This window comes from Cajanus cajan, chromosome 8, assembly GCF_000230855.2.
Source record: "Cajanus cajan strain Asha chromosome 8, NIPB_CcT2T_4, whole genome shotgun sequence".
Classification (NCBI taxonomy): domain Eukaryota; kingdom Viridiplantae; phylum Streptophyta; class Magnoliopsida; order Fabales; family Fabaceae; genus Cajanus; species Cajanus cajan.
In genome coordinates this window covers 13,796,626-13,857,573 of record NC_138524.1, presented here as the reverse complement: position 1 = coordinate 13,857,573, position 60,948 = coordinate 13,796,626, and the positions used below count along the sequence as shown (strand labels likewise).

The 60,948-nt window shown below is 29.7% G+C and overlaps 4 protein-coding genes, 1 long non-coding RNA gene and 1 pseudogene across 7 annotated transcripts; 3 read left to right on the top strand and 3 right to left on the bottom strand.

Moving 5' to 3' along the window:
• The first annotated feature begins 6,029 nt into the window (after positions 1–6,029).
• LOC145950627 (secreted RxLR effector protein 161 pseudogene) lies at positions 6,030–7,149 on the top strand (annotated as a pseudogene).
• A 5,673-nt stretch (positions 7,150–12,822) lies between these two features.
• Positions 12,823–18,929, bottom strand: LOC109794622 (mitotic checkpoint serine/threonine-protein kinase BUB1). 3 transcript variants are annotated; one of them, XM_083062646.1, is made up of 13 exons: positions 18,155–18,929; positions 17,991–18,081; positions 17,730–17,840; positions 17,551–17,638; positions 17,102–17,205; positions 16,947–17,018; positions 16,775–16,864; positions 16,535–16,692; positions 15,925–15,979; positions 15,710–15,844; positions 14,209–15,281; positions 13,390–13,837; positions 12,823–13,301 (listed from the first exon to the last, which is right to left on the bottom strand). In XM_083062646.1, the coding sequence occupies exons 1-11, from the start codon at positions 18,382–18,384 to the stop codon at positions 15,267–15,269; spliced, it is 1,149 nt and encodes a 382-aa protein (XP_082918772.1). In that variant the 5' UTR covers positions 18,385–18,929; the 3' UTR covers positions 12,823–13,301; positions 13,390–13,837; positions 14,209–15,266. The 3 variants fall into 3 exon arrangements, with proteins under 3 accessions (XP_082918772.1, XP_082918770.1, XP_082918771.1); XM_083062645.1 differs by having other exon boundaries at positions 12,825–13,837; positions 14,209–14,292; positions 14,960–15,281; XM_083062644.1 differs by having other exon boundaries at positions 12,823–13,837.
• Positions 18,930–28,153: 9,224 nt separating this feature from the next.
• On the top strand, positions 28,154–28,777 carry LOC109805714 (protein DMP7). The gene has a single exon (XM_020367889.3). The coding sequence runs from the start codon at positions 28,154–28,156 to the stop codon at positions 28,775–28,777; it is 624 nt and encodes a 207-aa protein (XP_020223478.2).
• A 2,580-nt stretch (positions 28,778–31,357) lies between these two features.
• LOC145950631 (uncharacterized) lies at positions 31,358–32,722 on the top strand. The gene is made up of 3 exons (XR_014428429.1): positions 31,358–31,878; positions 31,955–32,117; positions 32,189–32,722. It is a non-coding gene; the product is annotated as an uncharacterized LOC145950631 (long non-coding RNA).
• A 5,328-nt stretch (positions 32,723–38,050) lies between these two features.
• LOC109805994 (uncharacterized) lies at positions 38,051–41,790 on the bottom strand. The gene is made up of 3 exons (XM_020368315.3): positions 41,460–41,790; positions 40,303–40,733; positions 38,051–38,668 (listed from the first exon to the last, which is right to left on the bottom strand). Exons 1-3 carry the CDS (start codon positions 41,622–41,624, stop codon positions 38,230–38,232), a joined length of 1,035 nt encoding a protein of 344 aa, XP_020223904.1. The 5' UTR covers positions 41,625–41,790; the 3' UTR covers positions 38,051–38,229.
• Positions 41,791–47,474: 5,684 nt separating this feature from the next.
• Positions 47,475–49,235, bottom strand: LOC114916350 (signaling peptide TAXIMIN 2). Its single transcript, XM_029272831.2, has 2 exons — positions 48,678–49,235; positions 47,475–47,788 (listed from the first exon to the last, which is right to left on the bottom strand). Exons 1-2 carry the CDS (start codon positions 48,785–48,787, stop codon positions 47,674–47,676), a joined length of 225 nt encoding a protein of 74 aa, XP_029128664.1. The 5' UTR covers positions 48,788–49,235; the 3' UTR covers positions 47,475–47,673.
• Between the last annotated feature and the right edge of the window lie 11,713 nt (positions 49,236–60,948).

The following is a 60,948-nucleotide window of genomic DNA, read 5'->3' as shown; positions in this document are numbered from 1 at the left end:
AAACATCTTAATTTAGCTAGCATTTTTTTTTATCAATGTTAACATAACACTCGGTAAATTTGTGTGTATTTGGATGTAAGTTTGTGCTTATTGCCTAATAAGATTGAGGTGTAAGTATATATGTGTAATTATCTAACAAGAGTATAGAAAATTTTGTATCAATTAGTAGTATAACTAAAATAATATATGAGTGAAGATAATTTTGTACTCATAATTATAAACTAGTTTTTAGGATTAAATTACACACAGACACAAATTTTAAGATGATATTTGCTCTAAATTGTTAAGCTTATAAATTATTTTTTGAGTCATTAATTAACTATTTGTGTGTATTCAATCTTACAAATTTTAAAAACAAAGTATTTAATCATTAATGTGAGAAGTGTAAAAAATCTCATATCAATTAATTAATGATATATAAACAAAATAATTATAAATATGAGATATATCCTTTACCTCATGAGAGTTTTTGAAATTCAATTAAAGTCATGAGAGGTTTTGAAGTTGAATTAATGAGTCTAAACCTACGTTCTAAAGGAAATCAAGTGTCTAGTATCATACTAAAATAAATAAAATATATATGCATCTGTATTCTTTGTCTCCATATACCTAACACTATCAATCTTTTATTTAGATTTTGCCAGTATCTAATCCGAAGACAAACTAATAGTTTTGAAATATGTAATCGATCTAAAACATATTAATTGTTAGCAAGTATTTTACTGTATATAACGATTTAGAAACAAATTTTATGAGCTGAAGTTAATTGTATATCGTGGAAGAACGTATCTAAAGGATTTTGATGATGCCAAAGAAGTTAAAGAAAACAAGAGGTCAAGTTAAAGTAAGGTGACCAAGAAACAAAAATCTCAAAATATTTTAGATAAGTCTTGTCAACCTAGTTTAATATGTAAAAAGAAATCTTTAGAAATATTGCATAAAGTTCTTGGCCATTTAAAATAAAGAATTTCAAAGAAAACCCAAATATGATTTATATTAATAAGGTTTTGAAAATAAAGGTTTTCAATATTTTAAGTTTTAATAAGGCAATTATTGTTTTTAAGAGTCTGGTAATCGATTACCATTACATGTAATCGATTACCAAAGGATGAATCTCATATGTTCAAAGTCACTCTTTAAACGTGCTCTGGTAATCGATTACCCATTCCCTGTAATCGATTACCAGAAGATGGAAATTTCAAAATTTGAATTTAAACTTTACAACGTTCCAATCATTTTGAAACTAAACCGTTGAAATCGATTACCAAGTCTTGTAATCGATTACCAGAGCCTATTTTTCTGGAAAATTTTAGAAAGTCACAACTCTTCATGAAAAGTTATGACCTATGAAACAATCATCTATAAATACTAATAATTTTTCAGACAAAGGTTACGAACTCAATTGTGAAAAACTATCTTTACAATCACTTGGCCAAAAATCATTTGCAAATTATCTAAAGAGTTCTACTAAGATCAACAAGTGTAAAATCCGTTCTTCAAAGAGAGTTGTTATACTTCATTCATCTTTTCTATTGATCTGTAAAGGGGAAATTGTTGTTCTCCTTGGTGGTCTGTGATTCTCAACACGAGGAAAGAGAATTCCTAGGTGTTGGAGAATTTGAGTCTTGTAAAGGTTACAAGCATAGTGAAAAATCTCAAGTGGGTGACTTGAGGACTGGATGTAGGCAAGGTTGGCCGAACCAGTATAAAATCAAGTTTGCAATTCTTTATCCCTATACTTTTAATTTTATTGTGAAGTTTTTGAATCATTACGTACAAATTGTTTAAGATATTGATTTTATAAGAAAAAAGTTAGAAAAACTAATAAAGAGAAGAAAAATTAGATAACTTAATTCACCCCCCCCCCCCTCTTAAGTTACACGAGGCTACTTGACTAACAAGTGGTATCAAGAGCAGATTTCTTGTATAAGGCTTAAAAGCTTCAAGATTTGAAATGGCCTCATCAAATTTGTTATTTCCCGAAGGAAACTCTATTAATAGACCTCCTATATTCAATGGGGTAGGGTATCATTATTGGAAATCTAGGATGCAAATTTTTATAGAAGCCATAGACTTAAACATATGGGATGCTATTGAAATTGGTCATTTCATTCCCACTATTGTAGTTGGTCATGAAATAAAAAATTTGCCCAAAGATCAATGGAGTGAAGATGATAGAAGAAAGGTTCAATATAACTTAAAAGCCAAAAATATAATCACTTCTGCTTTAGGAATTGATGAATATTTTAGAATTTCAAATTGTAAGAGTGCTAAAGAAATGTGGGATACACTTGAAGTAACACATGAAGGCACTAATGATGTGAAAAGATCTAGGATAAACACTCTCACTCATGAATATGAATTATTTAGAATGAATCAAAATGAAAGCATACAAGACATGCAAAAGAGATTTACGCATATAATTAATCATCTTGCATATCTCTAGGAAAAGTGTTTCCTAATGAAGATCTTGTTAACAAAGTTTTGAGATGTTTGAGTAGGGAATGGCAACCAAAAGTGACTGCAATTGCTGAATCAAAAGATCTGACAACCATGCCTCTTGCCTCATTGTTCGGAAAACTCCAAGAACATGAAATGGAATTAATGAGACTGAATCAAAATGAGGAAAGTGATAAAAGAAAGAAAGGGATAGCACTCAAAACATCATCATCCATTCAACAAGAAGATGAGAAAGAAGAAAATATTGTGGAAGATGGTTTAGAGGATGATGAGGATTTCAGTCTCTTTATAAAGAGATTCAACAAATTCCTTAGAAACAAAGGAAACCGAAATAGAATCAACTTCAACAATAAAAGAAAAGGAGAAGACTCTTCTTCAACCCCAAAATGCTATGAATGTAATCAACCAGGACATTTGATATTAGAATGTCCAATCTATAAAAGAAGGATGGAGAAATCTAATAAGAAAAGTTTCAAAGAAAAGAAGGGGAAGAAAGCCTATATCACTTGGGAAGAAAACGACACAGATTCTACAAGTGACTCTGAAAATGAAGTTGTAAATTTGGGACTTATGGCCAATGACTACGAAAGCGAAGAAGAGGTAACATCTTCTAACAATGAAATCTCAATCTCATTTGATGAACTTCAAGATGCATTCAATGATTTACATAAAGAATCATTTAAACTTGCTAAATTAGTATCATCTTATAAGAAAACAATTTCAAAATTAGAAAATGAGATTTCAACATTAAATAATGAATTAGATAATCTCAAAACTGAAATTAAGATGATTAACTCTAAAAATGAAAAACATGAAATTAAAATTAAGTTAGATACTAATAAAGCAAATCATCCATGTTTAACTTGCAATAAATTTAAGGAAGAAATTAGTAATTTAAGAAACACTCTTGCAAAATTTTCAAATGGAAGAAATAATTTAGATATAATATTAGGAAAGCAAAAATGTATGTTTGATAAGACAGGATTAGGATATAATCCTCAAAAACAACAAAAGAAGAACAAAAATTTCTTTGTTCCCACACAAGTTACTAGTTTTCCTTTAATAACATGTTTTTATTGTGGGAAGCAAGGTCATAATTCTTCAAATTGCTATATTAGAAAGAATTTTAACAATCTCAAGAATTTGGTGTGGATTCCAAAAGGTTCTTTTGTTAATATTAACATTAAGGACCCAAAGAAAACTTGGGTACCTAAATCAACTCCTTCTTTGTCTTGAAGGATTCTAGCAACCAAACTTGGTACATTGATAGTGGATGTTCCAAGCACATGACAGGAGATGCTTCAAAATTTATTGACTTCACTCCTAAGAGAAGTGGACATGTAACCTATGGAGACAACAACAGAGAAAAAATACTTGGCATTGGAAAAATTGGTACAAATTTCTCAACCTCCATAGAAAATGTTTTACTTGTAGATGGTCTTAAACATAGTCTATTAAGTGTTAGCCAACTTTGTGATAAAGATTTTTCAGTATCCTTTGATTCACAAAAATGTCTAATAGAACACAAAAATGATAAACAAGTCAAGATAGTGGGATTTAGAATTAACAATGTATATAAAATTAAAATAGAAAATAATCCTAAACATTCTCAATGCCTCATGAGTAAAAATGATGAATCTTGGTTATGGCATAAAAGAATTGCTCACATAAATATGGAACACTTAAATAAATTAATCTCTAAAGATTTAGTAATAGGATTACCAAAAATTAAATTTGAGAAAAATAAATTATGTGATGCATGCCAAAAAGGAAAACAAGTGAAAGTATCTTTCAAACCAAAGAATATAGTTACAACCACAAGACCCTTAGAACTCTTGCATATGGACTTGTTTGGACCTTCTAGAACTATGAGCTTTGGAGGAAGTTACTATGGTCTAGTCTTAGTAGATGATTTCTCTAGGTACACTTGGACCTTGTTTCTTGCTAATAAAAGTGATACATTTGGTGTCTTTAGAAAATTTGCTAAACTAATTCAAAATAAGAAAAACCTTAAGATTGTCTCCATTAGAAGTGATCATGGAAAAGAGTTTGAAAATAAAGATTTTGATTTATTTTGTGAAGAAAATGGAATTGAACATAACTTTTCTGCACCTAGAACTCCACAACAAAATGGAGTAGTAGAAAGAAAGAATAGATCATTAGAAGAATTAGCAAGAACAATGCTTAATGATTCAAAACCCCCCAAATATTTTTGGGCAGAAGCTGTCAACACTGCATGCTATACTATGAATAGAGCCTTGATTAGACCTATTCTTAAGAAAACTCCTTATGAGTTATTCAATGGAAGAAAACCTAATATTTCACATCTTCACATTTTTTGATGCAAATGTTTTGTAGTTAATAATGGAAAAGATAACTTAGGAAAATTTGATGCTAAATCTGATGAGGGGATATTTCTTGGATACTCTCTAAATAGTAAATCATTTAGAATATACAACAAAAGAACTATGACTATTGAGGAATCAGTACATGTTGTATTTGATGAAACTAACCTTGTCTGTCCAAGAAGAGATGTTTTTGATGAAATTGTAGAAAGCTTTGAAGATACTCATCTTAATGAGCAAACTCACAAGGATGACAAAGATAAAGAAAAAGAGGATTCAACAATCCAAGAAGGTCAAACAAACATCAATTCTGAAAGAGAGTGGAGAATCTCAAGAAATCATCCTCTTGAAAATATCATTGGAGATATAACAAAAGGGGTAATTACTAGAAACTCTCTAAAAGAAGCATGCAACAATATGTCTTTTGTTTCTGAAATAGAAGTGAAAAATATTGATGAAGCTTTAAATGATGAACATCGAATTAATGCTATGCAAGAAGAATTAAATCAATTTGAGAGAAATCAAGTATGGGATTTGGTAAATAGACCCACTAATCATCCCATTATAGGAACAAAATGGATTTTTAGAAACAAACTTGATGAACATGGTCTAGTCATAAGAAATAAAGCTAGATTAGTTGCTAAAGGTTATAATCAAGAAGAAGGAATAGATTATGAAGAAACATATGCACCAGTAGCAAGACTAGAAGCCATTAGGATGTTACTTGCCTATGCATCAATAATGGACTTCAAATTATACCAAATGGATGTTAAAAGTGCTTTTCTAAATGGTTTTATTCAAGAAGAAGTTTATGTAGAACAACCCCCCGATTTTGAGAACTCAGAATTTCCAAACCATGTCTTTAAATTGAAAAAGGCTCTTTATGGATTAAAACAAGCTCCTAGAGCATGGTATGAAAAACTTAGTAAATTTCTTTTAGAAAAAGAATTTACAAGGGGAAAAGTTGATACTACACTCTTTATCAAAAGAAAAACTAATGACATCCTTTTAGTGCAAATCTACGTTGATGATATTATTTTTGGAGCTACTAATGACTATTTGTGCAAGGAATTTTCAAATGATATGCAAAGTGAATTTGAAAAGTCCATGATGGGAGAACTAAATTTTTTCCTTGGACTTCAAATAAGGCAAACCAAAAATGGAATTTTTATTAATCAAAGCAAATATTGTAAAGAATTGCTCAAAAGGTTTGGAATGGAGAATGATAAATCAATGGCAACACCAATGAGCACTACTTGCTACCTTGACAAAGATGAAGTGGGAAAATCCATAGATGTCAAGAAATATAGAGGTATGATTGGATCTCTCTTATACTTATCTGCAAGTAGACCTGATATTATGTTCAGTGTTTATTTATGTGCTAGATACCAATCTAACCCTAAAGAATCTCATTTGAGTGTTGTTAAAAGAATTATGAGATATCTATTAGGAACCCAAAATCTAGGTCTATGGTATCCTAAAAACATGTCTTTCAATCTAGTAGGTTAATCCGATTCTGATTTTGCTGGTGTAAAACTGATAGAAAGAGTACTAGTGGAACATGCCATTTTATTGGATCAGCTTTAGTATCATGGCATAGTAAAAAGCAAAATAGTGTTGCTTTATCTACTGCTGAAGCAAAATATATTGCTGCTGGAAGTTGTTGTGCACAAATACTATGGATGAAACAACAACTATCTGATTATGGTTTATCATTAGATCATATTCCAATTAAGTGTGATAATACTAGTGCTATCAATCTCTCTAAAAATCCAGTTCTTCATTCTAGAACAAAGCATATTGAGATACGCCATCATTTTCTTAGGGATCATGTTCAAAAAGGAGATTGTGTTCTAGAATTTGTTGAAACAAAGAATCAATTAGCTGATATATTCACAAAGCCCTTACCAAAAGAAAACTTCTTTTCAATTAGACAAGAATTGGGGATTCTAGACTTTTCTCACATTATTTTTTGATTCTATAGCAAAAAAGGCACATTTTTCATTTTTGTAATCGATTACAGGTTTAAGTAATCGATTACCAGAGGAAATGATTAAATTTTTAATCAGTGTAATTGATTACCATGGTCATGTAATCGATTACCAGTGCGTGTCTGCTTGTTCTGGTATATGTAATCGATTACAGAGTAGTGTAATCGATTACCAGTGCGAACTTCACTTATCTGGGTAAAAGTGTAATCGATTACCATGGAATGTAATCGATTACCAGTGCCAAAATGCACAGAATCTCAAAAAGGTGTAATCGATTACCATATTCATGTAATCGATTACACGACTCCTCTGCACTTAAAGGAGTGCAGTTCGTCTTCTTCCTCACGAAATAACCTCCATAGCCTCCGCGCCCTAACCTCTTTAAATCCCCATATCTTCCTCAATTCTTAACCAAATCGAACCCCGTTTGTTCCATTCTTCTTCATTTTCAATTCTCTTCAATTCTACCGATTCGATTTTACAAAATAATCACTCAAATGGCGGAATCATCAAAACGTCGTAAGGGTTCTTCACGTTCAACCACTGCCGGCCGCCATCAACAGCCTCCCTCCGACAACGCTCCTGCGAATCAAATTCCATATACTGGACGTGCTCTCGCTCTGTTCTCCTCAGACGAACAACGAGATAGGTACTACCAGTTATTTTCTGAGCGAAATATTGTTGATCCCAAGTATATTAGTGTTGATTTTTTTGAGGAAGAATCATTTGAGTGTTATACTATTTTTTAAAATTCTGGGTTGGTGGATTTTATGTCTATGAAGAACCCTGTTTATCCAGAATTAGTCAGGGTCTTTTACAGCAATTTGGAAATCAGGAATGGAGTTCTTTACACTGAGGTTAAAAAAATTCCAATAGTGATAAATCAGTCTCTGTTTGGAGATTTATCAAAATTAAAAGATCAGGGTACTCTGTTTGAGGGAACCATTCCGGATACATGGAAACCAGAATATTCCCATCCCAATGCCCGAAGTATGATTTGTGTAGATAACGCTGACATGACTGGAAGATTATTGGCTGGCTCAATGAAATTTGATTATAGAATCATGCATTACATAATTGTTCGGGTACTGCTTCCCCGCACGACTAACCTTGCCCAGGCTTCAGAGGAGGACTTAATTTTGATATGGGCTCTAATCACTGGCCGGGAATTTAGCTGGGCTCATCTGATTAGGAGTCGAATGAAGAAGGCCTTGTGGGTTAATGCTTCTCTTCCATACCCACATTTTGTAACTACTATTTTGGAACATTTTAAAGTTTCTCTGGTAGATGAAACCTGGGTTCCAGTTAAGAGGGTCTTTGAGATTGGGGCAAATGTAATTGCTTCCTTTGGGTACAAGAAAACACTGGACAACACCTGGGTCAAGAAGCAGGATTTTCAAGCAGTAGACACTGACGATCGAACTCCGTCACCACCTCCTCAAGATCCTTCATCAGCACTTCTCTCGGATGTTCTCAATGAAATTAGAGATCTCCGGTTCTATGTTGGTGAACGTTTTGATTCTCTTGACACTCGCATGACTCGTCTTGAGGAGGAAGTAAAATCTCTTAGACGCCCTTCCGAGTAGCTAGTTGACTCTGATTCTGTTATTTGCTATTTTAGTTTATCTTATGTTTTGGACTATTTTTTAGTCAATTTCTGGATCTTTGATTAGTATGTTTTAGGTTAATTTTGCTCGCTTGACTCTGACTATTTTGCTCATAGGACATATTTTACTTTTGTTTCTGAATGGTGTTTGTTTATCTTATTAAAATTTTTTTATATATTGTCTCATTCCTTTTGATGTTGCCAACACTACAATAAATGTTACATATAGTGACATACAAAAAGTGTCACTATAAGTATAATATATGTAGGTATATATCTATTTGGCATATAGCTACACACAATTTTAATGTTGATTTTGAATGAGATTTAACAACATATTTTAAGTCTCACTATAGCTTATACCTACACTTTTTAACAATATACCAACATATATTATATTTATTGTGTAGGTAAAAGTAGTTTTTAGTGACACTTATTATATCACTATAGAATGTGTGTCACTATACGGCAATTTTCTTGTAGTGCAAAGGGGGAGAGAAAAGGAAAGAAGGGTCCTGATCAAATATTAGATATTTTGAATTGAACAATTTAATCTGATCATTACAACTGTCTATTTAAAGTCAAATTTTTACAATATAAAAATTAACATCAAACAATGATTTATTAAGGGGGAGACTAAGGGGGAGTGATCGATATACACTATTTTATGTTTCTTTCCATCTACAGTATGTTGTCATCATCAAAAAGGGGGAGAATGTGGAAGAACGTATCTAAAGGATTTTGATGATGCCAAAGAAGTTAAAGAAAACAAGAGGTCAAGTTAAAGTAAGGTGACCAAGAAACAAAAATCTCAAAATATTTTAGATAAGTCTTGTCAACCTAGCTTAATATGTAAAAAAGAAATCTTTAGAAATATTGCATAAAGTTCTTGGCCATTTAAAATAAAGAATTTCAAAGAAAACCCAAATATGATTTATATTAATAAGGTTTTGAAAATAAAGGTTTTCAATATTTTAAGTTTTAATAAGGCAATTATTGTTTTTAAGAGTCTGGTAATCGATTACCATTACATGTAATCGATTACCAAAGGATGAATCTCATATGTTCAAAGTCACTCTTTAAACGTGCTCTGGTAATCGATTACCCATTCCCTGTAATCGATTACCAGAAGATGAAAATTTCAAAATTTGAATTTAAACTTTACAACGTTCCAATCATTTTGAAACTAAACCGTTGAAATCGATTACCAAGTCTTGTAATCGATTACCAGAGCCTATTTTTCTGGAAAATTTTAGAAAGTCACAACTCTTCATGAAAAGTTATGACCTATGAAACAATCATCTATAAATACTAATAATTTTTCAGACAAAGGTTACGAACTCAATTGTGAAAAACTATCTTTACAATCACTTGGCCAAAAATCATTTGCAAATTATCTAAAGAGTTCTACTAAGATCAACAAGTGTAAAATCCGCTCTTCAAAGAGAGTTGTTATACTTCATTCATCTTTTCTATTGATCTGTAAAGGGGAAATTGTTGTTCTCCTTGGTGGTCTGTGATTCTCAACACGAGGAAAGAGAATTCCTAGGTGTTGGAGAATTTGAGTCTTGTAAAGGTTACAAGCATAGTGAAAAATCTCAAGTGGGTGACTTGAGGACTGGATATAGGCAAGGTTGGCCGAACCAGTATAAAATCAAGTTTGCAATTCTCTATCCCTATACTTTTAATTTTGTTGTGAAGTTTTTGAATCATTACATACAAATTGTTTAAGATATTGATTTTATAAGAAAAAAGTTAGAAAAACTAATAAAGAGAATAAAAATTAGATAACTTAATTCACCCCCCTCTTAAGTTACACGAGGCTACTTGACTAACATATATAATTAAAACAAAAAATTAGGTTAAAATATATTTTTAATTTTCATAGTTTCACATACTTTATCTTTTAGTCTCTATAATTTAAAATACATACTTTTAGTCCATATTTAACATGCAATTTTGCTCCTCATGTGTTGCACCTGTTCAAAAAGGTGACAAACTCTCTAAATCTCAATGTCCTCAAAATGATAATGATAGAGTTGAAATGGAAACGGTCCCATAAGCTTTCGCTGTTAGTAGTTTGATGTATGCTCAAGTTTGTACTCGTCCCGATATTGCTTTTGTTGTTAATGCTTTAGGGAAATACTCGAGCGACCCAGGTTTGGGTCATTGGAAAGCCGTTAAAAAGGTCTTTAGATATTTGCACGGAACCAAGGATCATATGTTAACCTATAAGAATTCTGATCAACTTCAGCTCATTTTTTATTCTGATTCTGATTTTTGCTTGTTGCCCTAACGACCAAAAATCTACTTACAATTTTTTTATGATGGCAAGAGGAGTTATTTCTTGGAAGAGTGTTAAACACGCTCTTACAACTACTTCTACCATGGAGGCAGAGTATGTCTCTTGTTATGAGGTTACTTGTCAAACTGTGTGGCTTAAAAATTTGATTTTTAGCTTTCATATTGTTGAAAGTATTTCTAGGCCACTTGTGACATATTGCGTCAATATTACTGCTATGCATTTCTTTCAAAACAACAGAAGTTCTACTCATTCAAAACATTTTGATATAAAAATTTTGTTTATTAGAGATAAAGTTTTGGATTTTTATACTCGAATTGAGCATATTGTTATAGAAAATATGTTAGCAGATTCATTGACTAAATGTTTAGCTATTGGAGTTTTTCAAAATCATGTAACTCATATGAGTGTGGTTAAGTTTTTTTGATGTATTAGGTTAGTGGGAGTCTAAAATTTACATTTTTATTATTATGGTTTTCATGAGATGTAAATTTATCAATGACGTCATTTTTATTACATCTCTTTTAGCATATAAAATTGCTTAGACCATGTTTGGGATCACATATTTATTATGTTTTTCATTATCCATTATTTATGAAATATAAGCATAAGGTATGTATCCCTATCAGATACTATCTTTGTGGTTCATGTTTATATTTCTTATATTGTTAATTGATATATGTGCCCGTGTTGTAATTGGTATATTTAATTTATTGATTAATGTTATTCAAGTGGGAGAATGTTATATTTATATAATTATTCTTTATTTTATTATTATTATGGATTAACAATTAATAAATTATATTTATATGCTAATTTTTGAGCTTAGGGGAGCCTGAACATGATGAGATCAAGATTATCTCTGAAGCTTAAAAGAGTTTTGATGATCACAAAATGCGTGTCAAGGACAACAACAACTTAGAAGACAAAAACAAAGTCAAAGAAAGTGCTATGTAATAGGGATTAGTATATAAATTGTTTTGAATGAATTTATTTGTTGTGTGTGTTGTGTGCATAAGCTAAATCTATATCTAAACTGATTAGATAGTGTATGATGATGAGTTAAAAGGACTAAAAAGTTATTTTGAGACTTAAAACGAAGTTTTGAAAACTAACTCAAAATAATCGATTATCATTAAATATAATCGATTATTCCAGCAACAGGCAAAATGGGAGGCCTTGCTGCAATAATCGATTATTTGCAAAATAATCGATTATCCCATAAATAAGTCTCTGGAATAATCGATTATCCAGCAAAATAATCAATTATATTGTTCTTGGTTGGTTTCCAGAAAACCTGAAGAACAAAATAATCGATTATTCTTTAAAATAATCGATTATCTAGGTCTGAAACTTTTATAAATAGTTTGAACTTTTTGAAACTTCAGAACAGAGTTAGAATTGAGAATCAAATTTAGAAAAGCGTTTTTGTGGAGTCTTTGTGACAATCTTGAAGAGTTTTCTTTGTGAATCCAAGAAGAAAAACGTTTGTGAAAAACTTTGAGAAATGATCATCATCATCATCACATTCTTGAAAGGGGAAGATTAAGATTTGCTTCTGAATTCTAGGTGAATTCGTTCCTTAATTCTTTGTGAATACTTGTAAAATCTTGAGAAGGGTTTCTCAAGTGGTAAGGATTCTTGTAGTGGGTTTCTACAAGGAGTGCTTTCTTGGGGTCAAGAAAGTGGTTATCTTTAGTGTTGAAGTATATGCATGTGTGGTATGCTTGTAAACCTTCTTCATTGAGATAGTGGAACAAATCTTGATCAGGTTCTGATTAAGGACTGGATGTAGGTCACATGAGGAGTGGCTGAACCAGGATAAAAGACTTGTGTAATCTTCTTCTACCCTTATCTTTTACTTTGAGTAATATCTTGATTGTACATTAAAGAAGATGATTCTTGATTAGCATGTGTTCATGAATATTGTTGGTTTAAACTGAATTAAAGCATTACATTTGAACCTCATTATTTTGTAATCAAGAAAGCATATAAAATTCATTCTTCTATAACAAGTCTTTAAAGAAACTTCATTGAAAATTCAGTCTTAGAAAAGTTTTAGTGAAATAAAGATCCTAAATACTCTGAAATTTTTAAAGGGTCATAGAATCCAATTTACCCCCCTCTTGGATTGTGTCATTCTTTTCTAACACTAATATCAATTATATTGCACATTGTTATTAATTTATGAGTAATGTATATTGCGCTTCTGATGAATGGTCCATGATGGGTTGGACTATTCAGTAGCCCGTTGAAAGGTCATTGGTCTCTACTTATAGGGAGAAATACATTTTTTGTCTTTTATCTTTTCACCTTCTACTAGGGAGAAAGCAGTCTTCTCTCACGTTGTTCAAGACCAACAAGAATGAATCCTTCATTAACAGTAATGTGGAAAAATTTTCATATCTTGAGGTTCTTCCAAATTTAACAAACTTAAAATTAAGTTTGTTAAATATAAACCTGGACTAATTCGAAAAATAATCTTAAACAATAATTAAACTATAACTCTACATTAACAGTAATAGGAAAAAGTTCCATATCGTGAGGTTCCTCCAATTTAGGTCCAGCTTCTTCCATTTTAGGCATTTTGGGTCTCCCTGCACTTGCACACGCACACGTACAATACTTGTTAAAATAGATGAGCAACGTTACAAGGAAATTAATGACGAGGGATAGGACCATAACTGCTAATGTTATAAACCAAATCAGAGGAAGGTTGAAGAAGCCACAGCTCACACTAAGCCCGGATGCTTTGGCTGCCAAAGATGGAATGTAATACAATGGTCCAAAAATTAACTTCAGCAAAACAATAATCTGATATATAAGATCTAGTGAACCAACTAGCAACCAAATCAGCGTATAGTAAACTATTATGGAAGTCGCATCAATAATTTCCAGAATGAATTTATCATATATTTTATCCAAGTTCAGCAGTGTTGATCCAGTGTTTCCCAATGTCAAGACCGAACTGAGCAATTAATTTATCCGCCTGAACTTTAAGAAAAGCAAAACATAACCCAATCATTATCCAATGAATATGGGGAGGAATGCTCAATATACTTCTCCATATGAAAGGAAAAACTTCGAAGAAGCTTGACGGCAGGGTATTCACGTAAACATTTTTAGTAGGTGCCTGGCAAAAGCAAGAAAAACCCGATCAGATATAGTTCTTTTCTTTTCTTTTCTTTTGTCTTAAAATCTTGAAGATTTGGGTTACTTTCTTTCTAAATCTTGAAGATTTAGAAGGTATATTACTGACTTATTAAAGATAGTTTCTTGGAATAGAAATCAGTAAAATTGGTCCTGTTTCAATGACTAAAAAAAAAAAGCTTCATAGAGTAATGAATTTACTAAGATGTTATAATAAACAGGTAGTATGATTGGGCCATAGGCTTTCATTACTTACAAAATTGGGTGTCTTGTGAGGCAGTATCAGCAAGCATTAGAGAAAATTATGTTTCAATCGCAGAGAATATGAACGTGAGCAAAGCAATCGCAAAGTACCTGTGTGTTTGGGTAGTGCTGTTCTGCAGGGGTTATCGGCGTTTCCTCATCGAACTTCATGATGTTACAGCACAGACCAAGAAACTTCAAAGACGGAGAGAGGAGACGGAACAATAAAAACAAGTTAGAGAGAGACACTGTGTAAGTTCTCCATAATTCAGGCACCGAGTATAAGTACTTTTGGTTTTCACTTTGGTTTAGTTAAAGGGCATTTTGACCAAAAGAAATTAAAAAAGTTAAAAAAATTTGGAAATAAATCATTTAAAAAACAATTTCCCAAAATGAATAATTTCAGCCACGTGGACACTCAAAAACGTAAAAAAAAAAATAGGACGTGGTGCAAGAAAGTATAAAAGTCTGTCCAGTAATATATTATGTAACTTCGATCTAGCAGCACGGCATACCTATAATGGAAAACCAAGTATCACAGAACTCAACTAAATATATAGATTTCAAAGAACTCGGAACTTCATAGATGATTTGTACATGAAACACGCCCTAGACAATAAACATAACGGCTTATACGACTGTCAATCTTCTTAAAACACTCTACATGTATGTACATATCATTACTTAAATTGGTCAAATTTCTGACCATACTCTAGCTACAGAAGACAAAAAGAAAAGGTTTGAATTACAGGTGATAATGCAGGCTAAACAAATAAAGAGTGTAATTTGAAGTGCATTAAGATCTTAACTCACTAAAGAGCATGTCCTACAAAACTAAACAAATAAAACAAAGGAAGTTCACCTTCTAAATCTGTCCCTGATTGCTTGCATCGTGCATTTGTTTATTTTACTTCCTTCATCACAAGAATATAGTAGGTTCTTAGTAGCCGCTAGATGGTTAAAACAAAAGTGGAGGTGTAATGATCTTAAAACATTAAGCAGAACATAAGGAAGCCCTTTGCTTTGAGAGTAACTCCTTCAGTTTCTTTATAAGCTGCGGATTGGAGCCCATGTAGTCCTGGAAGGACTTCTTCAAATCCTGCAGCAACCTCCTATCATCATCGTGGGGGTATTGGTTTAGCATCTTAGTGAACAAAGTCTTCCAGAGCTCAATGTTCCAGTAACTGTTTGATTCAATTCAACAAGCAAAATATCAGAACGAAAAGGAAAGTTGATAATAAAAGGGTAAAAAGCACTTCCGTTGTGGCATTAAAGTTTCCAAACTGACTTTAGTAACCAGGAACTGGAAAAAGAAAATTTCCATATAACAATCTTTTTAAAACTAGTCGCAGTGCTGAACAAAAGAAACAATTGCATTTTACATTAAGAATATTCCGTTTAAAGGGTAGTCTGGGAAGATACACGTAGCTCCCATCAGATTGTTCTTTTTTGACGATTTCCATATAGGAGTTATGCAACATCATATGGACAATAGCACAAATGCCATATGCATCTACTTGTTACAGGTGATAGTGAAGGGAAACTCAAATGCCAGTAAATAATGAATTCCATCGCATTTGTACTTTGCAATGTATTTTAAGAAATGACTTGCCTGAAATTTCCACGGCTTATCCTCTAGCATCTCAATGCAGCGAAAACCAGAAGTTCTGCAATCTCCCTTAAATAGTGTGTGATCTGGAAAGAGATGCAGATCGATCCCCCTTCCCCAGTCAACAAGGCAAAGACCCTGCAAGATAAAACAATAAGCACTGTCTATTAATGAAACCAACAAAAAAATCTTATTGTATCATCCGGAGAAAAACTGACCTGATCACACCAAGAACCACTCCGGTCCAAGAACCCATCTTCTGTAAGGTCACCCCTGAAAAATAGCGAGGAATGTAATTAGCAATATTCACAAATACAAATCATGTAAGCAACTTGACACATTACATGACTGTTATAGCATGCATTGCACATCATACAACGCTCATTAAATAAAAAATATTTCAAGCATTTGCAAGCAGGTTCTGTCATTAAACATGGCAAGGCATTTTATATGATTTATATTGTTGATGCTTTTAATTTTCATTCCAGCAAATGATGCTTTGATAGATACAGAGGGTCTTTGTAAACGTCACATCCTTAGATACAGGAGTATGAAATAACTAGAAGGACGCAAATAATGGGTTGAAAATATCTTTACTACAGATACATTACTACATTAGCAATACCCTCATAAATTAAGAATGCGGAAACAACTTTACAATTACGTATTGCGAGATACAAACAAACCAAGGAATGAAGGAAAGGGACAAATGGATAACTTGAAAGAAAGGGAAAGTTTTGAAGTATTAGAATTCTAATTGTACAAGCATGAAATTTGTTAAAATAAGTGAGACATGAGCATGAAATGCAAGTTGCGAGAGAAGCTTACATAGCATAGCGCATTAGCAGATTATCAGGCTTGAAATCACCATGAATCAAGCCAACATCATGCAAAGTTTCAACCATGTGTAACATTTCTATAGTGTAATAAATACACAACAATTCTTCCATGGATTTTCCTATGACCACATATGAGTTAATGACATCCTGCACAGTATTTTCAGTTGAAGATTAATACCATAGAATACTGAAGATAGCAAGGGAAATCAACAGAAATAAAATAACTGACCTGTAATGTCCCATTAGCTAAATAGTCACAGATGAGTATACTACAGTCAGAATAGAGATGCATTTGTTGAGCGAAACCATAACTTGACCTCTGATAAAGTTAAACGCAGAAATCAGAATAAGCACATGCTCATAGAAACAGCAGGTTGATAGTATAATTGATAACAGCATACCTCTCTATCTAAGATGCGCTGATCAAGTTGACGATACATGTAAAATTCCCAAGGGAATGCTGGATTTTGTATCTGCCATTTAAGGATCAAAATACAATCTAATGAGATAATAGGTCTACATTTCAAAGAAAAATAATTTGAAAGGCCATCATCACCTTTAGTGCAACAACATTGTCAGGATCACTGTCGACAGTTGCCTTATATACTTGGGCAAACCCACCCTGTCCAGCACAGCCCTTGATATGGTACTTCATTCCACCTTTAATGTCATGTTAAGGACAAACAAGAAATAGTACTGTTAGTAAAATAAATTGGAATCTGCGTATGAGGAAAGTGATTAACATAAAAATGAACTCTTCATGTTGATCTTACATATGCATAAAGCTGGAAAGCAGTCAGACAACTACATTTAGATTTTGAGTGGAACGCTATTTTGATCCCTGAAAGACTTAAATTGATTTTTTTTTTCATCTTTCAAGGAAAAAATGACAGTTCTAATGTTTCAGTGAGTAATGTGACTAACTCGAAATTTTTCAAGAGCCAAAATGGTGTTTTACTCTCAGATTTCAGATAATAAATATGACAAGACTAAAGAGTGTAGAACCTATTTCTATAACTTTATTCCTTGATGAATTCTTCAACATTGATAAGGCCACTTTTCCTGTGTATGATTTAGTGCTTGAACGGTACCCCTGAAATGTATTCAAAGAAGCATAAGGGAACTGAATCTTAGTCAGATGTATTAAATCAAGGCAGGTAGGTAATAGGATTAAAACATCTCACATCAAATTTCTTAATTAAAGGATGTATCTTCTTCATCAGGCTATCGATGGTGGAGGTGTCCCATGGATTAATGCCATTATTTTCCATTTTAGTGGATTCTTTATTATCAACCTGAAATCCAATATTATATAACAATTCTCAAATTAGTGATTAGAAATTTCAAAATTGAACTGACACAAGTGACAGAGACCATAAACAATAATAGTATAAAAAAATTGTCTATTGTCTTTTAATTGTAAGGAACTTTTCCGATATGCATGCCTTCTGACTTGAAGCAGCATTCTGTATTTCAGAAATTCTATTGAGAAATAAGGTCTGTGCCTTCTTCAACCACTCAATTGGCTCCGCATTCCTGACAAACATTGACCCATAAAATAAAAATTACATTTTCTTAACATTCAATTTACAATATCAACTACACCGACCTGGAAATGCCAAGATGATAGATGTTGAGAGCATCGCGCAATTTTCCCTTCAACTCAAAAAAACTCGCAGACCACACATAAAGTGAAGAATTATCCGCACATATATTACTGTCCAGCATTTCTTTGAAAACACTGTCAAAATCATCACTAACTCCCATCTGCACAAAGAAAACAACAGAACCAAGTTGAGCCCTTCCAACAACATAACCGATTCTGCTAATTACGCGCATGCATGCCGCAGTGAGTTTCTATGCTAGTTGCAATATTAGTTAGACAATGCATTGAGGTCTCACTTGAATAAATTTCTCCATAAAGAAAAAGAAAATAAAAAGGCAAAATGAATTAAATCTCTCTAGATTAATGCACTTAAGTTTTAATAGAATCTCTCTCATCGAATTTGTCTAAGTCTTTTTGACTTAAGAAAAAAAATTGAAGTTCATCTTTAGATAAATTTATCTGTAAACACCTATTCAGGAGAAGAAGGCATCACATAAGCTAAAATCAAATTATGCACTAGTTTTCAAATAAGTTAAATATAAAGAGCTTTTAAAAAAGATAAGTGCATAAATTAATTTTAGCTTATGCAAGAAACTCAATTTATTTTATTTTTTTTATTTACTTCTACTCAAGCAGAAGTTTATCTAGCCATAATCTAATTCAACTTTGCTTTTTATTTTTTATTTTTCTTTTATAAGTGATTACCAACAAGTTTATCCAAATAAAGGCTAAGATTCTGTAATTAGCTACACTAATCACTCTTACGAGCGGAATTGTTAATCTCTGTATGCGCACATACCCTAGGGCGTGTTGACCTTAATGAAAATAAGCTATTTTGTATTGAACTAGAGGATGACCATATTTAACATTTCTTGCTGGAAGATCGGAGAGTACAACTCATTCATTCTCTTTGTAAAGGCAACCAATGCACTAGTTTTTTTTATTCTTTTAAAAATAATAAAAAAATTATATTTTAATTAAGTTGGTTGCATGTGGAACAAGTATTTAAGGATTGTGGCGGTTTTAAACCGGCAAAAATTTGATTCTGTTGTAGCGATTAAAATAACCATCAGAATTGTAATATGATACAATTTTTTTTTTTAATTTTATCTTATGTCAATTATTTGTCAATTACCCTATTGGTATTAGATTTATTATGGTTTAGGACCCTTAGGCGAGATCATAATGAATGAGAATTTTTATATTATAGGCATTTTGGTTGTATATTCAGAAACATTTAATTTTTTTATTGCATATTAAATGTTTCTTTGTTGTTTTGATAACGACTTTTTTGTTTATGCAATTGACTTCGATCAAAAAATTTAATGAGACAAATTTTGAGGACCAGAATGAATCTTTGAATTTATATCTAACAATTACTAATATGGACCTTTCTTTAAGGGAGGAAGAGCCTCCAACTCTTACTCCTAAATCCATTATTGTCTAGAGAACTTCTCATGAGAAATTGGAACACTCAAACAGGGTGTGCCTAATGGTGATGAAATATACCATGGAGAAGTCTATTTGACAGAGCATTCCAGAAAATGATAAGGCTAAGGATTTTTTTAGGTCAGTTGGTAGAAATTTATGACTTTTGACAAAGCTCAAAATGGTCAATATTTGTCTCTTATTGAGAAGATCAAATATGATGGTATTTGAAATTTGATCAGGTGTTCACTTCTTTTGGCTTCAAGGAAAATGCCTCAGATAAGTGCATTTACTTGAAGACTAGTGGGAGTCATTTCATCATTCTTGTCTTATATGTTTATGATATTCTTCTTACTAGTAGCAGTGTTGAACTTTTCACTAAGACAAAATTTATGTTAAATAGCCACCTTGATATAAAGGACCTTGGTGATGCCTCTGTTGTTATAGGCATTCAGATTTTCCATAATAGGTCACATGGCATTCTTGGATTGTCTCAGAGAAGGTATATTGATAAAGTCCTCAAACAGTATAATATATTAATATTTTTTAATCTTTATAGTTTAATATAAATATTTTTATTTCATATATTTATAATTTCTTAATCTTTTTAGTTTTTATTTTTTAATACTATTTATTTTGTATTAACATGGTAAAGAACTTTAATTTTGTAAGGATAAAAAATGGTATTTCAATAATGGATGTCACAAGTAAGAATACAAAAAAAGATACAAAATGTTGAAAAATTTAATTTAAAGTAACTCCATCAAAATGAATTTGACATCAAATGTATAAAATTAAATTAATATCTCTATGTCAAAACGAAAGAGACAACATTTTAAAAAAAAATTAACAATAATAACTAAAATGATTAAAAAATTATAAGTATAAACATTAAAAAGATTTATCTTTAAATAAGGACTATAAATATTTATTTTAAAGTATAGAAACTAGAAAATAATTTAAATAAAATTTTAAATACTAAAAGAAAAAAGTATTTCAACAAAAAAAATTATTGGAAAATATGTTCCACACGTTTCCATTGCACGATTCTAATTTGACCAATTGCTAAAGAAGATGGAGATTCATTAATTGATCCAGGTACAAATTAAATAGTTGAGCAACAATTCATTTACTCCAATACCATTTATGCTAGAAGAAATTAAAGAAGCAAAAGCATGCCTAGGAAGTAAGAATCTTAGCGCTTAAAAGAAAGGACAAGCGAGATGTTATAAGGATTTACGCAACAATAATCATCCTATTTTAAGCATCAAATTAATACAAGAATTGGGACAAATCAATCCCAACCAACTCACAATTACTAACATTTGTCGATATGACTGAAAATTAGGGCCAATTATCATATGGATTTGGCTTATAAATTCTAATCCAACAAAAATTGAGTTCAAAAAAAAGTTGACCAAATTATATGATCGTTAAGTTTTTTATTTAGGTCAGATTCAAATTGATTCGATTATAATTTAGGTTGGATGGTCTATTTTGGATTGAATCTATAATAAAATGGATTGAATTAGTTAATTAATTTAAGATTTTGACATATGAATATAAGAGATTTGTAAGTAAGATTAGAGATATTCCAACGAATATAAAAATTAGACACTATAATAAATATGAGTGTGTATTCTTTCATTTAATTCAATCCACAATCTTCTTCATTCTCGAGTTTAGTCCCTTCTTATCACTTTAGTCCAACTTCTCCCTTCTTATCACTTTAGTCCAACTTCTCCCTCCTTCCCTATTGAATTTGAGAATAGCTTCAAAATATTCAAATTGAGTTCAATCAAAATTATTCATATTAAATTATTTTTTTTAATCTACTTAAATCAGAAACAGATCGAATCCACTCGTTTATCTTTTTTGGTTAAAACTCTATTTTGGTCCCTTATAATCTTTTTTTGTTTCAATGTAGTCTCACTTTTATTTTTTGTCTCAATTTGGTCCCAAACTAATTAATTAGTTTCAATTTAGTCCCAAATTAATTAATTGGTTTCAATGTGGGACTTCCGTCCAAATTATTTAAACGGAATTAACTTTTGGGCATGTGGATGCCACGTAAATGCATACGTGGATGCCACGTAAATGCATACGTGGATGCCACGTAGATGCATACGTGGATGCCACGTGGATGACAATTTTTTTGAAAACACCTGGACCCAGAACGGCCCGTTCTGAAACCAGAACGGGCCGTTCTGGTTGCACTCTTCGTGTGTTAATTTTGCAACTGAAACGGGTCATTCCAGATGCGAAAATTAACACACCACCAGTGCAGCAAAATAGGTCGTTCTGGATTCAGAACGGCCCGTTCCAAAACTGAGAATAAAATATTTTTTGCTTAATTGTGTAAGTATTATAATTATGCAATTTTGATCCCTAAGATTTTAATTGAGTAATTTCAGTCCTTAAAAGATTTTAGTTGTGTAATTTTAGTCTCATAATTTTTAATTGAACAATTTTAATCTCTCAAATATCATAATTGTGCAATTTTAGTCTTTCTCATTAAAAATTTAATAATTTTAAAATTTTAATATATATATATATAATGTTTTAAAACTATATAATTGTTTTCTTATTTAAATTACCGTATATTATAATTTTTTTAATGTATCAAATGATATATATTTATTATTAATTTTTAATGGGAGAAATTAAAATCGTACTATTATGATATTCGAGGGACTAAAATTGTTCAATTAAAAATTGAAGGACCAAAATTGCGAATTGCAATTCTTTAAGGACTAAAATTACCCAATTAAAATCTTGTGGATCAAAACTGCACAATTGTAATACTTGAGGGATAAAAAATGCAATTAAACCAATATTCTTTATTAATTTTATTAAAAAATATAATAATTTTGAAAAATATTTTTTATAGTAAAAAATTTAAAATTACTTATTTTTATAAAATACAATTGTCTTATAAATAGAGTAATAATTTTTTCTTTTTCTCTTTCTGTTTGAAGAAATATTTAAGTATCACTTTATAATTTTTTGCAACTTATTTAAAATTAAAGGAATAAAATGATAAAAATTAATAAGATAAACATAATAAAATAAAATATATAAAAAATATTAATATATTTATTTTATTAGATATAACAACATAATTAAAATATAATTAATAATATATATTTTATAAAATTATTAATATTTTATATATAAAAAAAATGAAACCGGAACGGGCCTTTCTGGTTGCACTTTTGATGTGTTAATTTTGCACCTGGAACGGGCCGTTCCGGATGCAAAATTAACACACCAAAAATGCAACCAGAACGGCCTGTTCCGATTTCAGAACGGGCCGTTCTGGGTCCAGGTGTTTTCAAAAAAATTGTCATTCATGTGACATTCACGTATGCATCTACGTGGCATCTACGTGCCCAAAAGTTAACTCCGTTTAAATAATTTGGACGGAAATCTCACATTGAAATCAATTAATTAATTTGGGACTAAATTAAAACTAATTAATTAATTTGAGACTAAATTAAGACAAAAAATAAAAGTGAAATTATATTGAAACAAAAAAAAATATAAGAGACCAAAATAGGTATTTAACCATATTTTTTTTGTTTTTCGATTTGGAGTCATGAAGTATCAAATTATTGCTGAAAGCACATCATTATACAAAAATGAAAAAATATTGTATAATTTGACACCACCAATCTCATCAATCTTAAGGGTCAAGTTTAATTATATATATATATATATATATATATATATATATATATATATATATATATATATATATATATATATATTCTAAAGGAAACATGACTTTGAGACAATAGATAAATGACTTAGAATAAAAATATTTATTACAGGCACTATTGTCCTTTATTTTTATCGTTGTCGGAGATAAAATTTAAGTTAATTTAACCATGAATCTATTTATTTGTGGCATAAATGCCAACATACGTAATTTTTGTAACTTAGACGTTTGTCTGTATAATAAATGTCATTTTAATAAAACTTTTTTTAAGAGAACATTTTATTAAAACTTATTTAAACACAAATTAGTTTATTTCAATTTGTTAGCAACTTAGACTTTTGTCCACTTGTAGGCTATATAAATTAATGGGTTACCAACTTACCATGCTATCATTCCACGTGTGAGCTATATATAAGATCTATATTTTTATTTTTAATAATTTAAGTTCTTCCATAAATAAATTTAACAAAAAGGGCTTGTTTTACCGATTAAAAACTTATAAAATGTGAATTTGACAAAGTTGCATTCCCTCGTTTGTTATGAAAACAAAATTCTGGAGATTGTTTATTTTGGAAAAGTAGTTATACCATGATTTTTAGTCAATTATATTTTTATGATAAAGATGGAAAAATTGTATTCTCATTAGAATGTAAGAAACTATATATTTCCTAACTTCACTATAACTTCCATTCTAACACTTAATTTTTATTTTCAATTATTATAAATTTGAAAAATAATCTTAAAATATAACCACATATATTTTTAAATATTATCAAAAGTAAAAACTTTTTTTACTATAATATTCTTATAATATAATTCCTAAAAATATAATATTATTTTGTGAAATAAACGCCCATTAAAAATTGTATAGCTCCTCTAAACCGTCAGATGACTGAAGTGGAATAACAAAAAAGGAAATGAGCCCAAAAAAACTTGAAACCGCAGGCCAGCCCAGCAAAAGAACGAAATTGCAATGGAAATTGGAACTGGGACAGAAGCCCAATTAGGTTGGTTTTGAATGAAAATGAAGTTGAACAAATAAATGCTTCCTGCCCCCATATTATTGCTTTCTACAAATTTTATTATTAGGGTTCCAAAAATATATGTGATGGGTGCATGCATGATATAATGAATTAGGTTATTTTGTACATTCTTACTTCTAAAATTAAACTAATTATATTTTTAATATTTAGAAAATAAAGTACACCTAATTCCTCATATTAATTTTTTTTTATAAAATTTGCATATGATTAAATTTATAAATTCCTAAAATTTAATCTCCTGAAATTCTTCATGTAAAAAAATTAAAAATAACTCTCCTGAAATTCTAAATAATCTTTAAAAAATTTCCATTATCAAAATATAAGACTATACTTTGGTATTGACTAACTAATCGTGCACACTAAATTTTAGATAAATCATACATTAATAATTATACAATATTATAATCGATATATTTATTTATAATATTTTCTTTAATTTATTTAATGAAGTATTAAATACTTTAAAAATATTGTGAAAAAAATAAGTTTGGGTTTATATAATCAATCAACTTTTTGATTTAACAATCATAATTGTAACATCCTAAAATTTAAATATAATATATTTTTATATTTTCAGAACAAATAGAAAATAAATTTGATATTTTATAATTTTAATACATTAAAATTCTATTGTCAAAATTTTCAGAAATTAAAATAGAAATATTTAATAACTAACTATTATTATAAATTTTTTATGATTTTTATACTTTTAGAAATATTTAATAATTCTTTTAGAAGAATATTTTAATTATTAGTATTAAAATTTTAAATGTTTAAACGTAACTCATTATATTAAATAAACAATATTAAAAAAAAAAAAAAGAAACGTGCAGGTGCAGTGAATATATATATGAAATGTGCAGCAATTAGTAAAAAGGGAATGTGAATGTACAGGTGCAGTGATACGTGGCAAAGCATTTATGTGGCTTAAACGTAAGCAATTACGTGGAAATGGCACAGCAGGGAATGTGCAGTCGTGGCAAAATTTACTGATCAGCTGTGATAAAAATCATTACAGGATAAGAATTTACGTGCACAGCCTAGATACCAGATACCAGATACCAGATACCAGATAAGAATATTCAAGTACATACAATTTATTAAGGGATAAGAAAGTTACCTGAAGTTCGTGGACAGTGAGCCTTATTTACCTATAAATAGGCTTCACTCTCACTTAAGTAAGAGGCACGAGGTAAAGAAACAAAAGAGAGAACAAGAGAAACCGCAACGTAAGAGAATAGAATCCTAATAAGTGTGCATTTCAAGATAAGGGGAGGAGAACTTTATCTCTTTAATTTTATATACTCTTATGTTTATTTATTTATATTATTTTTATCTAGTGAGGTGCCCCTAACCTCATTTATTTGTTTATTTTATGATTATTTTTATCCATAATAATTATTAATATGTTCATATTTTATATTGTTTAATTATTTTATAGTAATTGTCGTTGTTATTTAATTAATTGGTGCTCTTAATATATTTTATTTACGCATATGTTATTTAATTAAAGCTCAAATAAATTCTCAAATTTTTTTAGCGTGAGTATTTTTATGATTGATTATAATATAATTTTGTTAAATTGTCTTTGACTCGTTTTAAAGATAAATATTACCTTATGGCTATAGAAGATAAAATTTGAATTATTTGTAGTTGGAGGTTTGACCTTGGGGATTTAAATGGGTAAGAAGTTATGATTAAAAATTCTTGCGCCGGTTGATATTATAATGCTCATTTATCCTGACTAGTCACTGCAAATGTAATTCAAAATTTATATATATTGTTAATATTAACTAGTGTTACGCATGCTTTATGATTATAAATACTTCTTTGAAAAATGTTCTCACTCTTTATGTTTTTGTTTTACGTAATATAATAATTAAATAAATAGATGGATCTACCAATCCTACCGGGTCCTTTCACTTCCGTCATCACTGCAGTTTTTCCGGGCACCAGTTGGGCCATGGACGCATCTGCCAATGCAGTTACATTTCAAGGAATAGGACTATCATCTTTTTACTTTTCACCAACCCAGCATCATCCCGTTGTTATAGACGGTTAATTAGTAGTCACTTTATCTCCCTCCAACCAATCATGTTAACCCAATAGTGAACTTATATCAACCTGATATGTAAATATCGTATAAATAATGTAGGAAATAGGTAGATTATAAGAATGTACATTATTGTAAATATTTTTTTGATATGATGCAAATATAAAGAGCTATATGTAAGGTATGTACTCTCATAATAATAAAATGAGATGCATGTGAATATTGAAGATAATAATGTAAAATTTGAGTAGTTTAGAATTATGTATATATTTTTGCAAATATTTTAAGACCTTATAAGCTAACTGAGTGTATGTGAGTTTGAAAATTTCCTTTTATTACTTATTTGTGTTATCAATCCAAAACAATATATATATATAAGTTATATGCAAATATATAAACATATAAAATTAGGGTTAATTTTTAGACGTTGTAATAATAATAATACTTTATATATATATACAACAACTTATTCAGCGAGTTATTAATAGGGATGGCAAAATGGGCCGTGGCCCGCGGGCCCACCAAAAATTGGCGGGGCGGGCCCATCATTTCAGCCCGCCAACCCGCCAAGCCCGCCAACTCGGCGGGCCAAATAGCGGGATGGCCCGTCCCAACCCGTCAAGCCCGCATAGGTAATTTATTGATTTAGTGATTGGGCTAGTATAAATAATAGGCTTAATATAATATAAAAAAATCAGGCCCAATAGAGCCCATTTGCAGCCACCAAAGAGCCAAAACCTAAACCAATTTCAGCCAACAGCCAAAACGTAAATGAATTCCATTCCAGCCGCAGCTACTGAAGAGCATACCATTCCTCCTGGTACTTATGCTTATGGTAACAAGCAATGGTTCCTTTTTTTATAATTGTTTTTCCTTTTTTTTTTATTTAAATATAAAATATATATTTTTTAAAATATTTTTTGGGTATACGGGCTGGCCCGCCGGCCCGCCAACCCATCCTTAGGCGGGGCGGGCCAGCATTTTCAGCCCGTTTTTCATTGGCGGGCCAGTCCGGCCCAGCCCGGCCCGTTTTTGGCAGGCCATTGGCGGGGCGGGCCAAAACGGGGCGGGCTGGCCCGTTTTGCCACCCCTAGTTATTAACTTTAAAAGAATATATATATTTCATTAACTTGATTCTCCTCTTTTTGAAATAATTTTATATCATATCAAGCATGATAATATTCTGATATTCAAGTAATGAAATTCTTTTAACAATGTCCCCGAAACACAGAATAACAAAGCAACCGTTTTCAAGTATCTGTTAAAATCCTTACCAGAACAACAACCTTATTACACAAACTAAGGGAATCAAGGAAAAACAGCTCTAACAAAAGCAAATGGTCAATTACCAAAATGAAACAAAAGCATATATATAATATAACCTTCTTACTTACGTAACCTTTTTTTTTCTCATCACCAAACATATATAACATATTTCTTACCATAAATAGCTGAACAATAACAATGTAACATTTAGTTCCATATAGCAGTTACTAAAGCAATGATAAGTTTGGTAATAACAAACCACGCTAAGACAACCTAAACCCGGCCCTAAAGCAAAACTGATCCAACATTTTCCTTTTGGCACGTAAATTATATGTTTTTCAGCAGTTTCTTGTTTATGAATGCATATATTTAACAAAGGCTAGATCACACTGCACAAGAAAGTTTCAATATATCTACAAACTGACAAAACCTTGGAACTAGATTGAGGATAAAAAAAAAAAAAAAGATTTTCTCCACTTGTTCATATTTTCATGGATGTTATTGTTCATGTGATCAATACTCAACAACCCCTTTTGGAAACCACACTTGCACCACCCCACAAAGCACCCAAAACACCAACACAAAGAACCATGAGAAAGGCATTCAAAGGCACAGCACATTTGGCCAAGCTTCTTCCAACAGGAACAGTGCTCATATTCCAAACTCTTTCACCACTCTTCACACACCAAGGCCAATGCCACACCACAACAAGCAAATTCACCACCATAGGGCTCTTAGCCTTTTGCAGCATCTCATGCATCCTTCTCTCCTTCACTGATAGCTTCAGGGATGAGAGGGGGAAAGTGAGGTATGGAGTGGTCTCATTGAAGGGGTTGTGGGTTATGGATGCATCAGTGAAGGTTCCTGATGATGTGGTGGATAAGTATAGGCTAAGGTTCATTGATTTCTTCCATGCATTCATGTCAGTGTTGGTGTTTTTGGCAGTTGCATTGTTTGATGGGAGTGTGGTGAGTTGCTTTGTGCCAAAACCTTCTGAGGAGGCCAAGGATCTTCTGGTGGCTTTGCCTATTGGGATTGGCATTGTGTGTAGTGTTCTATTTGTTGCTTTCCCAAGCCAAAGACATGGAATTGGCTCCCCTCTCTCCAGAAATTAGTTGCGTTCCATTTCCATATGTATTAAAGTAATATTTGATCAATGGAAATCACACTTCATATGTAAAGATTAATTTTTGATTGTCAACTTTAAAATATTGTGTGAATCATGTTCATGAACAGTATTGCCTACATGAATCACAATATGCCATTGAATTTGGTTAAAAACCAGTGTAAATAAATGGCAATATTTAGTCCTGTGGCTTCTCATTGATATAAGATTTTAAGCATTGACATACTTATTTGGTGACAGAAAACAACAAACAAATTTCAGGTGGTTTAATTGGAAATTTAATTGTTTTTTTTTTGTTACATAATTGGCAATTTAATTTGTTGATTTAATTGTAAGAAATTGATAAAAATAAATCATATACATTTCCAGGACTTAATTAATCCTAAAATGGTCGTCTGCCTAAGGTTTTGAACACTTTTTTGGATCACTCCTCGTTCCAGTTTTGAAATGGAGATTCTAACATAAAGAAAAGCCACACGTTATTTATGGTAAAAGCTAACGGGTGTTACAGATTATTCATTGGAGATATGACGATGATGGAATATATGTATTGAAATGTTGCAATTATTTAAATTATCACCAATGTGGTCGCTTTGTGCACAAACGGTGGTAGTATTATTATTATTTATTTTTTTTTACAAAACCACGATATTATATCCATTTTAAATATGTTTTTAGTCTTAAAAAATTAAATTTTGATTTTAATTCTTGTAAATTTTTCTTTATTTTTTATCCTTTAAATTTGAAATTATATTTTTAGTTCTTATTATTATGTGATTCTTTTTAAATTTTAATGTGTTTATTAAAAGATGAAGTAATCATCTAAGAGTGTCAATTATACTTTGTGAGTATATGATGCTACTAAATTTTTTTTATAGATTCTTCTAATAAATGTTATTTGTATATTTTAATTATTAAGACTAAAAATAATAATTTTAAATTTTTTAGAGAGATAAAATTTAAAAATATATTTTAGAGGGATTAAAACTAATTTTTTGCTATTTCATAGAAATATAAAAAATAATATTTACAAACTTTAAAAAAGATAAATAAAAAAATTTACAAAAACCAAAATCAAAATTCATTAATTTTATAATAACTAAAAATATATTTAAGGATGATATATACTATTCTTCCTCCATTGTTAATGGATTTGTCATTGATTTTTTAAAAAGGAGATGGTGAAGAAGAAAAATGATGGAAAGAATAAATGCCATCATCGAAAATCACTTTCAATTGCATGTGTTGATGACTCGAACAAGTCGGAATAAACACAGAACAAAGAGAAAAAGATAAAGAAAATAATTTTTTTTAATCATTCATTTTAAAAAAAATATGTCTAAAAATATATCTAAAAGTTGAAATTTATTGATCGCAGTGAAAGATATGCGGCACTTTATCACACTAGAATTTGTCTTATACATACAAATGTAAGAAAGGAACTTTTATTCTTTTATTCATACCTATTGAAATTAAAACAATAGTAAAGGTGTTCGTAATTGTGTGATCGTTGATTAATGCAAGAGAAACTACGAGCAATGAAACTGCACTCATCAATCGCTGCCATTAAATTGATATTGTTTTTTTTTTCAAATTTTAAAGTTTTATCTTACAGTGTTTCTCGAGAAGAATTTAAGTTTTATATCAACTAGAACTAGAGATTTGACAATTAAATAATATATAAGTAAAGAACAATCATCACTTTATATATCAATTTTGTAGGATTGATTTAGACTTAAATTTACTATTCTTTAATAATATTAGAGTTATCCTATATTCTTTCCGCCATTTACTTGAAGGGGGTGTATTGGCTAGAAAAAAAAAAGTTATAGAAAATTTAAATGGGAAATTTTTCATAGCTTATTAGAGTCGAAGCAAACCCGCCAACTAATACATAAGAAAATAAGCTAAAAACACCTTTCACAGAAAACATTTTAAATTTAGTTGCTTATTTAAAATGCACTTGTCATGCTAGTAATTTTTAACAATTCAGTTGAATGAGTTAGTCCTCATCTGGATTTGATTGGGTAATAGTCCATTTTAATTGTGGCACATTTATCAGTTAATTTGAAGAGAATGATATCTATTTATAAGTTTTCAAATTATTATCTCCATTTACTATTTAGTAAACACTAAACAGGTATTTGGCTTCTTTTTATTTTGTTGTAACTTGTAAGTAATAGAGTGGCATAACTGAAAATGTGATTTTTAAGGCCATTACTCTTAAGCTCTTGAAAGTTTTGGAAATTGAAAAGGTACACAGAATAGAACATATTTTTGTCAATGTTATGCATGAGAGAAATATGGTTAGTGCTTGTTTTGTATGAATCTGGTTAATTGAAGTCTTTTTTTTTTTCAGGCAAATAATCACTTTATTTTCTAATCCCTCCATCCACCATAGTTCTCTTGACGGCGTTCCACATTCTGGGACTTTATTATCTAGTGGATGTTCTTTTCTCAATGGGAATGAATCTGCACCTTATGGATATGGAATTCAAGGTCAGATACCTGGTTTAAATCTGTTGTTTTAGCAAGGTAGGCAAAATCATCTTTTGCCGTCTGCTTCAGGAGAGAATGATGGTAGTCCACAAAAGAAGCCATTTGTTTGTTATGCACTGGGGTTACCACGCACGTACATGTATCTCCACATTGATAAGATATTGTTCACTTTGGGTTCAGCTCTCACAATTTTGCTTTTGGACATCATCTAAAACCTCTCGATTAATTGAAATAATTGTGTGTATATAAACTCATGTTCATCATCTTGTTTGAATGACGTAGGACTTTGTTTGCTTCCAAATATTGTTAATGTAACTGCCAACATTCATAGTGGGGCTCACCCTATAACTCTGGTTGACAGCCCTCTAATGCCTTCTGACGGAAGGCTTATCCATGCAGAGGAATTATCAAGGTCTCAAAGGAAGCGAAAGGTATCAGTGCATGATTTCGACATGATTAACCTCTATAGAATGGTTGCTGATTCACATGTCTTCCTTGCAGAATGAAGAGGTGAGAATGCAACGGGGACTTGAAGTGCAAGAGAAAAAAATTAGAAAAGAGCTTCAAAAACAGGATATTCTAAGGCAAAAGGTTTGAATCTCTATGTATTTTCCCCTTCGATGATTATATTTGTTCTTTAGCTGATATTGTTTTGCCTCACATCAAGAGAGAAGAGCAAATAAAGAAAGAGATGGAGAGGCATGAACGTGAAAGGCGGAAGGAAGAGGAAAGGTTATTGCGTGAAAGACGGCAAGAAGAAGAGAGGTACCAAAGAGAACAGAGGCGTGAACTGGAGCGACGAGAGAAGTTTTTACAGAAGGAATTAGTTTGTAAGATTCTGTCAATTTACTCTGATCTGTTTTGTAGAACTTAATAACACTTATGTTATTTGTTCTTGTAGGCTGAGAAACTGAGACAGAAGGAAGAACTACACAGGGAGAAAGAGGCAACAAGGATCAAAGCTGCTAACAAGAGAGCTATTGCTCGCAGAATTGCCGAAGAATCTATTGAACTTATTGAAGATGAAGTCTAGAACTCGTGGAGTTAGCTGCACCAAAGAAAGGACTTTCTTCAATACTGGCTCTTGACTATGAAACTATTCAAAATATTGAATTGTATGGAGGTAAATAATATGATACTTTGCTTATTTGCATTTGCTATCTTATATCTGCTTGCTGAAGATTGTGCAGTTTGGTAATTGAAGTGATCAAATTAGAATTTGTTTCTGACATTTTCATTAGGCTGATATGCTCAGCTTCTAACTCGTTTTGAAAGCAATGAAATATACATTTGTATATGCTGCAAATTGACTTGATACTTGGGAAAAAAAATGTGGGAACAGGGAGTAATGTTGAAAACTTTCTTTCAGAGTTTTAGTTGTTTAAGCGGGAATCTAATTTGTTTTGAGCATATAATTTAATATTTGTACTAAAAGGGGATGCCAATTTGCAAGGCTCTAGCCATCGTGGTGTCTGGGGATGTATGTATGTAGACTTGCCTGAATAACTAATGTGTTAGGAACCAAGAGGTTCCAACATTAAAAGTCTATTCTAGGTGGTGGTAGTTAGCATAATTGAGGGCTCACTTTGACTTGGACTATGTGAGACTTATAAATACACTTGTACATAGAATTAGGGAGACATTCATTTTGTAATTGATAATAAACTGATTTTACAGTGTGAAGGGGTCTTTCTTCCCTTGGCAGAGCAGAATAATACATTTTCTCTATGATTCTCTTCCTTCTCTCATCTCTCTTCTATTTCAATTCTGAATCTTGACTGTTGGGATCTATCATAATGGCTGCTTTGTCCACCAGAATCCTTGGCCATTAGATCACAAGGCAGCTTACTGTTGGGCTGAAGTTGACTTATTTTGTACAAACAAGAAACTTTTCTCTGAACTTCTTTGCATGGGGGTTAAAATTTAGCTTTTTGTACAAATTGGCCATTTCTTAAAAAAATGTAGGAAGATAGAAATTCACATAATTGTGCAGTGAATTAAGAAACATCAATGAATTGTCATTTTACTTGTGTTAAAATTATAATTAATAAAAAGATTGCCACACTAGTGCTCCCTAAATTTAATGGATTTGCCAATTTTAACAGTATAGCTGTGGAATGATTGCTCCAATATTAAAGTTTCTAATCTGAAATAATTATACTTTTCTTTAGGGAATCACTTTATAGATGCATGTTCGTTGATTGATTAGATTTTTAACATCTTGCACTGTTGATTGACTAGATTCATAATTTTCTGCTTATGGTTTGGTAATGGTTCTTTTGATTGAGATATTGAAAGCTCATCTTAAGGCAGCCATTGTTGGAAAATGTCAGTTTGAATTATATTTGTGTTCTAAACTGCGTATAATCAAAATCTTACAACAGGGATTTTTTTTTTTCTTTTTATGTTGGCGGGGGGGGGGGGGGTGTTCAGTGATTTTCCCCTAAGCATTTATCATGACCAAAATTGCACTGGTTTTCAGATGAGCGAACATCCTTCCCACCTAAGTCCGTACAGTTGAAACGAATCTTTTCAATTAAACCTTGGTCAGATTCTGATGACAATGCAGGAAATCTTCTGATGGTAATTTTAACCCATTTATGTTTTGATTTTTTTGGCTTTTCTTACTAATATTAGAATGAAATTTGTTGAGGGAAATTCAATTTGTGTTGCACTTGAGGTATTTTCTTAGATTTGTAGTTTCTTTTATCTTGATTGTGGGTGGCCTTAAAACAACTAAAATGTGTGTGTGCATGGGATTTTCTGATGAGCAATGTTTCAGGAACGTCTAGAAGCAGCAAATGTGGGCAGAAGCATAGCTTGATAAACGACATACCAAAGAGGATAACTTTTCTAGGATGCGGTCTGTCTCTTGTTTGGGCAAAAAGAATGAGCCAACTACTGCATTTTCCTCAGTAGAGAGTAAACAGACCCCATTGCTTATTCTTGACAACAAAAATAGTAAGGATTTGCTCACTTCCCATGACCTGCATGAACAGAGCAATGAACTACAGGAAAATCAGAATCATCTCTTTAGTTCTCCATTAGAAGTCAATATGCAGGTGCAATATTGTTCTACAGGCCCAGATAATTATTCTTTCCAACAATCAGGATATGCTGTTGAAAAATCAAGGTCAAATTTAAAGTCATACATAGGTCACTTGGCAGAGCAAACTTACATGCATAGGTCATTGCCTCTTGGTTGTCGGAGCGTTAGAAGCAGGCAGAAATCAGCAGCCAAGGTGGATGTGATCGCTGGTGAGAGGGATGCCACAACAAATATCATGGATGAAGCTGCTGGTATCTTTGTCAGAGAGGAGATTAACGAAGGTGAAATGGAAGCCACTATACTGAATGCTAGTAGTTCAGAGAGATCGTGCTATGAAGATGATGATATTTATCAAGCAATAGGTGATGAGTTTAATAATCTGATGCATAATAATGATGCATATCTGGCTGGATTTAGTAGCAATTCTGAGAACCTACTAGATGGAAGCCACTATAGTGTGGATGGTGAGGAAGATGTGGATATAGATGACAATGTTGTTGTTGATGATGATGATGGGCAAATTGATCTTGATGTTGAAGATTACATAATTGGAGGAAACTCATAGAGTGGACAACAGAGAAGAAAATGCAGAACAAAACATGGATCTGGATGGAGTGGTTTCAACATCATCTGACTATAGTGATTAGCACCAGTCATGGAAAGTGACTCCACAGGAGTCTGTAAGCTAAATTTTGATATAGTTTATTTAGTAATGTAGGAATAGGCCAATGATAAATGTAATTTAATTGATAGAATTTGTAGATTGCAAAATTATGAAAGGAAATTTGTTTCTCCTGTCATTATAAATGTTCAATAGTGGTGAAAATTGTGTCAGATATTCAGATTACTTAACCCTTGTGAGCTTACAGCCAAGTGTTTCAAACTTTCTATGTATATTATTCTAAACACTACTAAATCGACCGTGGTTCACAAGCTTCCCAATTCTTAAAGAGAATATCGTTCATCTATTGATATATTATTTTGTCTCTTGGTATCTTCTAAAGTCGTTCTCCCCTTAGCTGTAGGTTTGCATTTCTCTGAGATATAGCTTAAATTATTAATCTTTAGGTCTATGGAGGTCCTGTACATATTTCATTTTTAAACTATTAAGATCCATTTTTTTAATCTCTTAATGATATTTTTCTAAATTAAGTAGTGCAAAAAGATTAAGAAAAATTATTAAAAGAATAAACTTTCCATAAAATTATTAAAAAATTGAAGATATCAAAGATTTTTAAACATTGAAGGTATATATTTAATGTTTAACCCATAAAGATATTATTTAAAAGTTTTTACAGTCTAGGTTTCTATTAGTCGTTTCGAAGTACATCATTACTTGAGGGCTAGCGATACACGATTTTTTTACACAAATAATACTATTTTTAAAAAAAATTTACCCAAATAACAACTGTGCAAATTTATTCCTCAACTAGCACCATTTACTGTTCACGTTAAGAACAAGCCGTTCCAGATTAAAAAATAACACATAAAAAATGGATCAGAACGGACCGTTCTAAAATCAAAATTAGCACATAAAAAGTAGAATCAGAACGGGCTGTTCTGGTCTATAAATATAAAAAAATTTGTTTGATTTTCACTTATCAAATAACAAAACTCAAAGACTACCATCAAGTGATTAAATTTATTGAATATTAAAATTATAAATATAACTAAATAAATTTATTAAAATTCATTACAACAATAAAGATCAATGGTGGCGGAAACTAAATTCATGACCAATATTTGGATATGTCTTCCTAATGTGACCAAGGGTGTGACAATAAGAATAATTTTTTACAAGATTATGTTGTTCTCTAATGTCCATCTCTGTTCTAATCCTGCTAGACTTTGACCGACCCTTAAAAGTTCTCTTGAGTTCTGGATTTGACCACAAAGTTGAAAGAAACGCAGCATTCGAGAAAAGTTTGACCCGCTGGAAGATTTACATAAGGCTAAATGAAATGTGGTATGATTGCGGCAAGTTCCACAAAAGCATACGAAGGACAGTTTGGAGAGCTCCGACATGAAGATTATTGGCTTACTTACATTGGTCCAACTTTGTGGCCAAATCCAGAACTCAAGCAAACTTTTAAAGGTCGGCCAAAATCTAGCAAGATTAAAACAGAGATGGACATTAGAGAACAACATAATCAGTTTCTGCTACCATTGATCTTTATTGTTGTATTGAATTTTAATAAATTTATTTAAATATATTTATAATGCTAATATTCAATAAATTTAATTATTTGATGTTAGTTTCTGAGTTTTGGTATTTGATAAGTGAGAATAAAAAAAAATTATTTGAAGGTCAGAATGGGCCGTTCTGTAGCCTGTTTTGCTTGCAGAATGGCCCGTTCTGGTTTCACTTTTTATGTGCTAATTTTGATTTTGGAACGGCCCTGATCCATTTTTCATGTGTTATTTTTTAATCTGGAACGGTCCGTTCTGATTTCAGAACGACCCGTTCCGAACTTGAACAATAAACAGTACTAGTTGGGAAAATAAATTTACACCGTTGCTATTTGGGTAATTTTTTTTTAAAATAGTATTATTTGAGTAAAAAAAAACTCGCGATACACTTCTTAAAATTTATTTATTAAAATTTAATGGTTCAAATTTTTTAAGAACCTTAAAATTACAAGACACTTACTAAAAAAGTGAAATTTATAATAAATAATTTCGACAAATTCAGGTGAACAGTCAAAAGTGTACTTAATATATTATATTAAATAGTATGTTGTTAGCTTTTAGGTTAAATTACTAAACATGTCTGAGTTATTTTAAAAAATTAAAATAAGTTTTTCTAAACTAATTTTTTTTAAGTCTTTAAACTAAAAAGTAAGTCTTAGGATTAATTTTTGATTGCTTGAAACCGAATAACCATTTGTAACAATCTTGAAATAATAACTAGGTTAAAAAAATTATATAATCATATATCCAATAGAAAAATTAGAGTTAAAAAACTTAATAGTTTAACAATACTTTTATTGTTAGAGCCTTAGAGGAACTTAAATCTTAGCTGAAGTTTACGTAACACATCAATAGATTAGAAAGTTTTATTAGCCAACAATTATATTTGATCGTTATTTACAATTGACTCTGCAGCTGCAAATTGCCTGTAATATTTGGTATAAATATGGAGAATCTGCTTTAGAGTGAGTATGAATAAAAATTGAGAAATATTACAATAAAAATTATATAAACTTATATATTATTATTTCTTCATTTATCTCTCCACAATTTTATTTATAATATAAAGATATATTATCCTATAGAAGAGAGAAAAAAAAAAAAAAGATACAAAACTGGTGTATAATTGTTTTTTGGATGGACAGTATTACCCATAAAAATATATAATTTCAATCATTAATAAAGAAAGTAATCATTGATGTTTCCACTATTCGTATCCAAAGTTAACTTCCTTATCAACATTTAAACAATTCATTTTAATGTTTTCTTGTCCATAACTACACAATTTTCTTTAGAAAAATCGAAACTATTTCCTGAGGGTAATCAATTTTAATCTGTTAACTTATAAGAGTTTAATTTACATAATTTTGATTGCTATAGGTCCTTTCTGAAAATACACTACATGTAAAGTTAAATTGGTATAAGAATCATTTCCTTGGTACTAAACATTTCGAACTTGCAAGGGTAACTAATTAACAAGAATTTTAAAACTCTGCAAATCAACTGATAAACCAGACAAAAGAATCAAATCAAAATTGTTTTCACTAAGTTACAATACATATAGAAACAACCAAATTTATTGGTATATCTTACATCTTCTGATCTTTGCAAAAAAAACAACTTACACATCCATTAAAAGTAGCTCCCATGAGAAATATGACAAGTACAACATCATTATCATCAATGTATATCTAATCTCAAGGTTAGGGAGCCAAGAGTTTCCTGATTCCTGATTTCTGTTCATCAGTGAGTCTTGTTGGGAACTTGATGTTGAACTTTATCCTTAAGTTGCCCTTCTTTGATGGATCCTTTGGAAGTGGCATTCCTTCTCTTGGGACAACCTCTTCATAATTGGGATGAATAACATTGTTGATTGGTATGGTTAAGTTTCTACCATCCAGGGTAGTGAGGTGCACTGTATAACCAGTTAAGGCCTCTGCAAGAGAAATCTTCTGGGTGGCCACAAGGTCATTTCCGTCACGAGTGAAGACACCATGCGGTTTTTCATCGATGATGAAAACTAGGTCAGCAGGTGTCACATTTGGTTGTTCATTGCCCTTTTCAGGGAAGGTGATCTTTGTTCCCTTTTTCCAACCTGGCTTGACATTAATGGTTAAGATCTCCTCCACCGGCATGGTTTGGCTGCACCACAAGGAAAGAGAATGAGTCAATATTCAGTTAGAGACAGAATGAAAATCAAGTGATCATTCTGAATGCACATTGAAGTTATCCTCCCACATACCACAATTTCATTCAAGAAGATTATGTGTATATAAGAAAATTTTAGAAACCTTTGGTTATCAAAGGTTTAGGGAATAGAAGTTATGTGTACTGTTCTAAATTTAGTCAAACATCTAATAAATTTTACTAGAATCCTTAATGCCAGTAATTAAATTAGAGGAAATACACATCCAAAGGAAAATATATTGTACTGAGGAAAATTTCTAGTTCTAGGTCAAGCTGGATAAACTATACAAGTTTAGTTCTGACAATATGGATAAACTATACAAGTTTAGTTCTGACAATATGTAAAGGCATTGCTTATAAGATCCTAAAAAGAGACAACACTCTACCACACAAGGATTTATACATGAATTTGCCATGTTAGCATGAGTATAAGATCTTAATGCAGCACTTTGCGAAGCAACTACTTTGTTAGATCAATAAACTTTATCATTTTAAGTTTAAATTCCATTAATTCCATGCAAACCAAAAACATGTAATGAATTGAAATAAAACACCAACTGAACATCCACCTCACCATCTGTCTAATGCCTAACACTCACAGACCAATATTAAATAGCTAAGTGTCAACTGGTAACAAACAATTTTTGTTTTAGACTTAGAATTAGAAGTTAAAACCTATAGAGTTTTCTACATCAAGAAACCAAAGGCAATGCCTTTTTGGCAATTAATACATTGCTCCAATTCAATTCTAAACCATCAGTAAACAATTAAAGAATGTCTTGAACACAAAGATGAGAGGGTGTACAAACTTTACAGGGTAGGAAGTATAATATAGCAAGTTGTTTCAAAGTACAAAGTATCTAATATTCACTTAACTACTAAAATAATTAGAAAGAGTAATAGGCAATTTTCTTCTGCAAACAAAGAAGCAACTGGCACTAACAAAAAGACAGTTTATGCATTGTCCATTGTGGAAAGTAACACACCTATCAATCAAGGCTTGAACATTGCACACAGAAGATGAAATATATCTACCTACTATAAAACAAAGGAAATCACTCAACATAAACAAAGTAAAACAAAATAACAGACTGCAGTCATGTTTTGGGATCAGTTAGTTTCTCCTTACTGGATCCATATATGCTTTTACGTATCACTGAATTAAAACATCAACCATTTCAGCCAAGCACAAAATTGACATAGAGCATGTTTGGATATAGCCTGAAAGAACTTTTGAAAATTTCTCTATTAAAAATAAGAAGTATTTTCTAATAGAGAAGCTCTTAGAAGGATAAAACTTAGGTGCAATTGGTATTGATCTATAATCAAAATAAGAGTTTTACCTCGATAATATGCATAAATGTATATTCATGAGATGAGATTTACTGAATGCAAGTACATACTATCAAGAAAAAACTCCAATTCTGATTGGATAACAACACCAACTTTACCTAAGTTTTGTTCCTGTTAAAAACCATTCTAGGCTTGTAATCAAACATACTTATATTAGAGATCATATCACAATCACATATACAATAACCAAATCTAAGAAAACAAAAAGAAATAGCGAGACAATAGCATCTACTCACCCACTGGCATCAGCAATTTCTCTAGAGATCTTCATCTTCTTTGTAGTCCCTTTATATATCTCCTCGAGAGTGCAGGGCAATTTGTTTTCAATTGGAGGAGCTTTTCGAGGTGCACCTTGACTCATATGTACTCCTCCTCCTTCCCCAAAAGAGGCAAACATATCATCACCAAACATACCTCCACGGAACCTTGATCTCATGCCTCCACCACCACCTCTCCCACCCATTCCACCAAATGGGCTTGAGAACCCAAAAAACTCTGCAAAAATGTCATCAGCATTCCTTGGATTGAACCGGAACGATCCCGGCATATCTCCTGTGGAGAAGTAAGTCGTTCCAGCACCACCAGCATCAGGAGGAGGAACCTGACCCTTCAGGCCCTCTTCTCCGTATTGATCATAGATAGCTCTCTTCTGAGGATCACTAAGCACCTTCAACAATCACAACAGAAACATAGTAAGTATCATTGCCCCAGACAAATCTCTTCATTAGAAAAAGCTCAAAATTTTGCAACACCCATGTGGAAAAACATCCGAAATCACAATGGAAGACGAATTATTTCACTCCTAATTACAGAAAAAGCTTAAAAATTTTCAATACCCTTGTAGATTCCGTTATTTCACTCCTAAATTTATTCTTTTTTTTAAAAAGCCCAAAATTTGGCAATACCCTTTGTGGAAAAACATTCGAAATCACGATAAAAGATGAAACTATTACACTCCTAATTTCAGAAAAGCTATAAAAATTGCAATACTCTTGTACAAAAACATTGGAATCACAGTAGGAGGAGAAGAATCATCCATCCAGATAAAATATTTTATCCAGTTTCATTATTTCACTCCTAATTTCAGAAGAAAAAAAAACACTCAAAATCTGCAACACCCCTGAGGGGAAACACTGGAATCACAATAAATGAAAATGATGTAAGCATCACCGGTCACCCATGTGAAATATTTCATCGAGTTGCACAATTTCACTGATAATTTCAGAAAAAAAAGCTAAAAAATTTGTCACACCTTTATGAGAAAAACACAGGAATCACAATAGGAGAAACAGAAGAAACCAAAACCCACATGATATATTTCATAAAGCTTCACTATTTCACCCCTAATTCCTCAAAAAGCTCAAAAATTTAAAACACCCTTATGAAATCATACCTCGTATGCTTCGGAAATCTGCTTAAACTTAGCTTCAGCTTCTTTTTTGTTGTTGGGGTTCTTATCAGGGTGCCATTTCATAGCAAGTTTTCTGTAAGCTTTCTTCAAGTCATCATCGCTGGCGTTCTTATCAACCTGCAAGATCTTGTAATAATCAACACCCATATTTGGTGGTGTTTGTTCTTCTACTCTCTTTCTCTTCAGTTTTGCGTTTGTTATGCACCTTCTGCTATATTATGTTCTGTCTCACATACAACTCAATGAACTTGTGCTTGGAGTTTGAGGCTGATGATGATGTTGTGTGGTAGGATGTTTAAATCATGAGGTGTTTTGAAGTTAGTGTTCTACATGTGTAGCATCTCGATCATTGTGGAACGTTCCAGAAACTACTCGCTTGCCGTTGATTTTCTCTTTCTAGGCTCTTTCAGAAACTCATTATTGGTGTAAATTGTCTTTGTTCAAGGAATAATTTTGTATTTTCAATAATTAAATTTCTAAAAAAAATATTAATATTTAGTGTTTGAAATACAAAAACTAAATATTTATTATACATAATTATAATTTATAATAAATTTTATGTATAAATTATTATTATATATTTATTTAAAAAATTTATAAATAGATATTTTTAATATATAAATCATATTTTAAATTTATGATAAATAGTTTATATATTTTTATTTTTATTTATTGATAATTTATTTTAAAAATATTAAAATTTAATTTATAAATAATTATAATAAATAAAATTTTAATTAGATAAATATTGTAAAAAGTATAAAAAATCTTTCTGTCAAAATTTATTAAAAAAACATTTTAATGCAAGATAAAAAAAATTGTATTTAATATATAAAATTTAATTATTTTTAGATCTTTTTAATCAGATATATTTATTATTAGAAAACTATTTTTATATACATTTTAATAATTTAAAATTTTAAATAATTCAAATAATAATAAATAAAATAAAATTACAAGTGAAGTAAAAATAAGGATGGATGTAGTCGAGGATTATGAAATCTAGATTTAGAACAGATTTGCATGTGATGATTATTAATGGTTCTAGGAACATTATTTGTATTAGTGGAAGAGGCAGGAGAAAATACATTATGTGAGGAAGACTCATTAGATGAATGACACACATTATGTGAAAAGGACACTATGCGATTGTTTGAGACACCTGGATCACTGTTTTGAAAAGATAGAGGAGGCTATTGTGAAAAAACAGGAGGATTAGTGTAGGGAGGAGACAAATTCGGATTGAGAGTGAAGTATTGACAAGGAAACATATTTTGAGTACGACTTGGTTGAAACATATCTAAATAAGGAAACCTATGTTCATTAAAAATAACATCTTTTGAAATGTAAATTCTGCCAAAAGAGGATAAGCATTTATAACCTTTGTGAGAGTTAGAGTATCCCAGAAAAACACACTCCTGAGATCTTAAATGAAGTTTATGACTAGCATATGGTCTTAAGAAAGGAAAACAAGCACAACCAAATGTTCTTAAGAATTTGTAATCAGGTGATTTATTGAATAAAACAGTGAAAGAAACATTAAAATTTAATGCTACAGTTGGTAATCTATTAATAAGATAAACTATAGTGGTAAAAGCAAAATCATAAAATTGCAAAGGTAAGGAGGCATTAATGTTTGATGAAGAGGTGACCTGCACAGGTTGTAGTGTGGTGGGATTATACAAGACAAGGGAGTCTGCAAGTTGATAATTGCCATAAGCTCTATAGAAGCAAATATTGGCAGTGTGTCCATGCATGAAGCAAATCTAACATTGAAAATTTCCAAATCGACTACCACGGCCTCTTCCAGAACCTCTAACACCGCGATACCCACTGTTACCACCACCTCGATCTCTAAAAGATCCACTACTAACACCCCCACGAGAATAACCTTGAGTGTAATTAATGGAAGGAGAGAAAGATTGCTTACGGAACCTATTAGATCTTGACTCATAGGCAAGGAGAAGAACTTCCACTTCAGCAATAGGAGGGGTGATGAACTTACTTTCAATAACAAAGACCACAGGTGCATACTCTTGTGGCAGACCTTCAAGAACAACATCAACATATTCTTCAAGTGACACAGGACTTCCAACTCCAACAAGTTCATCAGCAATGTTTTTGATTTGAGTCAAAAAGTCACGCATGGATTTACCATCAAGAGTGATAAATGCAAATCAGTGCGGAGCTGACATGCTCGTGCTTTAGTTTGAGTGTTAAAATACTCACAAACTTTGTCCCACACCTGATAAGAATGAACTGAGCCAATGACACGTGAAAAGATGGTCTTCGAGAGCGTCGATTGCAGCCATGTGAGGAGCATTATTTGGTCTTGGACTTCCCAAGCTTCATGTGCTGGATTAACTGTATCTGAATCACGATCAACATCTATCAAATACCTAGGTGGAATTTGAGGATTAACCACAAATCGTTGAAGTTTATGGGACTTCAGGGCCGGTTCAATTTGCTGCCTCCAATGAAGATAGTTTGAATATCATCAAGTTTTTTAGCTATGGAGTTGGAGAAAAATTGTGAAAAAGAAGAAGGATTATTTGGCGTCATCATAGAGGAGATGAAGAAGAAGAATTAGGGTTCCGAAGGATCAAAGGCTCTTGATACCATATTAGATAAAAGTAGAAAGAGATAAAGATGTAAAGAGAAACTTCATTACTCACACAATGAATACACGAGATCAAATATATATAGGAAACTCTTCAGTAATACAGTTGTAAAAGCAACAGCAAAGAGAGAAAATAAAGGAGTAATACAGTTGTAAAAGTAGCAGATGTAAAAGCAACAACAGAGAGAAAATAAAGGACAGGTGTCCCTAAAATTTTCTGAAATTGTAACAGAATGCAAAAAGTAAAAAGGCTAACAAAAAATATATTCCCTTTTTTTTTTATTTTATACACTAATACTATGTACAGAAAAGATGATGTAAAAATTAATTAATTATGAAAATTAATTATTTCTAGAAAATATTTTAGTAATATAAAAATAAAAATTCAATTAATAAAATAATGTAATGGGATGAATTGCAATTCATATTTAATTTTAAAAAATTAATTCCGATTGTACATGAATTTGTGTTTGTTTGTTTTAATTTTTATTCTATATATATAATTAATTTTGATGTAAATAAAATGTACACTTAAATTCGTATAAACAGTCCTTTTAATTATTTTTATAGGAATTAAATTAAAGGTTTTACTTGTAAAAAAATCATTTGATTTTATATAAAAATAATAATTTAAGATGACTCATTTATAAATTAAAAAAATAATCTCAATTATAAGTCATTTCTTCAAATTTAATAAATAGCCTGTAGAATTTTTTATTTAGATTTTACTGAAGAAACTCATTGCATTTCATGTAATAATAGAGTCATGAATACAAGTTGAAAAGTAGATCAGCATAAAATTTTGCTGCCTTTACTAAAGAATGAGCTAGAGCATTAGCTTGTTTCTTAACACAAATTAACTTGTTAACCATGTAACAGTTGATTAGATTTTTTTTTCTTTTATTTTATTAGAATTAGTTACTTTGTAATTAGTTAATTAGTGTGAACTCATCATATGTGTGTATATACTGATGTAAATACAACAAGAAGACTTCTAATAAAAACATAATTATAGTTTGATGCAATACTCATTAGGTGTATACCCTTTTTCTTTTGAGGCCTTTGGATAAAGTCTCATTTTGGATGGCATTTGCATATTTGCATGGAGAAGAGTTTGAAGATTTTTCTGTGTTTATTACTTAGGAGGAGGAGAGACGGAAGAACGAAGGAAAGCAAATATGGTACAAATTATAAAGGGTGTATGGTCTTATTTTGTATGAGATAAATCTAACAGTTTTTAACAATGTGCAAGGTAGACCACTTACAACTATAGTATAATGAAACATAAAAGCTAATTGAAATAAATAATCCAACTGTATTATTTTTTCTATAAAAAGAAAAAAGTGTAACACTCAAAGACATAACAAGTAGATCAAGTTTTATTAATCACATTGACTTCTAACTATTTAAATAAAAACAAAAATAACTTGAAAAGAGGGTTAGATACATCTCATTCATATCGTGAAATAAGATTAAACAACTTGAAATATCACAATATTAATAAAGTATATTACTCCTTCCGTTTTTTTTCATAGTCGTTTAAGGTTTTGCACGAGACTTAAGGAAATCATTGATATTTTAATTTTCAAAAATATTTATTATTTACTTTCCAATTTTACCTTTTTTTTGCATTTTTTAGACTGTTGAACTACTCCATTAAATAGTTGTCCCTTTTTTTGTTTTTTTATAGTATTTTGTTGGGAACATATTGCTCTTATAAATGCACATTAACTTTATATGAGTAGTTGGAGAAAAATTAGGTAGACATTAAAAATAAATACACACATTGTTCAGGAAACATGTATTAATTATCAAGGGTAAAGATGGAAGAAAAAAATTAATAACTCATTGATTTTAGTAATATGACAATGAAAAAAAAAATAACAAACTCTAACAAAACGACTATGAAAAAAAAATGAAGAGAGTATATTCAACTGCATTTAAGAGATATTTACAATTATAACTATACAATATATCATGTTCAAATGAAAATTATGTATATAAACATCATTCCAAAAACATGTCACTTAAAAATGTATAGAATAATTTAAGAGTATATGTCAGTAAATAATGTCATTTGATGATTAGTGATGTCAAATTAAGTCCACTCATACTCAACATAGAATTGTATGATTGAGATTCCTAAACCTAGTTGACTTTTAAGATCCAAATACATTGATTATTAAAAAGTTTTCTCGATACTAGATTCAAGATCGATACCTCACATAAAACATATTTATACAAATGATACATGTCATATTAATCATAAATGAAACATTCTCAACCATAAATTGTGTTCAATTAATTATTTGATTGTCTTGAAATTGTTCTTCAATTATTTTCAAGCAACAATATATACATATATTCATTATTCAATTGTTTAACTCTCTCAATTCTCTCATCCATTCATTATATAACAAGGAATTCAAACTGATGATATTGTTGATAAAATAATTTTGTATTGATTATTTCTAATTAAAAAAATTGATTAGCTGATATTAATTATTTATATAAGATAAAATAAAGTCATAGAAGTACTCATTGTGACATCTTTTTAATTTCTATATTTTTTATTTTTTTTTTATTTTAGTCTCTATCATTAAATTTTTTTGTAACATTATCTTTTTTGTATTAACGTGATATAAAATTGAATTAATATATTTATCGCATTAACATAAAATAGATAATATTAAAAAAATTAACAATAGAAATTAAAAAGATTAAAACATTAAAAATATTTATTTTTAATTATAAGAAATAAAAAGTAAAATAAGTAAAATTAATAACGATTAAAAATTCATTTTAACGATAATTTAATTAGATAAAAGTTATTTTAAGAATTTAGCTCATTTAAAATGAAGGACTGTAGTTTAAAAGATAAGATACACTCAAAATTATTGAGTAAAAATACAAAAGTAGATAATTATAATAAAATTATATATATAATAAAATTTAAAATTAATTATAATATTTATCATATTTTTTTTAATTAACAGTTATTATTACCCATTATTTTAAAAGTGAAATTTCTTTCCTATAGAAAAGCTAGATCTTTATTAATATTCTAAATATAGAGAGGATCCAAATTCAAAAGTTAATCCAATGTCAAATTGTTTGAAAACGATAATTTATTCGGAGAATCCAATCGATTAATTAATTATGGGTAGTTATTAGAAGGTAAAGGAATTTAGATTCACCAAACAAAACATTCTATTTACTTTTGATGTAAAAAGAACCAAGCGATTATATTCTTTAAAACAATTTTTCTCACATACCTTTCTGACGGTTGAAATTGATATGAATTTCACTAGTTTTAAAATAAAATCTACCAAATAAAAAATTGAGATTCTATATTTAATAAGACCCTCGTAGATTTTCCATAATAACCAAAACAGAATATATATTAGAAAGAGAATTAAAAGAATATTAGGATTTCTCTTAAAAGAATGAAGCAATTAATATGAATTCATATTCAATTAAGTTGAATCATAAATTAGGCTAGTCCCTGAATAAGTACTCCAAACGAGTGAAACTAATAAATTACTAAGAAAAGAAAAAGGTACAAAAATATAAACCCTAGCAAGGAATCTTATCAATGAACCATCTAAGAACTCGAATTGGAAGCTTTAGGAGACACACACCCACATTCGCCAATCCTCCAAAACTTGGACACAAGCAACTCAATAATGACCTGCATTAATTGCCATCACCACAATTCATCTTCAAACATGGAAAGGGAAAAAATACTAAAGTGGTTTCTGAAAATTATGATTAATATCAATTTTTATGAATGTTAGTAAAAAAAAGCCAACAAATTTATATAACAAGTTATAATTACATCATACGGAAAATATATTAATTATAATCTCTTTAAAGAATATACACTCTAATTATTTAGAAGAAAAAATATTAACTAAGAGAAAGAAATAATATATGTATTCTAATTGACTAGAAAGTATATGAGTAGAAAGACAAGTAGTATAAATACAATTTTAAGAAAGAATATATATATATATATATATATATATATATAATAAATTTATTATTATCAACTAAATTAATTATTTTTCTTAATCTTGATGAATTAAGTAATTAAGTTTGATATATAAAAATTAGTATTATTTAATTACATATTGACACATATAATATTTTATTGATTTGTTCTATAACTATTTGAAAAATCACACCTACCATTAACATTTTGTTACTTTAAGAGAACCGAGTTTTGATCTTAACTAAAGTTTTACATTTCAATTTTGTAAGTAGAAACAAAAATGACAAGAGAGATAACCGGACTGAAAATTGTCAACTAGATTCTCCATAAATATTTTGCATTAATTTGATGATAAAAAAAAATATATTTATCATTACCATACTTTTTAACTAACAATACATCGAAGTTTAAAGCAAATTATTTCCTCTTAAACATATGAACCAGTCAGTCAAAAATGAAAGATAAGAGAAACAGTGGAGGATTGGATGAATAAACACAAGTAATGCTGCAAATAAATGAAAACGAAACTCAGAATAAGAAGAAAAAAGCAGAGAAAATGAAAGAGAAATTAGAGAAATTTACATACCCAAGAAGCCAAATGATTGCACCAATTGGACAAAAAACCAATGAAATCAAAGCAAAGGGTGATCCAATCACGAAAGCCAGTGGTCTGCATTCGCAAAATTCACCTTCCATAATATTGATATATTTATTGTGTTCTATATAGTTGTGGCAAATTGCGATCTGAATCTGAAGAAGAAGAAGAAGATGAAGAACGAAGAGAAGTTGATTTGATTTTAATATATAAATCTTCTTGATTTCGATGTAATTTCGTTGGAAAACCCACCGTGACGAGAACTCCGATGACTTGCTTTGTTCTAACGTTGACCTTTAGTTGTTTTTTTTTCTTCTTTTTATTAATCTATTTCATGCCATTCATGTTACCATGCACGACACTAGTATATTTATAAGATCCCAAAACATAAATTTAATCAAACTTACTAGTATATATTGTTTTATGAGATATAATATAGAATTTTATATTACAAACTCGATTCACGTATGTCTTAAAATAATGTTTAATAAATAGAAATTATATCTTTACAACTTATGAATATAAATTAATCTCAATTTTAAAACATTACATAGATTATGTCACAAAATATTTTTTTTTTATTACATTACCGTGTTATTAAATGCTTTGTAAAGCATTGTATAATTATAGAATAAAAGTTAAATAGTTTACCTAATATAAAAATGATTATATTTAGCTTAATTTACTTTTTCATTTAGCACACGAGATATATAAGATCCGGGAATGTAAAGTCTAATAAAAAATTAATAGCATTTATTATTTAGTGAGGTATATAAGATAATATTCTTATATATGTTTTTGTTAAGCATTAATATTAGATAATTAATATTAGATAGAATTCTTTAAGACAATTGATCTTAAATCAGCCGTTAATTGTGATAATAAATCTAATTCTCATTGAAATAGACTCCTACGCCAAGACCAAATCCACTCAAAACCTCCATCCCTTCAAAGCACCATGTTTGCGACTGATACATCCTTGTCAGAAGTTATAGAGAATAATCTACTATATCGATTATAAAGAGGTCCTTGACCACTCCAACCATCCTTCCAAAAAAAGGTATTTCGATCATCCCCCACCACTTTGGTACACCTAGAAGAGAACCAATCAAATGATTACTGAACTTGTTTGATTATTAGATGACATTTTATGGTCCTAGTTTTGTAATGGTGGTAGACATTACAATCTGGTGATTATCTTTTATATGGATTACGTTGGATTTTGTTTAGGTGACTTTGTATTTTGTAATGGGTTGGGGTACCTCTTGTACTTTTCTTAATTTATTTTGCTTATAAAAAAAATACTAGATAGAATAAAAAGTTGAGGTTTTAATAAAACAAATTATGTAAAGACATTTTATTTGTCTAATTAAATTTGTTATGGTATGTTATCATCTTTCTTTAGAAAGAAATTCCTTCACAAACAAAACTCTTGATCAGTAATATACATATTAAAGAAAAATATATTTGCATACTAAAATCAACAAAATTTTAACGAAAATGTAAATCCAATAGCTACTCTAATTTTAAGGGAAAACCCTACATCTTTGATTGGTCTAAAATTATATTTATACGTGTTTCTATTTTTTAAATAATCATATTTATTAATTTTCATGCACTATTGTATAATTTTCTAATAAATTTTAATTTTCTTCTTTTATTTTAATATATATATATATATATATATAATTAATTTGAAAATAATTATATGTATAATCTGACTGGCTTTCAGACCCACAAGTTTTCATATAATCAAATTAAATAATAGTTTTTAATTATCTTAATTAAATAAATCAATTTTCATTGGTTTCACCCATTGGAAAAAAAAAATATTACTTAAATACATAAGGTTTTGACTGAAGTCTTTACATATGAATATACATCAAAATTCAATTAAGGGTAATCCTACTTACCAAGACTTGATTCAAGTCATCCATGGTTTTGCATGAGGCAAGCACACCTTGAATAAGTACACAAAAGTCACAATACAGCAAAAAAATTTAAGGAAGAAAAGTAATGTGCACCAATATCTACTTATCACCTTTAAGGAAAAGAGAAAACAAAATTGTAATAAATATAATAGATTATGACATGATAGAAAAAGAGAAATTGAGAAAAACTAATATAGTTGTAGATAAAATATATAATAAGTGAAGGTGTCCACTTGTCATTACTCAAGCTTTTAATATTGATATATTATGTTTGCACAAAAAGAGAGAAACAAACACTTATATGCCTATAGCTAATCTTATAAAAGCATTAGGGTGTTTGCGGGTGGGGATTATGGTTGTTGGAACTTGAGGTAGAATCTGAGTGGTAGTGATGGCAATGGTTATGTAGAGGTGTGCAAAAAAAAATTTAAATTGATTTATAACTGATTTGTTTTATGTTAAAAATTTTGCTTTTTTTTATAAAAATTTAAATTGGTTCATTTTGCAAAATTAGTTTAATTATTTAATTCGTTTTTATAAAATGAAATAGTTCGATTTATTTTAAAATTAAAAAAAACTATCCATATATGGATAATTGATTTAATTTCAAAAAAATTAACTGATATTTAGAAAAAATCAATTCATTTTTATCAAATGAATTAGTTCAATTCAATTTATATTTTTAAAAATTCAATCCATAAACACCTTTAATCTCTACGATTTCAAGTTGTGGAAATTAAATTTTTTATATTAATTAAATTTTAATTGCACAAAAAGATTTTTTTTACATCAATGATATTTTATCGGTTGTAGAATCAATATGAAATAGACATTTTAAATGTCTATTATATGGTAGTTGTTGTTTATAGATTATACCTTAAGATATCTTTATTATATGATATTAAAGGTTTGTTTTTAGACTATGCATGAGAGGTGAAGTTGAAAAAAAGATTATTCAAGGTGTGAGTTTGGACAGACTTACGTAACAACACTTAGGAGTATAAGGAATAGATTCATACACTCGAATGATTTTTATGGTGAAAAATTCTAACATATTTGTTGTAGACTAATTGAGTATAGTCCTCAAGTAAATAAAGTCACTACAATAAATGTTACATATAGTGACATACAAAAAGTGTCACTATAAGTATAATATATGTAGGTATATATCTATTTGACATATAGCTACACACAATTTTAGTGTTGATTTTGAATGAGATTTAACAACATATTTTATGTGTTACTATAGTTTATATCCACATTTTTTAACAATATACCAACATATATTATATTTATTATGTAAGTAAAAGTAGTTTTTAGTGACACTTATTGTGTTACTATAAGATGTGTGTCACTATTTGACAATTTCCTTGTAGTGAGTGTAACAAATTAAGAAATAAAAATATTGTGTATGTTATTTTAAAGTTCTATATATCTTACTCTACTTAAAACCTTGAGGTTACTTTCTAAAAAAAAAACTTTTTAACATGTTTGTTTAACCTTAGTTTTTTGCTAAAAATAAGCAATTAAGTTTATCATCAAAAACTTCTAGTCTTTAGACAATGGTTTTTTAAACTCTACATTGTTTACGTGTCATTTTTAAACATTTGTTATTGAACAATAATTTAATTATTTTAAAAATTACACCCACAATTATTATTTTTTGTTTTGTGTATCTTTCATAAATTTGTGTTTTGTACCTTTCATAAATATCTTTCATGAAGTTGATGACAAGAAAATAAACTTCCTAAAAATAAATATTGCTCGAGTATACAATCAATTAGTTTGTTAAGAATATAGTTATATTTTTAATTAAGAAATTATTATATTTAATTATTTTTTTTGTTCGTTCTTGGAGTATTTATCGCCGGCAGCAGTGACTAATCTCTTCGCTACGTTGGAGACACCTCAAAGGATGGGATAGCTGACTCCAATATTTATTAATTACTGGATTTGGCACAATAAGTTCTATAAACGAGAGTTTTAAATGTGTCTTTTATTATCTTTTTCAATCAATTCAATATATTGTATCATGAGTATTAATATGCTCTTTATCTTTCTTATGAATTTGATCTTCACTTATTTGATACATAAATTTGTAACATGGTATCAGAGTGATATCGTGCTTTTATAAAGGACTCCGATGAAAATCTTTATGCTTTAGGTTTTGACTATGAGTAAGAACATGATTCTGTTTTAGAAGGGAAGTTTCATATTCTCTGCCAGAACAAGAATTGAACTTCTTTCAATGCAAGAAAAATGTTAATTATCAATGATCAAAATCCTTTGATAACCATGAAAAAATATTCTCTAAAAAATATTTTAATTCATCAAATATTTATGATGAAAGAACTTGTAGGAAATATCTATCTGTAATTGTTGACGGTTGTTTTCATAAAAAATTATTAATAGATGTTCTATTGAAAACTAGTGGTCATCTTTTACTCATAGATAATTTGTCAGTAATTTAGGCTATGTTTTCGACAAAATATATGTCAGTAATCATAAATTAGTTTACCGACAGATAAATTCGTTGTTAAGTACGTATTAATTAGATTACTCAACAGATTTTTTGTTGGTACCACTTGGATTCCTTTATGTGTTACTGATAGATTAATGTGTAGGTAATTTTATTATTAATTTTTTTCCATTTTCATAAATTTATTAAGCTAATTATTATATAGTATTACAACCTGATTAATAATATTATATAAAATAAACCTCCTCAAAATAAATATTATAAAATAAATATGATATTAAAGTGTGATACTGATATGATTAACGAATACAAGTTGCACGCAAAAATAAAGAACTAAATAAACGATTACTATTAACAATTTCTATGATAAACTAATATAGTTGCACCACAAAATACATAAAGAAGTTAATCCCATAAAAAATTTAAAATTTCAAAAAAACATTTATCTTATTTGTCTAATTCTCATTAAAGTTGTAGACATCAAAGTCATCTTATAGTCCTTCTTTATTGTCTTCTACGATACATGTGATCATGTACATTTAAGTAACATGAATGAGTTATTAACATAAACACAATTAACGTACATAATTTTTCTTAATTACGATTTTAAAGTTATCTAGCTATTAAGAATTAAATCCAAACCAACAAGTGGTACCAAGAAAGCTAAAAGTGAAGAATTGGCACAAGAATTTAAATAAAAAAAAATTTAAATAGCATAATTTAGGACAAGAATTTATATAATATTTAATAACTTACATAAAATAGAATAATTTAAAAGCATAATTTAGGACACGAATTTATATAATATTTAATAACTTACATAAAACAAAATTTAAATAACATAATTTATGACAAAAATTTATATAATATTTAATAACATACATCTTCAGATATTTAAATATATTATTTAAACAAAATTTAAAGCCTGCAGCCGCATTAAATCTTGGGGCCAGCTATCCCACCCTTTGAGGTGCCTCCAACGTAGCGAGGAGATTAGTCACTGCTGTCGGCGGTGGATACTCCAGGAACGAACCTAAAAAAAAAAAAAAAAAATTTAAAGCCATTTACTGAAATCCATCTTAATTTTAATCTCCAAAACTTATCCTCAAGTATGAATATATTTTTATTCAATTATTAGCCTCTGTAATTTAATGCATGATGATACCAATATTAATTACTAATGAATTTAATTAAACATTAATAAAAAAACTAATACAGTTATAATAAGAATGAAAAAACTAAATTTGTAATAAAGAATCAAAATTTTGTTTTTAAGAAAATATAAAGAAATATTTTATTATTATCTCAATCAAACTAAGTTTGTTTTCTTGAACTATGAACCAATTCTATTAAAAAGACAAAAGCCACATTCACATTCACCATGCATATATCCAAAGAAGAGGATTCAAATGATATTAGTGTAACTTTTACTAAGTGTTATATCGTTCAATAACTTTAAATTAAATGTGAATTTTGTAAATGCAATTGTTAGATTGAAAGTTCTTTACTCTTAAATCATATATACAAAATTTTATATTAATCCAAGATGATTTGATACTTCATTCTTATAAAACAAAATTGACGTAATATATTTATTACAAAATATACTAAATATGAACACTTTGATTACCCTCAATTTGTTGTTCAATTTTAACAATATTTGATATACACATATAAAGTGATATGAATTTTTAATCTAACGGTTAGATTTACAAAATTCACATTTAATTTAAAGTTATGAAGCGGTGTAACACTTAGTAAAAGTTATACCGGTATCATTTGAGCCCTCCTGATATCCAAATCAACATCTCATTGGACCATTTCTATATAAAAATGCATATTGTGAAAAGCAATAAGCTTGATCAGCAGGCGGGCCTTTGACGAATTCAGGCCCAAAACAACTCAATTTTTTTTTTCTGTCCAAATCAAATTTTTTAGTACACAACATTGAAATAGAAGACATTAGGAAAATGAAAGAATGAAAAATGAAAAGGTAATCATAAATATGATTTTTTTTTGCAACATGCAAACATTTTTTCTTTAGATTCTTTAGTGAAAAAGATAGAATCTGAGATGAAAAATAACTTGAACACAAATGAAGAAAAACCTTACCTTTTGTGTTTCAGTCACTCTCTCCATAGTGTCATTGAGTTGTAAGCAACCATCAAAATCATCAACACTACTAGTGCAAACATAATTTTCATCTTGATACAAACCTTAATCTACATTTTCATAAACCTTAGTTTTAATTTTTGGTTATAATGTGTTTTTATATTCATGTGAGTGCTTTATTCATATAAGCGTTTAGTAACAATGGATTTAAGATTTCTATCTTTATCTTTTCTACTTTATTTTATAAATGCATGTTATATAAATATAAATTATTATATAATGTAGATTTAATTATTATTTGGATACTTTAATTTTTTTAAAATTTGTTTTTATTCTTTAACTTTTCATGAGGTTCATTTTTTGATAATTTATTTCTTTAAATTAAGTTTTTATTTGTTAAAATGTGTTCAGTTTGATTTAATCTAAAATTAAATTTGGACTTATTTTTTTGAAAATATTTAATGTCCACAAAGAAAATGAGACCAAATTAAAATTATCTCTAAAAAAATTTTAAGTATAAATGTTCACTACTTTTTTAATAATTTCAATAACTTCCTTACTAAGGGACACTATGAATATAAGGAATTAATGTACATTTTTTTTAACATTAAGTGCATAATTTAAAAAATATGATAAAAAAGGATTAGTTTAAGTATAAAAAATACAATTTATAGTTATGTATAATTTGAAAAATGGTCAGAAATTACAAGTGTGTAATTTGGTCTTAAAATGATTTGTAATCATTACCTTAGTGTTAGCAATATGAATATGATCATCATATTTAGTGTTAGAATAAAAACAACAACCAAAAAAGATCAACCCTCTTGAAACACGTGTTATATTTATTATGAAATAATATTGTATATTGTTCAATTGGACCTAGATTTAGTATAGTGATTCAATTCATTAAAATTTTACCTTTGTTGATCTCTTCAAAAAATTTGGATATGAAAATTTTGGTATGGCTGCAAGTATGATTATAATTGTTTTAGCATCAATAAACAACAATTATGCCACCATGGATTTGCATGCACCATTTTTTTTTATGATTCGATCTTGACATAACCTTCACAAATATTTATGATTTTTTTGTGCATTACCTTTTCCTATTCGACCCATCACATCTCTTTTTCATGTTGTTGCTACTCAAATTAGGTATTAGTATCCACTAAAATGGGTTTAGCGAGCTATTACTACTCATAAGAGTCAACTTTGAATTTGAGAAAACTCTAAGTCAAGTCACTTAGTCAATAAAATAATCGATTGTATCATCATTTACAATTGAAATTACAAAATGGAGCCTTCATGGTTCTATTTTGGCAAGAAAGCATAATTTTTTGTGCTTCATCAAGTTTTTTTACTCTACAACGTAATCACCATCACTAGAGATTAAGAAAGAAATATAAAATCAAGAAAGAAAGCAAGAAATCAATAAAGAATTATAGAAATCAAGAAAAAAAATAGAAAATAATGAAAATTTTGAAAAATAAATAAGAAATTTAGAAGAAGAAAAAAAGCGAGAAATCAAGTAAGAATCAAAAAATAATAAAGAAGCAAGAAATTATTAGACCATGTAAGAAATCAAGAAAAAAAACAAATAAAAAAAAGCAAAAAACTAAGTTGTTAGTGTGTTCTTTGTTTTTATCTGTTGTTTTGAATCTTGGGTCTCAATTCCTTTTGGGCCTAGTTTTTTTTTTTTTTACTATTGCTGGATTTTATTTTTCAATTTTGGTATGTTTATTGATGTATTTTCTTTTCTTTTAAATTTCATGTTGACTGGTTACCATTGGTTGCGGAGATATTAAAGTATCCGATGAATTAGTTTGTTAAAAAGTTAGTTCTAATTTTAATCAAGAAGTTATTAGTTAATTATAGGGTTGAGCCACAATAAGCTCTATAAATAAAAGTCTCAAATACATCTTTTATTATTTTTGTCAATCAACTTAATATGTTACATCATGAGCATTAATATATTCTTTATCCTCATTATGAGTTTCATCTTCATGCTTTTTATCCGTGGGTTTGTTACGAAGATAAAGAAATGAACTATTATTCTTTGATTCTTAGTTCACTTAAGGTGATTATATAGAAACATCCAACCAATTATACTTCAGCTATTGCAACAAAACAATATACAAATGTAACATCAAATATTAGTGTGCATGCCTCTATTAATTATAGCTAACTAGTTCCACTATTAAAGTTAATTAACCAATCACAATATATACAAATTAAGGCTTCAGTTGGATATATATTTAATGTTTAACAAAGTGGAAGAATATGAAATAAAGTGAAATTGAATGAAATAAAATAGATTGGAACAAAAGATATCACTCCATTATTTTGTACTTTATGAGTGTGAAATAACACATATCTAGGCATCACATTCTAATTTGATTTCCTGAATACTTCGAACTTGTTCCGATTTGGATGGGAAAAATTCATGTTGATCAGGTTTGAGTTTTTTTTTATTGGTAAAATGGGAGGCGGAAGTGGAGATGGAGATGTTGATACCCGCCCCACCTCCGCCCGCTTAATAATATAATTAAAAAACTATCTTTATATATATAAACTAAAATTAAAAATCTTTATATGTAAAAATTTGTATTATCTTATTTTTTTTTATTTTTTTTCATATTTATTAGAAACAGAAAAAAAAAATTAAAAAAAGTTCAGGAGCGAGAGGAGGGACGGGACGACGAAACCCGAACCCCATCAGGAACGAGTATGGATACTCAGATTTTACTCCTAACAAATATTAAGGACGGGGATGAGAACGGGAAACATAAAATCCACCCACCTCACCCCATTGTCATGCCTACACATACCACATATATTATATAGAAAACAATGCCAATTCAGCTTGTAAGTGGTTGTTGAAGTTGTGAAACCCCATTTGGAAGAAAGTTTGGTATGCACATTTTCTTGAGAAAATTCAATTTTTTCTATGACAGCTATTACATGATGCATTACCAACCAATCTCAAGAGATCAATATGTAATCTCTCCCCCTCATGTGCTTGCCCGAGATGATAAGAAGAATATGAAGACATCCTTTATATTATTAGCGTTCTAGAATATGAAATTTAATGTGATATTAAACTCTTGAGATTCTTTCTTAATGAACTAGTCTTTTGGATTGGACTCTATTCATGTGCGTAACAAATCTTCTGAGATTGTCCCCATTGGTGTGAGTTATGTCTAAGGTTCAATGTTACATCTTCCCTAACCATAGCCTTGGTAGGAATGGAGCCTATGAATTGGTGAAAAGAAAAACATAACGTAGTAGAAACATATATTCTTCTTGAAATTAAGTTAGACACCTTTGAATTGGACCTCTCCATGAATTCCTTCGGCCCATTTACTGTTTGGCCCATTTCTTCATCTTTCTAACCGTGGCCCATTTAAGCTATGAAGGATTGACACAACCAATGGCAACGCTGGACTAGCAAAATGATTAAAAATTTTTTTTATTGATTTATTATGTAAAAATAAATTATTTTTTAGTGATTTTAATTTTTATATTTAAAAAAAAAGTGGTATATGGGCCGATCTGCTTGGTCCACGACCCCCAATGGCAACGCTGGTCTAGAAAAATTTTAGCTTTAAATGCATTGAGTTAGCCCAAATTAACAATGCCATTTGAAATTTACAGGTAAAACACAAAATATCATATATTAGCCCATGTTAGCAATTTTGTAATGAAAAATGATCATAGATTGAAACAAAAAATTAACCTTTTCAAATTTACAGAGATAAAACACAACAAATTGCGCTTCAAAATTTAGTTAAAAATATTTCTAACTCTACTTTACATTTAAAGACCAAACCCCATAACTATATATCGTAACCTAAATATTTAAACCAATAGAAAAACATACTACTTAAATCGATGTAAAGTCATAAACTTTATACCAACATAAGGTTATCATTATGGAGACACCTCATCCATTGTCAATTGATTTATTGACTTATGGGTAGATACTTCGATAATAATAGCTTAAAATTGATATACATATGGTAAGGTTGACTAATCCATCATACCAAGTCTAACTTAATTATGTTTAGGCTGACTTAGTCATGTTGAGGTTGATCTAATATAACAATAATTTTATGATATCTTGTAAAAAAATGTTAGGACCTAATAATCTATATATTACACAATATAATGTATTACGTAGCGATTTGTCCATTTAGAATAACATTTTTTATCCTTTTATCTTTTACTATGGTAACTATAAGTAGGGACTTATGTCATAATTTGATCACATTTTCTTAATACTTATGTTATTATTTTGTCAATTTTCTTAATGATTTAGACATTGGAATGTTATGTAGATAATTATCATCGTCACTCTTCAATTGTTTAGATATTATTGTGTAAAAATTAATATTTGAGATACCTTATTCTCTCTGTACTACCTAATTACGTATATAATTTAATATTATTTTTCATCTATAATTGAACATGGTACTAAATTGATGTACAACAACTCACATTCTATTCAACTAACGTACACTCTTTTGTTTTGGTGTCACTTTTTCAAACTTTTTTTTTCTGTTACAAGGAGTACAAAGCTTCCACCTAAACCACACACTAGAGGAAACATGGCACTCAGTCATCTTATCATCGAAACGTATAATTAAAACTTGTGAATTTTCTGTAGTGAATATTGAAAACATACATACATTATATTTATATATAGCAATAGTAGAACTGACTACACTACTGAATTCTTAGCATGGCTATGGAGGGCCTAGCCTCTAGCTAGTATTTAAACCTCTTGGATACAATGTCATAGCATTTAATTGCTACAAGTACCTTATGTCCCTTCTTGATCAAAATCATCACAATCATCGCTATAAGTATCTTGCGTACCTTGCTTGAACACTCCATATATAACATAACCTTGAGATAAACTTGACGTGGTTGCTTCTGAATCATGCAACTGCCCATAAGATTTGTGACCTTAAGATAAAACACGATCATCGATCATTTCAATATTTAGTATATCGAATAAAGAAAATACTTTGACCATCAAAGATTTGTGTAGAGTTGAAAGTTGAAACAAATAAACTTTTGAAGCAAATGTACAATTGAATGTATAGGTAAAGGTAAAACAAATGTTTTGTAGTCATTCAATCGAAACACTTACAATGTTTTGTGTAAATTAAAAAAAAGTATACAATTTATTGTGTAGTTATTCATCTTTAAGTTCCCTTTCTCTATTACACTTGTTGTACAACTTTGCCAATTAATGTTATTTATTAGAGCATGTTTGAATATAAATTTTGAAAAGTTTTCAAAAACTTTTCTACTGAAAAATAGTTTTTATTTTCAATAAAGAAATTCTCAAAAATTCATATAAATTGTATCCAAATAGACTCTTAATCTATTTTATTAAGATGATAAAACAAAAAATGAAAGTCTAACTGAAATGGAAGTTAATCGTTAAAATCAAAGTTGAAAATAAAAATTAAAAATCTTTGTCAAAGTTAGATAAGAAGATTGTTAATGTATAGTTTCAGAAAATGCATGTGATTTAATTTTACCCCATTATATATATTTAGTAGAAGTTACAAATAATATTTGTGTGTATTATTAACTTCATCTGATATAATTTAAGAAAATTATTGATATGTACGCTTTAGTTTTTGGGAGTGTATATAGATAGAAAGAACATGAATATATATATATATATATATATATATATATATATATATATATATATATATATATA

What these genes read in the sequence shown, in the direction of transcription:
- LOC109794622 (XM_083062644.1), bottom strand. Translation starts at nt 18,384, where the DNA reads ATGCGCGTAATTAGCAGAATCGGTTATGTTGTTGGAAGGGCTCAACTT. An exon ending in TATCATCTTGGCATTTCCAG is followed by an intron (nt 18,082 to 18,154) that starts GTCGGTGTAGTT and finishes AATGTTTGTCAG; the next exon opens with GAATGCGGAGCCAATTGAGT. An exon ending in ACAATGTTGTTGCACTAAAG is followed by an intron (nt 17,019 to 17,101) that starts GTGATGATGGCC and finishes CTTAAATGGCAG; the next exon opens with ATACAAAATCCAGCATTCCC.
- LOC109805714 (XM_020367889.3), top strand. Translation starts at nt 28,154, where the DNA reads ATGGATGTTATTGTTCATGTGATCAATACTCAACAACCCCTTTTGGAA.
- LOC109805994 (XM_020368315.3), bottom strand. Translation starts at nt 41,624, where the DNA reads ATGGGTGTTGATTATTACAAGATCTTGCAGGTTGATAAGAACGCCAGC. An exon ending in AGATTTCCGAAGCATACGAG is followed by an intron (nt 40,734 to 41,459) that starts GTATGATTTCAT and finishes TGATTGTTGAAG; the next exon opens with GTGCTTAGTGATCCTCAGAA. An exon ending in GAAATTGCTGATGCCAGTGG is followed by an intron (nt 38,669 to 40,302) that starts GTGAGTAGATGC and finishes CTTGTGGTGCAG; the next exon opens with CCAAACCATGCCGGTGGAGG.
- LOC114916350 (XM_029272831.2), bottom strand. Translation starts at nt 48,787, where the DNA reads ATGGAAGGTGAATTTTGCGAATGCAGACCACTGGCTTTCGTGATTGGA. An exon ending in GCAATCATTTGGCTTCTTGG is followed by an intron (nt 47,789 to 48,677) that starts GTATGTAAATTT and finishes CAATTAATGCAG; the next exon opens with GTCATTATTGAGTTGCTTGT.